The sequence below is a fragment of the Lactuca saligna genome, chromosome 3, assembly GCF_052625555.1.
Source record: "Lactuca saligna cultivar CGN05327 chromosome 3, ASM5262555v1, whole genome shotgun sequence".
Lineage (NCBI taxonomy): Eukaryota > Viridiplantae > Streptophyta > Magnoliopsida > Asterales > Asteraceae > Lactuca > Lactuca saligna.
In genome coordinates, this window is record NC_136419.1 from 187,281,420 (window position 1) to 187,353,508 (window position 72,089).

Here is a 72,089-nt window from a genome sequence, read left to right on the forward strand (position 1 = left end):
TACCTGAAAAGAAAACTAACAGTAACACTAAAATTCAAACCACTTCACCAAGTTCACAAGTTCACAATTGTTTTTAAAACAAACATCACAAACAAACAAAACAAATAAAAATAAAATCTTCATTCCTCCTCGTCCATCCCGGCTCCTCCAGCTCCACTTCCACCTTCTCCACCCCTTCGTTGCATCCGTTCGTCCCAATTCATTATGTACGGATAACCGGGTCCCGGCCGCGGGGCAATATGCATTTGTTGGAAAAGATAATCAAAGGATTGATTGGTGTAATTGACTCCTTGCCCTATATCATCCAAGTATCGCCGATACTCCACTTGATTCCACCCTTCGTTATCCTCCACCGGAATCACCGGTGGGTCTTCACGTACCCGCTCGTTCCTCGGCCTAACCCGCCTTCCCGGCTCCTCGGGGACCATCGGCTCGTCCTCATTCGGAATAGTGAAGGAGTCACCAAATTTTTCCACTATCCGAGCCCTCCTATAGAGTGCCGTATTGAACGGAGGAGGGTGGATAACCGTTAGCATTTGGGCTTGCGGTAATTCCAAAATCCCAAATGATCGCGCGAGCCGCGTGACGAACATACCCCCATTGATCTTTAAATTGATTTTTTCCTTCACCGCTCCCTCCGCAAGAAATTTAGTGATGCAATATGGAAGGTTGCAGAAAACATCGGGGGTGATGATACTCCACATATAAAAGAGATCAAGGGTGGGGACTTTATCCCCATCCTTTCGCATGTTGATTGTGCTCGCGACGAACCGGTGAATAAGTCGATGGATTGGCGAACGAATATGACCTTCTTGAGCAGTAGAAGGTATATAGACCCGGTTTGCAATTGTACTCCACCAAGTCGACGCCACCACCCCCTCGGGAAGTTCTTTGTAGGTGTTTTCCAAGAAGGCTTCAAAATAGTCTGTCATCGCTACGTCTTGGTCATAAATTCCCAACCGCCAAGACAACTCCACCATGCTGCATTGCCGCAGCTCTCCCCCTAAAGAAAATGAAATCGTATTTGGGTTGAAAAACTCGTTACCACCTCGGAATGAGATGGTAGCAAAGAATTCCCAACATAGCTCCGCATAGACGGGCTCTTGGATTTTAAATAATTGTAACCAACCATCACAAGTGATGGTGGCATAACCCAAATTGCAGTCTTTCACTAAGTATGGTGTGAGCTCCTCTTCTAGACCAACATTTCCCATCCAACCCCAATCTACTACCGTGGGCAAATGAATTTCCTTCTGTCGTAAAGCTTCCACTCTGTTTAAAGCTCTGGTTTTTGAAGACTTGGAGGTTATATGTTGAAAAGATAACCATGGCATATCACCATGGCCTCCTCCTCTTGATGATTGTCCTCTCCTTGCCATGCTCCCTTGGTGCTTGAATTAAGAGAAATTGGAAGAAAATTGACTAGATCTTGAGGAACTTCTTAGGAGGCGGCTGAGAGAGAATGCTCGGCGAGTATGGGGGTGAAGCGTTGAACAAAAGCAATTTTTTACAGATTTTATTTTACTGGGTTTAAACTGTCTACTCGCCGAGTATATTGGATATACTCGCCGAGTACGGACGCGAGTTATGAAGTTTTGGCTGTAAACGAACATCTACTCGCCGAGTATAGCCGACATACTCGCCGAGTATATGTCTCAGATTGAAAAATTTTAAATTTTTGCCAATTTTACTATGTGAATTCCTTTATTTTAGCCTTTCCACCCCACACTTTCAGTAGAGCTTGTCCTCAAGCACTTAGAGAAGTAGAATGAATGAAGAGAAATGAAAAAAAACGAAAAAATAAAGAAAGGGAAAGAAAATGCAAACGTGAAGCTCGGGTTGCCTCCCGAGAAGCGCTTCTTTTGATGGAGTCATTAGCTGGACTCCGCCCCTTCTATGTTTTTGCGATTCCGCACAGCAGGAGCTCCTCCATTCCTTCATTGCGGGGGACTCCTTCTTCATATTTCTTCACTCGATGGCCATTGACTTTAAATGGCGTGCCATCTCTCGAGATCAATTCAATAGCCCCATGAGGAAACACCGTCTTGACCACAAATGGACCATCCCACCTTGATTTAAGTTTTCCCGAGAAGAGTTTTAGGCGGGAATTGAAGAGTAGTACTTTTTGGCCTTCATGGATGTCTTTGCTTTTGATTCTTAGGTCATGCCATCTCTTGGTCTTTTCTTTATAAAGCCACGAGCTAGAATAGGCTTCATTTCGTAGTTCTTCAAGGGCATTCATTTGCATTAAGCGGTTTGTCTTCATTTCTTCCATGTCAAAGTTACATCTTTTTAGCGCCCAATATGCCTTGTGCTCGATTTCAACCGGTAAATGGCATTGCTTTCCATAAACTAACCTATATGGTGTAGTACCAATAGGTGTTTTGAAAGCGGTACGAAACGCCCATAGCGCGTCATCCAATTTATCCGACCATTCCTTGCGATTGCTTCCCACCGACTTCTCCAAGATATGCTTCAAAGCTCGATTGGTAACTTCCGTTTGCCCAATCGTTTGCGGGTGGTATGATGTGGAGAACTTATGGGTCACCCCATATTTCTTGAGCACCTTGTCCAATTGATCATTGGCAAAGTGTGTACCACGGTCACTAATTAGGGCCTTTGGAACACCAAACCGGGAGAATAGTCTTTTCAAGAACCGTACCACTACCCGTCCGTCATTTGTAGGTAAAGCCTGCGCCTCCGCCCATTTTGACACATAATCCACCGCCACGAGAATGTACTTGTTTCCTTTGGATGTGGGGAATGGCCCCATGAAGTCTATGCCCCACACGTCGAACACCTCGCACACTTGAATGCTATGTTGTGGCATTTCATTACGGGAGGAAATGCTTCCCACCCTTTGGCAAGCATCACATTCTTTGACATATTGGGCTGCATCTTTGAAGATTGTAGGCCAATAAAACCCAATGTCAAAGATCTTCTTCGCGGTATAGTGTGCTCCATGATGTCCTCCCGTGGGTCCGCTATGGCATTGCTCTAGTATTTTTCGACTCTCCTTTCCGAACACACATCTTCTTATAATCCCGTCCGCGCAGCTTCGGAAGAGGTATGGATCGTCCCAAAAGTAATATTTGATCTCCGAAAAGAATTTCTTCTTTTGCTGACTACTATAATCCTTCGGGACGTAATTGGTAGCTAAATAGTTAGCTATATCCGCAAACCATGGTTCCTCTCCCACGGACACCATAATGTATTCATCCGGGAAGTCGTCTCCATCCTTATCTTCTTGCAATGCCGGGTTCTCGAGCCTAGATAAATGATCGGCCGCTACGTTCTCCATTCCTTTCTTATCTCGTATCTCTATATCGAATTCTTGAAGAAGCAGCACCCATCGTATTAGTCTTGGCTTGGCATCCTGTTTGGAAAACAAATACTTGATAGCCGAATGGTCAGTAAAAACAGTGGTTTTAGATAAAACCAAATAAGGGCGAAATTTATCGAAAGCGTAAACTACGGCTAACAGTTCTTTTTCAGTAGTGGTATAATTCTCTTGGGCAGGATTCAAGGTCTTGCTTGCATAATAAATGGGTTGAAAATGCTTGTCAACCCTTTGTCCAAGGACCGCTCCTAGTGCATAGTCACTCGCATCACACATGATCTCGAAGGGTAAGTTCCAATTTGGTGCTATAATGATTGGGGCATTAGTTAATTTTTCTTTTAAAAAGTCAAATGCCTCTAAACACTCTTTAGTGAAATTAAAGGGTGCATCTTTTAACAATAATTGTGTTAGAGGTTTCGTAATTTTAGAAAAATCTTTAATAAAACGCCGGTAAAAACCTGCGTGTCCCAAAAAGCTTCTAATGCCCTTCACATTAGTTGGCGGGGGTAATTTAGCGATGGTGTCTATCTTTGCCCGATCCACCTCAATTCCCTTTTTAGAGACTTTATGTCCCAATACTATACCCTCCTTGACCATGAAATGACACTTTTCCCAATTTAGGACCAAGTCGGTTTTCTCACATCTAGCGAGCATCGAGTCAAGATTTGTGAGGCAGTCATTAAAAGAAGATCCAAATACAGAGAAGTCATCCATAAAGACCTCCATAAATTTCTCCACCATATCATGGAATATGGCGGTCATGCACCTTTGAAATGTCGCAGGTGCATTGCATAGGCCAAATGGCATGCGTCTATAGGCGAAGGTCCCACTGGGGCATGTAAAGGTGGTCTTTTCTTGGTCCATTGGGTCTATGGGTATTTGGAAATACCCGGAAAACCCGTCTAAGAAGCAATAATAGCTATGGCCCGAAAGTCTCTCTAACATTTGGTCTATGAAAGGAAGGGGAAAATGGTCTTTGCGAGTGGCATCGTTTAGCTTGCGATAATCGATACACACTCGCCAACCGGTTACCGTTCGCGTTGGAATTAACTCGTTCTTCTCGTTGGTAATGACCGTCATTCCTCCTTTCTTGGGCACCACTTGGACCGGACTCACCCATGGGCTATCGGAGATGGAGTAGATGATTCCTGCATCCAAAAGCTTTACCACCTCCTTCTTGACGACTTCTTGCATGTTCGGGTTTAATCTTCTTTGATGTTGCACCACCGGCCTGGCTCCTTCTTCTAAGTGTATTTTGTGAGAGCAGTAGGATGGACTTATTCCCTTTATGTCGGAGATGCTCCATGAGATGGCTTTTTTCCTTTTCTTCAGTACCCGTACAAGCTCTTCCTTTTCTGTCTTGGAGAGATCTGAGGCTATAATTACTGGCTTCTGATTTCCTTCTTCCAGAAAGGCGTATTCCAGATGGTTAGGCAGTGTTTTGAGCTCCAATTTAGTGTGCATAGTGGCGTACTCGCCGAGTGCAGGTATGGTACTCGGCGAGTTCATGGCGGCATTCGCGACTGCTGACTTTTCTTCAGGTGTACTTGGCGAGTAGATCGGGTCTACTCGGCGAGTAGGGCTTTCAGCTTGGTTTTTGAGTTCTTCATATTCTGCTTCCTCCAACAGTCTTTCAATCTCTAATAAGTCTTTTTCTGGATCAACCACTTCTTCCAAAGCTGCAAACTTGCTGGAATCTTCAGGTATGTCTTTTTCCAATAACTCGTCAAGCATGTCGATTGAGAATGCCGTGTCGTCACTACTCCTTGAGTACTTCATGGCTTGGTCTACCCCGAATGTTACTGAGTCATCCCAAACTCGCAACGTGAGCTTTGAGTCTTTCATGTCTACGATGGCGCTAGCGGTGTTGAGGAAGGGTCTTCCAAGGATGATTGGTACTTGCGGATCCGCCTCCATATCGAGAATGATGAAGTCAGCCGGGAAGACAAACTTGTCTACTTTCACTAATAGATCTTCACATATGCCTCTTGGGAAAGTAACCGTCTTGTTTGCCAAATGAATTGCCATCCGAATTGGCCTTGGCTCCGGGAGGTCCAGCTTTTTGAAGAACGAGTATGGCATAAGGTTTACACTCGCTCCCGAATCAGCTAAAGCATGAATTGCTGCCAAGTTGCCAAATTGGCAAGGTAGAGTTAAGCTCCCCGGATCACCCTTCTTCTTTGGTAGTTTGTTTAGCATGGCGGCGGAGCAATTCTCATTCAATACTACTTTCTGCACCTCTTCCATCTTTCTTCTATTAGTGAGGAGTTCCTTAAGGAACTTTGCGTACTTGGGCATTTGCATGACGGCTTCGATGAAAGGAATGTTTATTTGAAGAGTTTTAATATGATCGAGGAACTTCTGATACTCCTCTTCCTGCTTCTCCTTCTTGGCTCGGGCTGGGTACGGCATTGGAGGCTGGTGTGGTTTCAAGGGTGGCTGATTATACGTTTTTTCAGATATACTCGCCGAGTTCATCGGTCCTACTCGGCGAGTAGGACTCTCAGATTGTGCATGTTGGTTTTCAGCTCGTGCTTCCGTTCCTTCCTTCTGTGAGTCCTTATTCGCTTCAGTACGAATGGGGGCCAGGGGAGTAATAACTTTCCCACTTCTTGTGGTAATAATGTTCACTTGCGCGCCTCGTGGGTTGTTCTCGGTTTTGCTAGGAAGCTCACCCGATGACCTTTGGTTTAGTTGTTGAGCGAGTTGCCCAAGCTGAGTTTCTATATTATGGATGGATGCTTGCTGATTCCTGAGCATTGTTCTTGTTTCTTGGATAGCAGCATCGTGGTCACTGTGTCTTTTCTCGGAAGCAGCCACAAATTTAGTTAGCATCTCTTCCAAGCTTGACTTCTTCTCTTGCACCGGCTCCTCTTTTTGGTAGAATCCTCTCCCTTTTTGCCTATACTTCTCCTCCTTGGCCTTCTTGTACTCTTCATAAGGCAGCCACTCCTTCTTCTGTTTTCGCCAGTCTTCATCATATCGGTCACCGCTCGAATAGCATGCTTGTGCCTTTTTGTTGCCGTGCTCATCCAAATCACAATCTCTAGTGAGGTGAGGTCCATTGCAATTCTCGCAGCCCACCCGTATGGCATGGATCGTTTGATCCATTTTATCCATTCTTCTATCCATGGTTTTTAACATGGCCATGACCGCGGATAAATCTTCAGTAGCAGCATATGCGGCTCCCCTCGTGACATCATTCCTTGGGTTGTGGTATTCTCTAGAGTGTTTAGAGAATTCTTCAATTAATTCTTTGATCACCGGGGGTGGCTTCTTCGTAAGTGGGCCTTGTGAGTCTAGCAACTGCCGGGTCGTAACATTAACTCCATCATAAAAGATGGACACTTCTTGTTGGCTATTTAGATCATGGTGTGGGCAATTTCGTAGCAAACTTTTGTACCTCTCCCATGCTTCATATAACGACTCTCCAGCTTGTTGTTCAAAATTTGCAATGGCCTTCTTGAGCTTGGCTATCTTTGATGGTGGGCAAAAGTGATCTATAAATTCTTCCTTCATTCTGGCCCAAGTAGTGACTGACCCGGGAGGAAGTGATTTGAGCCAGTCTTTAGCAGCACCCTTGAAGGTTACCGGAAGCATCCGAAGCAGCTGAGTTTCGCGGGTGACATTTGGAATGTTGAAGTAATCAGCAACATCATTTACTTCATCCAAATGTTTGTAGGCATCTTCATGATCTTTCCCGTAGAAAGGTATCTCCTTGAGTGAAGCTAGGATATGACCCTTTAGCTCAAAGGTGGCAGTTGCGGGAATTGCGGGTTGCACAAGTCCCGGGCCATGGTCGTCGCGCATCCTCTTCTTCCATTCTCCCATGGGAATTTCATCAATGTTAGCCATAGTGAATGCTAACTCTTCCTCCGCTTCGGTGTCTTGCTCGTAAGTTGCCTCGTCTTCTTCCTCGGTTTCGTATCTAATCTCTTCTTGAATTGGCTCTTCAATTATTAAGGAAGCGCTTGAAGCTCCTGATTTGCTGCTCTTTTTTTTCCCGAAAACAGTCTTCAAGTTGGACAATGGTGATTTCTTTGGTGTGCTTGAACTCTCCACGTCCTTCCCTTTGTTTCTTTTCAATTCGGATTCGGGGTCTTCAAACGGGGGTACCAGTGGTGTGTTTGCTCCTCTGGTCATGAAAGTCCTGAAATTAATCAAATAAAAGCGTAAAAAGAACAAAAAGATTGCAAACAACTAAAAGAAAAAGTCCTAAATAAGCTGTTACTCGCCGAGTAAGCGCGAGTGCACTCGGCGAGTAGCAGTGATTTTTCAAAAAAAAATTCTAAGTTTTAAACCTAACTAAAACAGATACTAAAACCTAATTACTATTTACTAAACTGCAATAAATGAACTTTATGCAAGTAAACTCACACAAAGGATCGAAAAAATTAGGAATTAGCTTAATTATTTGGAACCGTTCCCCGGCAGCGGCGCCAAAAACTTGATGTGTGTAAATTCAACTAGTTTTATCCCTATTTTTTTTAATAAATTGAGCACACAAAGGCAGTGAACCTGTCTTTAAGTGGTATAGATTGATAAGTAAGGTATCGAACTCAGGGAACGGAAATTAAACTAATAGCTAATTTTAACTAAAACAAATAATAAAAGTAAATGGTTTTTCTCTAGTTTTGCAAGACTAGAAACTTAAACAAACTAAATTTAACTAATTAACTAAAGCAACAACTATTCACCAAATTTGATAAAGATGTTTCTATTTAGGTTCAACCAATTCACTCCTATGGTTATTTAAGTTAAGATAGATTAATTGCTATTGGTTACCAATGATAATAGTTAGGTTCATGTTCATTACTCCTAACCCTTAGACAATTAACTAATTTAAGCGTTGATCAAGTGTTTAAACTAATTAATTCCCTAGATTAATTATTTGGGTTAAATAAGATTTGTAATGGTCAATTAAGTTATTAATTCAATTAACCTCTTGTTGATGGTTTCTCAACAAGCTCACACATTAATCTTCCTATTTTCTTATTAATCTTAGTTTCATAATCATTACTTCCAAGCATACGTTTTAGCATTCACATAGACATATGAGGTTAACAATTAAGTGATGTTCATGCAACCTAATTGCCTTCCAATTAACAGAGAATAGTAGTGATTAACACATAAGGTTCTTTAACAAACTTAATTTAACAAATCACCAATAGACAATTAAACAAAATTCAATAATTAAACCATAGGAGTTCTTTGGTATTCCCCAAACAGAAACAACAACGAGTTTAGCTCATAGTTGCAGTAGAAACAAGCAAAGAAACAAAGTTTTTGAAAGCAAACATGTTTAATTCCTAAGTCTAAGTGGTAGAATTAACCTAATTGCTTGAATTCTTCCAACTCTTGAAGCTTAGGGTTCTTCAACGCCTTCTGAACCTTTTAGTCGCAGATAATTCTCCAAAATTCGCCAGAGGTTCCGTCCCCTGTGATAAGGATTCGTCTTATAAAGATATCTCAAAACAGAGGCTACTCGGCGAGTAGCAGAATCAACTCGCCGAGTAGGTCAATACTTATCCGTCTTCAAATTAACAGTCGTACATATCTTCTAGCATCTCATCTTGTACTCGCCGAGTAAGGCCGATGTACTCGCCGAGTATGTCATTCTTGGCACCCTTTAATCTTCTCTTGCTTTCCTTTTCTCCTTTTTGCCTCCAAGCATATCTTTTGGGCTGAAAACACAATTCAAAGCATTTTAAGTACCTTTTGTCCAAATTATTCTCATAACTAACCAAGAATAACTAAGAATATATGTTAAATAATTAACTAATTATGCACATATCAATATTTTTTTTGATTTCTTCTATATCTAAACGTGTAAATTAACGAAGATCCAAATTTTTATTACAAACTTTTAGGCAAGTTTGTTGAATTTTAATAGAATTGATTGTAATAAGAATTTTCTTTGTAGTGAGTTTAGGTTGTTTGGTATGGTCCAAGAAAGGATGTGTGGGGCTGACGTGGCCCCCCTGGAGACGTATAAACACTGCCCTAGGGGTGGGTAGTTTGCATGTGACGTGAGACGGAAGACGGATGAAGACGGAGGCTTTGATTGGTCATTTCAGTTTTGGACCATTACTTTGATTGTTTCGACCGTTTGTCAATTAAAAAAAATCTTTTTATTATTTTTTCAAATACTCTCAATATATACATTCATTTTACACATAATTTCCACTAAAACATCACAATATTATTTCAAAACAAACTCACACATTCAACCAAACAATGGATAATTTTCTACCTTTTATTTCTTCGTCATCCGATGACAACGATTCTCATGAGGATTTGATTTTCTATACGCTGTTTTCCGTGACACGAGACATGGTACGTGTGAGGGGTGCAAGTTCAAACGTCGAGAAGAAGCAAAGAAAATGGATCGACCAGAATCGAGAGGCGACACATGAACTTTTGGTACATGATTATTTTGTTGTTGATAGTTTATATGATATATCGAAATTCGAAGAACGTTTTCGTATTAGTAGAAATTTATTTTTACGTATAGTTAGAGATTTGACATGTAATTATGAATTTTTCAAATTACGATGGGATGCTAGAGATAAACGAAGTTTTACTACAATACAAAAATGTACGACCTCTCTTAGACAATTGGCATACGACATCGCTGTAAACACATCAGATGAGTATCTAAAAATGTCTGAAAGGACGGGTCGAGATGTATATATCTATTTTGTGAGTATGTTATAGAGTTTTACCATGATATATATTTGCAACATCCGGCTAAAAACAATGTCGAACAATTGTATGACACATATCAAGCTAAACATTGTTTTCTAGGGATGCTTGGTAACATTGATTGTACACATTAGGAGTGGGCAAATTGTCCCAACGCGTGGCGTGGTCAATTCACGCAAGGTGATCATGGGGTGCCGATTGTTATATTGGTGGCAGTTATTTCAAATGACCTATCGTGTTTGCATGCATTCTTTGGTATGGTGGGGTCAAACAATGACCTGATATGTAATGATATTTTACAGGGTAAAGCACCAGATATGTCATACGTTGTCAATGGAAATGCATATAAGTACTGGTATTACCTAGGTGATGGGATATATCCAGAATGCGCTACATTTGTCAAGTCATACATATTTTCGGTAGACGATAAACAAAAAATGTTCAAGTTAGCACAAGAATCTGCAACGAATAATGTAGAACGAGCGTTTGGAGTCCTCAAACAAAAGTGACACATAATCAAACATCCGAGACGAACATGGGACACGGAAAATTTGACGATGGTGTTGACTTCTTAAGTTATTTTACATAACATGGTAATAGAAGAAGAGGGTAGGGCTATTTGTTCATATACCTCAAACGATATACTTAATCCATATGCAGTAATACAAGTTGGCAGCCCGACATACTCCTCAAGGATTTTGGAAATAGAAAACCATGAAACACATCACAATCTAAGACATGATTTGACCGGATACATATGGAAAAGACAATTCCAATGGCAAAATGACGATGAAGAATAAGAGGATGAGGAGGGTGACGACGAGGTGGATGATGTCACTAACGATAATGACGACGATTAGAATTTTTCTATGTTTTTTTTATGTTTTTTAATTTTTATTTTATTTAGACAATGTAATGTTTAATTTTAGTAATCTAAGTTTTAAATATCTATGTTTTTAATTAATGAAATATGATTTTATTTTTTTTTATGTTTTCAAAAAATTAATTTATGTTATAAATTATGTTTTTTATTTAATATAATGTTAAAAAAATTGTGAAGTAGTAAACATTTCCAATATTTAATCGGTTGGTGGTGAAACTGACATGATGCAGAGGTCACATAGCTTTTTCGATAGCTTGGATGTGACCATTCCCCATGCCTTAAGAATTCGGAATTTGAAGCGAGTGATATGCGTTGAGTAAGCAAGTGGTCCACTTGATGTCTTATAGGAGTACTGTTTGGATTTATATCCGGATTTTTAAGGTTATTATTTAAAGTTGCATTATAAGATGAAAACTTGCAAAAAAAAAAGAAAAAACTAATAATAACTTGCATAATATCTTAAAATTTTTGTTTTTGTTATGGTATATTGTTGATGTATTATTAGAGGTTCTTTGTTGGGGTATGTCCAAATACGACCTTGTCTATTTTTTTTTCTTTGTAACGTTTTGTGGATATAACAAAATTTTCGGACTTCCTTTACAAAATGGGTCGTGATTTTTCCACTGAGATTTTTTATTCATACACAGAAAAAAAGTGTGTATGGACATTTATACCCCTCCATTTAATTATCATTTACTGAAGAGATAGAAACACCAAAAGAACTTGAATCTATCCCTAGCGAGGGCTCCCTCCAATCCTAAAAATGCTCCATCTCTATCCCAAATTCTATTAGCAATTGTAGCTTTCTGTTAGAATTGCAGGTTTCTTCTTATATGTTTGTTTTGATTAGGTGTGCTAAATTTAACAATAAGTGCTTGCATTCAACGCCAAGATCTCACATTTAATTACCCAACCGCCAATGCCTGCCACCTTCTTTCACTTTTACTTTCTTCCATGCCTTATAATCACTCTGCTCTCTCTTATGTATATTCTTTTCTAATGTATTTGAGTAATTTACATTTTAATATAAAGACAAAACTTCAAAAATGGTTCCTGTGGTTTTCGAAAATATCAAGTTTAATCCCTAAGTTCAAAAAACCTCACAGATGGTCCCTGTGGTTTCAAAACTTTTAACAAATGGTCATTTTCGCTAACACCGTTAATATTTGACCGTTAAGTGAAGGGCATTTCAGTCATTTCACCACCACAGGGACCAGTTATGAAGTTTTAACTTATTTTTTTTTAAAAGAAAAAAATATAATTATTTAATCTCTCTCTCTCTCTCTCTCTCAAAACAAGAAACTAAAAATTGGGGGACGAAAGGACCAAACAACCAATCCAAAATCATGTTCATCACAAATCTTTTAGAAATCCATAATCAGGTTCGTGTCTCATTTCAGAATATGGAGCTTTTACATCACATAGGTTGGGTTAATTTATCAGAAGAACTCGATAACCCAAGCTCTCATTCCTTATTCTGAAACCTACAACTCAAAACCCCTTACATCGATACCAGGCTCCAGTGCTACTCAATCACCCACTTATAAACTTTTCACATCGTGCCCGATTTCTTTAATGATTCCAGCACATTCATGTCCGATTACTATTGGTTTTTTCACTATGAAATTTGCAACTCCCATGTTCTAAATAATCAAATCGTAATCAATGAACTTAATTAATTACACATCTGTCTGGGATATGAATTAGAAGGGAGGTTTACCGTTTACATACCTTGAAGTGATGAACATCACTCCCACAAATTCTAAGAGCCTTGATCTAATCTAAATCCAGTGAAAACATGCTGATTAGAGGCGAATTTTAGTTACACAATCTAATATCGAATATACACAAGCAGTTGATTAGGGCAGATTGTAGGATTAACCATTATCATTTGAATTTGATAATCGAAAGTCTTTATCAAACAAAATCATGATGGATAACTGGCAGGAGAGAAGATATGTTGACGTTCGCGTGTTAGGGCTTGGTTATTCCTAAGCACTACTAGAACAACTGACAGCCCCAAAGTCGATATTTATTTTACCAGGAGCAATCGTAGTCGGATATCTGCAACATATGCTTTGTACCGGAGACGAGATTCGTCGAGAGCTTCATTGATTTTGTTGCAAAGTCTTGTGTCAATTTCTACTCGTGATGTTCACTCTTCCATTGATTTAGAATATTAGTTTTAAGGCGGAAAGGAGATGTCAAGGAAGAACCACGATCTAGAAGAAAGGAAACGACAATGAAGGAGGATGAGCAATCAGCATCCGGAGATGAGGCAACGATGGGAGAAGGAAATGGCAGTGATCGTATGGAAAGCAGAGTGATGAAGAGAGAGAGAGAGAGAGAGAGAGAGAGAGAGAGAGGTGGGGCCCTTTAATATTAAATAACTATATTTTAAAAAAAAATAAGTCAAAACTTCATAAATGGTCCCTATGGTGGTGAAATGACTGAAATGTCCTTCACTTAACGGTCAAATGTTAACGGTGTTAGCGAAAAGGACCATTTGTTAAAAGTTTTGAAACCACAGGGACCATCTTTGAGTTTTTTTGAACTTAGAAACTAAACTTGATATTTTCGAAAACCACATGAACCATTTTTAAAGTTTTATCTAATATAAATTTTTCTCTTTGGTTTTTTAAATTTATGTTCATCATGATTAGGATATATGGACAAACCTTGATATCTAATCTGATGACTAAACTTTTCCAATAGCCCCGATTCATATTTTTCAAAGGGAAATTAACCATCAACATTTACCTAATTTTATTCCAAACAACTTATAACTTTTAGTCTTTTACTGTATAAGTTATTGTTGTTACACCAATTTTAATCTCTATTAGATAATCATCTTGAACATAAATGCTCAAAGAATACGAGGCAAAACACCAGGAATACACGGTAAAACCCTATAAAATACAAAGAAAACTAATAATAGGATTGAGAAAACAGTGAAAGATGTTCCTTTAGCAAGCTGAGAAACAAGCCACGGGTAGATCTGCAATGAGAGGGATGCAAGAACAACTGTAAATTAAGTATACGAAACTTGGAAGTTCAAAAGGGATGGATTAAGTTTTTGGCATCTAGTTCTTTAATAATTACTAGTAATTAAATTAAGGGTATATATGTCTATTCACAAATTTTTATGTGGATGAGTAAAAACTTTAAGTGGAAAATCAATACCCTTAAAAAATACATATAAATTAATGGATGCATATAGATTAGTTTAGTAACCTACGGCTTTTCACGTGGTGATTTCTTGGTGATCAAGTTCATGTCTTACGACACATAATATTATCTTGGAATAAAATTATACTACTCCCGTATCTTCCAATAAAATATTAATACCACTTTTTATATGTTATAAATGAATTATTTATAAATATTATAGGACTCGGTTTTCAAATAAGAGCATTCACAATGCATTTAATTCTATAAAGTTCAACGGATTATAACATCATTTTCTATATTCTATAGAACATTATTAATTTTTTTTCTAAAATACATTAAACTCTAGAGAGTTCAATAAAAAGTTACGAAAGCTAATTTATAGTATATATTTAAGATGAAGTTTTTTTTCTAAGATTAAATCCGAATGAAATTAGACTTATCACCACATTTAACAATCTTATTGAATTTACTATTCTCTGAATAAATTAGACTTGTCACCATATTTAACAATCTTATTGAATTCACTATTTATTATCAGGATGCTCTTGTAATAATGATTCAACATAGATGATTCAACTGGGAATGAATAACGGGTAAATTAGTATAACTTTTAGACACGCCAAAACGTTTTGCGCAAGGTTTACTTGACCATCAACATATATTTTATTCTATTTATCTTGTACTAAAACTAATTATATTTAACTAGGAAATGTCTTTACACAATACGATGAAAAAGATTATAAATACATTATTGTTGAATTTTAAATCTAACTGCTTTTGCCATTTGGCAAGTTTACACATGTCACTCTTTTATTAAATATTAGAAGGCTAGTTAGAGCAATAATTTTACAAATACAAGTCAAATTTGCCAACATACTTGGTCCCCAAGCCATAAGATTCCAAGTAGGGCCAGAAACGAGCGCAACGCAATGACATTAAATCAACTGAGATTATCTATCGACTATAAATCTTATCCCTACGAATACTAAAACAGAGCAAAAGCTTCAAACCCATCATTCATGGCGAATACAGTAGCACAACTCGTCTTCATCCCTGTTCCAGGGGTTGGTCACATAATGTCCACCATTGAGATGGCAAAAGTATTCATCAATCATGATGAAAGGCTCTCCATAACCGTTCTTCTAATAAACCCTCCTTATTCTGCTTTTGCTCTCACAACCTACATCAAATCGTTACATAATAAGGCTATAGAACGAATAGTCTTCATTGAACTCCCACAAGATGAAACCTTACCAAAGCTTGACCCCAAAGCACCCATGACTTCTTTCTATGAGTTCATCAATAGTCATTCCAAACATGTCAGAAATGTCGTTGCTGACATGATAAGTCGACCCGATTCCAATCCGGTGGTCGGGTTTGTGCTCGATATATTCTGCACTGGCATGATAGATGTGGCGAATGAGTTTAATGTCCCAAGCTACGTATTCTTCACATCAAACGCAGCTTTTCTTGGCTTTAAGTTGTACATCGAGACCCTAGTGGTTCAAAACCAAGATGTTTTCGAGTTGAGCAACTCAGATGGCGAGATGCTCATTCCAACCTTCGTGAAACCAGTTCCGACGAATGTTTTCCCGGTGGTGTACCAAACTCAAGAAGGTCTAGACTTTCTGATGCATTCTGTTCGGAAATTGAGAGAGGCTAAAGCTATCATTGTTAACACTTTCTTGGAGTTGGAAACACATGCAATCAAGTCTTTGTCTTCGGAGAGTAGCTTCCCACCTGTGTATCCGGTTGGGCCTATACTGAATCTACATGGTGTTGCCGGAAAAGAACACGACAGTGATGTCTTCGGTTGGTTGAATGATCAGCCACCTTCCTCGGTGGTGTTGTTGTGTTTCGGGAGTATGGGATGTTTTAAGGAGGTTCAAGTGAAGGAGATAGCATACGCTTTGGAGCAAAGTGGCCATCGTTTTGTTTGGTCTTTGCGTCGACCTCCTCAAATGGGTAAATCATTTGAAGTACTCCCCGGTGATTATGAAGATCCAGGAGTGGTGTTGCCGGATGGTTTCTTGGAGCGTACTAAGGGAAAAGGGAAAGTGATTGGTTGGGCTCCACAGGTGTCATTGTTGGCTCATGAAGCAGTTGGAGGATTCGTCACTCACTGTGGGTGGAACTCGATGCTGGAAAGTTTGTGGTTTGGTGTACCAACGGCGACATGGCCAATGTATGCCGAACAACAGATGAATGCGTTTGAAATGACGATAGAGCTTGGATTAGCTGTAGAGATTAAGTTAGACTATAAGAACAATGTGTTTAATCCTGAAGATGATATGGCCATTCTTATGGCGAATGATGTTGAGAGAGGGATAAGGCGGGTTATGGAGGATAAGGAGTTGAGAGAAAAAGTGAAAGAGATGAGCAAAATAAGCAGGGCTGCGGTTACTGAGGGTGGTTCGTCGTTTTCTTCGGTTGGTTGTCTGGTTCATGATTTTATAGATAATATGATATGAATTTCACGTTAGTAAATTGAGTACGATATGAACTTGACGTTGCTGTTTTACGAATTTCATGCAGATATGCAATATTGTAATTGAGTAAAACGTGTTCTACCTCTTGTGGTAATCTAATAAATAGAACTTTCTTCAAATAACATTACTACAAAGGCATAGGCTATGTGTATCTCTTTTTGCTTTCTACTAATACCACCTTAATCATTATATTAATTAATAATTTATCTTTTTGGTAATTATTTCATATATAAATATATATTATTTGTATATATAAATATATATTATTTGTATGCAAACTATTTAATCTATTTAATAAAATGTTTTTATATTTTAAATTTATAAAACAAAAAAATGTTTGTTATATATTATTTATATGCATCTAATAAAATTATTTTATATAAAAGAATTGTATTTAACACTTGATAATTTTTATATGCATTACATATATTATTTGTATGAAAAATATTTAATCTATTTAATAAAATGTTTTTATATTTTAAATTTATAAAATATAAACATTTGTTATATATTATTTATATGCATCTAATAAAATTATTTTATATAAAAGAATTATATTTAACACACGACAATAATAAAATAATATTTCAACAGATGACAAAAAAGTTCAAATACATTCGCACTTAATCGATATGTATCCAAGGTGCTACAGAGCTACGAGGCCTAAGTTGATTGTGTAGTTGATTGTATGATTCAAAACGAGACCAATACATAATTTCCCATGTAGATGTTGACGGACTTCTATGGGCATTCCAATACATTGTGGTAGGAGGCATTGGGTAATTTTCTTTCAAAAACACCGACATATAATGGATGCCATTAATAAATGCCATGTAATGGCTCGGTGGGGTTGAAACTCATCGGGACCTTTCCAAAGAGGGAAGCATGTCGTAAATTGTTCGTGGCTTAAATAATGAACGATCACACCAAATTTGTTGGAAATCAGGTAACCAGTCAAAGGCATATGAAACCAATATTGAGAAAGTGCAGGTTTTTCAAACCAACGCAATGATTCGTATACTTCGTTGAACCCGTCAGTAAAAACTCTATGATATGCGTAATATTGACTTTCTAACTCTTCAAGCAATTGTTTTCGAATATACAGCAACCGGTCTTCATTGTTTTCCGGCTTTTGATTGCTTCTTGATGCTTTCTTTAAACTTTTCAACTATATCATCATACAAAATATTGTCATCTACTATAGGTGTCGTATCTGAAATATCAAGCTTCCTCCAAAAGATATCTATTAAATCCAATGGTATATCTCCACCTACATTGAAATATAAAATAATTATTTATATAACATTTTAAAAAGTTATCTGTATGTGGTAGCTGAATGTGCAAACCTGAATTCGAGTAAACAAAAAGTATCCAACCACATGGTAACCCACAATTGTTATGAAGTTTGCAACCACAATTCAAGGAATCTGAATTTAGATCATTCAACCTTTGAAACTCTCATAATATTATAACTAAAGCTTCGTTTGAAACAAAACCATGCAGTAACCGGAAGCACTTCAAATTGTGGTTATTATAGCGATAACATCTGTTGTTTTCAAAACTTCCGTTGATCGAAGTTACCTGTGCTGCACAATTTCAGTAATATGTTGCACAAATATATCTAGATTACAATTTGGGGAGTCCAGAAATTTCTTTAACTTGGAATGTGCACTCTCAACTCTATTGGATGTGCGGTTTCCAAAATTTAGATGTTGATCAACCCAAACCGACCCAAACATTTCTTTGTACTTATTTAACCATGTGTCCTCTACGTACCTCAAAGCACCTGTGGAATAAAATAAGTTAACAAATAAGTACATAAATAGTAATATGAAGGTTTTGATTTAAAACATAGTCAACAAACAAACTTACATGGATAATTTGTGAACATTTATTGAAGTCGTTCATAGTTTTCCGTGTTTGTCATCCATGTTGGAGACTCAACTAGTAACATCCATTGCATTCTAAAGGACTCCCGATCATTTTTCAACTTGATAATTTTGTTGCAATGTTTCAAAATGTTTTGCTCAATATGCCATCTACACAGTAATCGAGTAGCATCCAGAAAGACTGTTTCACATGCATTGATGAGTGCTAACTCTCTATATGTGATTATTACATGTGGGAGCATGCAATTCTCAAGTGTTGACCTTAGACAATTTAATACCCAAGTATAGTTGCCCTGATTTTCTCTATGTATAAAGGAAAAACCTATAGAAAATGTCTTTTGAGTGAACTATTTGAACAAGCGGCATATTATATTTGTTCGTTTTGTATGTGGCATCTATTATCAACACATGTGGAAATGCACGTCATATCTTCCAAGATGTTGGATGAACAAAAAATAAATTCTCCAACTCATTTGAAGCACCTGTAGTAAGCTCATAAATATAATTATTGTTGTGCAAATGGACATAAGAACCTGCATTAGAGTTTTTCCTGCTTTCTCATACATGCGAATCTTTTGTTGTGCATTATATATTGTTTTAATTACCGACACATTGTTTTCGTTTAGCTCCTTCAATGTTGACAAGATATGGCGTGGCGCTACATGCTTTCTTGTTAAATTTGCCACCAAACAATTCTCATCAACAGATAACCATCATACAAATGGATGACCCTCCATATGTTGTGCAGGTGCATAATTATGATCATCACATTTTACCCTTAGTGTCCATCGACCAAAATACTTTTGAATACTTTCCTTGCAATTCAAATTTACAATTAGTTTTTCTACTTCCAAATGCTCTACTTGTTCAGTAGCTTTATACTCTCCATTATGATCACATGCAAGTATGACTTTATACACGAATCCGTTCACATATGCTTTTGATCTTTTTATGATAATGACATATCCTAAAGATCGTGCTGTGTTTTGTGTCCATTCAAACAATTACTCAGGAGATCTGAACATTTGAAATTGAATTGTATATGTTTTAGAATATATATATATATATATATATATATATATATATATATATATATATATATATATATATATATTTCAAAACATCACAATCTAGTATAATTATATAACCTGATAGGTGGAAAATAACGATTTTTTAGTAGAAACATCTTCATCGTGAGCGGACAAGTTGATTCCGAAAAACTTAAATATATTTATATACAAAAATCACAATAGATATATTAATATAATGTTGCACAAATACAAAAACCATAAGCTTTTATATAAAATAATTCTATATTTTTTAAATTGAAAAAATAATGTATTAACATAAATAAATATTTGCAATTATTTACATAAAGAAATAAAAAATGCAGTACTAATTAGATAATACGTCCAATTATAGTTTGTCAATAGAAGCTTCCACATGAAGCAATTATTTAATTGAAACAAAATATATGCATTTATTTAAACTTAGAACTAGAGGTTAAAATGAAATATTTTTAATTTAACGGACTATAAATATAAAATTGTAAAATATAAAAATCTTACTTTCTCAAAACCCTAACATATTAAATCAGCCGCCAAGAAGGGAGTAACATACCAGATGCGATTTCTGGCAACAAGAGGCGGATTCCGACGACTTCTCTGATTAAATGGTAGGCTATTTCAGGCAGCTTCTCTTACTTTTTCAGGTCACTTGATGGTGTTCATAGCCACCAGTCTGATGCTTCGTGAACGTCCACTGGTATGGCGCTTCGTCGGCGGTCTTTCTCGCAATGTTGCAGTCGTGTTTCTCACAATCTCTCTTTCTCTCGTTTTGTCTTTTAGGTGATATATCGTTATGTCTCTGTCGTAAATTATGAGTGGTTCACTTTTCTCAATCCGGTCACAATGGTTCAAGGTGGTTTATGGTTTAAGATATTCAGAAGGTATTGAATGGTGGTTAACGATGGTTGAAATGGTAAATGGTGGTTCCGGTGGTCTTTGTTTCAATTTTTCCTTCTCCCTTTCTATCTCCAACATGTTTTGGTTACTGCCGGTTAGTTGTTGCCGGTGGTAGTTTGTTGATTGAAGTTGGTTCCGATGGTGAACAAATGTTTTGATGATTATTGTTAATATACTGATTAAATGTTTTATTTTCAGTTTATATAAAATGTTGTGGTTTATTGGTTCTTTAAATGGATTAATAGTGTTCAATCTTCAATGTAATTATAGTTTGTTCATAATCTAAAAATTTACTCTTTTTACAAACAAAACACAGTCTTCAAAACATTATTATTATCGATACACAGGAAAAAGTTGAATACACATAAAAATATGAATTTAATGTTTTCCATGTAATATTTTTATTTATTAGATAAAAAACCTGGAAATAAAAAAAAGCTGCAAAAAAAAGTTAACTGAAAGTCAACTACCAAACAACTCATGATTGGAGGGGTAGAGTTAGGAAAAAGAGGGTAATGAAATATCAAGCTTCCTCCAAAACATATATTTAATAGTCAACGGATTTTTGGTTGACATCAATAAATAAAAGGATTGGTTAAAAAGATACTCCATTTTACCATATAGACAACCAAATTTAAATTTGAAATTTTTTTATTGGATGAAATTGCATTGTTTTCCAAAAAACTGGTTATAAATAGTTAATTATAGGTTGTCTTTTTAAAAAGTGGTCAATTAGGTATCCAAAATTACTTCATAATTGCAAGAAATTTAATGAACAATTGGTTTATGGTGAGATAACTCTGAATAAATAGTCCATTGTAATGATGATTGGTTACAAATTTGCATCTGCCATGAGATGTTCTTATGTTTATTGTTTAATTTTGTGGAATTTTCTCATGTGTTTAGTGTTGAATTGAACTTTTGGTGCCTTGTTTTTAGTTTTTCGTGAATGAATATTTTTCCCGTTTTACAGGGAAGAAATAAGCTTTGTGAAGGCAAGAAAATGCCTCCATTTTGTTGAATGAACGTGTCATGGCTGCAATGATTTATGGGTTTATTAGGGATGTTTTCAATAAGCTTCCACATATCAGTGATTTGGAACACACATAATCATTAGACAAGGTTATTGTACTTGTGGTGATGTGTAAATGAGAAAATAGCAATGTACTTTTATTGATTTATTTATTATAACATCATATTTTCACATCTTCCAATTAGAGCATTGTATTTAAAAAATCTATTTAGTTATAACAATGTCATCCAAAATGTTTTTATTTAGATTTTTGTATAATTTTGTATATTTGATTTTGAATTTGTATAATGTTTATATATTTTTTTAACTATTGAAGGAATTGGTTTAATTATTTTATAAAATAAACATTGGATTCAGTATAAAATAATATGGAGGGTAAACAGTTGTTTTTTTTAATTCAGTACAGAAATTTAGAGGTTCCAACCAAACACCATATTAAATATTCAAATCTTAAAAGTTCAGACCATTTTAGAAATTTAGACCTCTTAAAAATTCAGATCTTAAAAATTCAGATCCTGCTAGTTGAATCGCCAACCTCAACTTGCCTCTCCCATTTTAATTTGATTATTTCAGGCCTTTGATTGTTTATTTGGGGCTATTTCTCCCATTCTTCTCAATACTGGTTCATTTTGCTTTCAGTTGCAGCTTCACAATAGTTCGGGTTTCAGTATTCAGCAACACAGCTATATGCGAGTATGCAGAGGTTTTTTTTATTTCTATAAAAGTTCAAGTATAAATTCAGTTGGTTTTAAAATTTTATTGTTTGTTTTAATGTTGTTGATTCTAGCTAACGAAGTAAGCACGACAATAAGAAAGATGTGGACACCTATTTCAAGCTTCCATCTAGTAGAGAGAGAAAGAGATAAAGTAGTAGTTCATCGCCTTTTAGTGATCAAGTAAACTCGCATTATAGGTAGGTAAACGTTCTTTTCTTTCTTTTTTTTTTTTTTTTCTTTTTGATTCTTTAAGAATCAAAATTATTTACTTCTTAATATTATCAAGTATGTACGAATTGTTAGCAAGGAGATGGTGGACATATACATCTCGGTTTGAGTTCATAACATGCTATATAACAAGGCACATAAATAACTTAAAAGACTCGCCATTTGGTGTGGGGCTTATGGGTAATAAGGTAATTTCTCTCCAAGATTTTTCCGATGGTATATTAATAATTTTAGAGCTAGTTATTGGTTTATAATTCAGGGATCGGTTTCTATTAGCATGTCTTTGTACTAAACAAGTTTATGCTTTGTTTGTTCTTATTTGACCTTGGGACTCAAGGATGTGGATAAAGAGAGACACAACTTGAATGTATATCAGATCTTGAAAAGAATTCATTGTTCGTATGTTCTAGAGCATGTTCAACCACAAAAACTTCCATGCCATAAGTAAATTTTGGAAATAAATACAATACAACTAGTTAAATTATTTGTAAAATTTTCCGATTTCATAATTACTTTATAAGTCAAAGGACATAGTATCTTAGTTTATGGTGACATGAGATATGCATCAACTGAAAAGGGGACATGTTTTCCATGGATGGAATAAAGGAGTTATTGAACTAGCTCCAACATACAAGTATGAAGTGAATTCATATATATATATATATATATATATATATATATATATATATATATATATATATATATATATATATATATATATATATATATATATATATATATATATATATATATATATATATATATATATTTATTGTGACAACCCAAAATTTTCATTTGGTCAAACCCTAAAACTCAATCAATTCATATTATAAGTCAATTTCATTTCTATTTGTTTTTAACAAATTTAAACTTCGTTTGACTATTATAATAATTATTCGTTAAACGAACGGGTGAAAGGATGTGCCGTCTCGAGTCTTGAAATTTCAAAACCGTGAATACCACGTAGCTTAGAAGTTCACGGCCAAACTTTTACGTTTGGAACTTAAATTACCCCAAAAACCATAAACTCATGCTTAAGCATGAGTTTACTCCCCAAAACACTTCACTTCTCATTTGCAACCCCAAGAGTAAACTCCAAACACTTTCAAGTATCATCCCGGTTTTCGCCCGATTTCCCGAAAACGTAAGTATTTCTCGACTTGATTAGTTGATATAACATAACAACTAGTTATTACACATCTTTTCATCCATCCATTTTTATGTTTTGATTAGATTTCCAAAACACCAAGAGCACACACTAGTGCTCTTGGGCCCTTAGCACCTTTTCCAGCTTCTAACTAGTAAGTACTCCAACCCTAGTGTATTGAACAACTTATTACCTTATCATACATCAAGAAAATATCCCAAGAGCACCAAGAACAAGGTGTTCACGGTTTTGGAAGCTCCCAAAACCGTAAACACCAAGTAAGGTGCCAAAGAGTGCCCTAAGCTGCCTTAGTCCTTTACAATGCCTTGGGGACATGTCTAGATCCTTCCTTGATGTGTATAAGTCCATGAAAAGCACCAAAGTCACTCATTTTTATGTGTTTACGGTTTGGGGATCTCCCAAAACCGTAAACACCCCAAACAATGTATAAATGTCCCATATTTATTCCTTATGCCTAGAATCTAACCTAAATTATTACCTTGATGAGCTAAGGACTTGAAAACCCCCAAATACAATAAACCTTATAGGTTTACAGTATTAAACCCAAAGGAAAATGGTTTAGGGACTGTAAACTCCAATTAGGAGTGAAATGGTGCCCTAGTTCCTTCCTTAGTCACATACATCAAGTAGAAAAGCTTCTAGGGACTCTTAAGGCTTCAAACATCAAATGGTCATCAAGTGGGTGAGCATACGACCGTAAACCCAAGGGTTTACGACCGTAAAATCTTTTGGCAATAACCACAAAACCTTAAACTCCCTAATAGAGTTTTCCTTGAACCCCAAACACACTAGCCTTTCCCTACAACACTTAGATGCAACCCTTGGGACTTATAACACTTGTAAAAGGTGTTTAGCATGTACTAAGGAGTCTTAACTTTGTTTATTAGTTGTTTAAACACTAATTAGATACATATATGTGATATTATATGTTAAATAGGATCATAGAGTGTGTTCACGACTTCACTTGACACCTAGCAATCCTACATCTACACTTCAATCCAATCCACTCACTACAGGTGAGTTCATACCCCTAAATTAACCTTTTAAATGTTTTCAAATGTTTATAAATACTTTTATGGGGGGGGGGGGGGGGGGGAATACAAGTAAATTTACGATAGTTATTATCTCAATCACATTTGATTAATAACTATCAACAAGTGAATCTCTTACTTTCAAACTATTTTTCTGATCTGTTTTACTTCAAACTCTTTTACATATCAAATGCTTTTACGAAACTTCTTTTATACTTTTATATTATAAATTGCATTCCTAGATATGTATAGTAATATAAGTAATGTTTGAAGGACTTAAGAAGGCTAACCCGCCTTATTTCCTTTTCCCCTTTGGGATGTGGTCTGGTAGGATATCGGGTATCCGTCTGAAAGTCATTTAACTATTAGTTATATATTATGTGTACATATATAGTCATAAAGGTTCTTCCAGTCAATTCAATACCTTGAGTAGCAGGGGTATACTCCCATGTTCATACGTACAAGTTATATTACTAGTAAACTACAATTGGTGTAGTTTAGGGTTTTACTAAAACTAATACTAGAACAATGAATCATTCAAAGAGTCAGTTCATACATGAGTCATAATACATAGTGATGAGAAACCAACATAATACATAGTGATGAGAAACCAACATAATACATAGTGATGAGAAACAAACATAATACATAGTTATGAGAAACAAGCATAATACAGAGTAATGAGAAACAAACATAACACATAGTGATGAGAAACAAACATACATGCTAGACAGAGAAAGAACACACAATATAGCTAGCACATACATTACATATACATTACATTCAGTTATGTGAGCCATTAAACGGGTCATGGCACTACCTGCCATGATCATTTTTTGTATCCAGAATCTCCTTAGTTGGGGAGCATATGAGTTTGCATATAGATATATACTGGATTGACTATCCTACACGTTGCTGGTCGCTACTGTGGGACTTGCAAGTCTACGGGTGCCAAATGTCATTTCTTACGGCGTCTTACATCGTCGTTTTACTATTGAGTCGGTAGCAGGGTACAGGTCGATCACATGGTACTTTAAATAACAATTGGTTTAAGGTAGTTAGTACATTAGTAGTTAGTAAATACAATACTACAGTACTATAATATTTTTCCCATTACATTCACTTCGTGAACGTTCACATGATGCTCGGTAATGTAAAAAACTATATTTTTGGTTAATGATAGTCGGATTTGGGAAAATACACACTCTTACAAGAGACACACACAGTTATTAGATGCCTTGGTAGAAGGCTACTCTTAGTAGGTAACATAGGGTTTTCTAGGATAGTTCAAAAAAATACAAACTTTACAAAACTTATACATTACATCTTACAAACATCTTACAAATGCTTTCATAAAAACTCAGACACTAATATACTTATGATCTCACCAGCTTTAAAGCTGATACTCGCTTTCAAAATAACTTGTCTTCTCAGGTCACCAGTAGACAGGTACCGATACCAGGTTTTTGAGAAGATGGAGCTTGTTCAAGACTCCTATTTTATTTTGATGTACTTTTTGGTGTCTATATAACTTGACAGAACACACTTAATTATATTATTAATGCAATGGATGATGTTGTTGCTTGTTTACTACTTTGCATTGTTGTGATATTATACATGACGTCCTCCACCCCCGAATGATTCCGCCGTTCAGGTTTTGGGGTGTGACAGATTGGTATCAGAGCATTGTTTATAGTGAATTGAGTGTATCAACCCATAAAAGATATACAAACTATAAACACAAGCAGGATTAAATTACTCTGATAAAGAGTTTATACTTTTAAATAATAAAATATTTAACCAAGTATACATACCTGCATTCATACTAAAATCAGTGTCACTAGGACAGAACAAAAGTATTACGATTGTTGGACAACACAAGTAGACTTGGATACATATGGTCAACCTTAGGAAGATGTAGCCTGATCAACTACATTATCCTAGGAGTGACTAGCATGTGCCTAAGGATGATTGTGATGTTGCAACAAGTCTAAAAACTTACTAGCACTACCACAATATGAAGAGTAGAACATAACATTAAACTTAAAATACTATAGGAGTATTTTGTGTTACTATAATTACTTTTCTGAGAATTAAAGGTCTTTATTAGTATGCTCTAGACAAGTATTGGAGTAACTAATAAAGATCACCTTATAATTATCTAGTTAGCTCATCTATTAATTTATTTCCTTACCCCTTTTCTCGCATAGATATCATGGCTGGATTCCATCATCATGACGACCCGTACTTTCCACCCAACGACAATGCTGGATGGCTTGAAGCAGAGTTCAATGATGAGCATTAAATCCCTTTGGATGATCATCAAGCAGAAGGCTTCTCAGATGGATTTGACTCCGAGCCCGAAGTCAACAACCTACCTCAAGTAGCTCAAGCCCCGAATAACAACCCCCAACCTGCATTTCAAGGACCCACACCTCTGTGGGCAACAAACTTGAATACATGGAGCTAGGAACAGGGTCAACCCATTCCCTACAATGGAGATAGAAGTTTCTACAACCTCACTGAGGGAGGTTCTACTGACAGGGTCATACCTGTCATGGTTCGTAGGATTTCTCAAAACACGATATTGGGTCAATAAACTATCAATCGAGTCTTGGAGATTGACGCCAACTCTGGCGTAAACACTGTCCGCGTTTGCCAACTTGATTCTGCTCACGAAAGGGCTCTGGTTCACAATGTAGCTTTTCGGAAGGAACTAGCTGAAACCTGAGCTGAAGTCAGAGAACTTCGAGCTCAGCAAGCAAGAGCTGAAAGGCGCATGAGGGACATAGAATGTCTCCTGTCGGGATCAAGAACTCACTGTGGTAGTTCTTGTCGCCGATAGATTCTCATCAACTTCTCTCTTTTGGATATAACCTAGTTATGTAAAACTCTGGTCTAAATCCCTATCTTTGTAAATCATAGGCCTGTTAGGTCTTGGTTAGGTTGTAATTTTGTCAAATTTTTTCCCATTTTGGTTGATGTAAGGCCTAGTACTGTTGGCCGTTTTTCCCAAACTTATTACATCTGTAATTCTAGTAATATTGACAGGTAGCTAATCTTATGGGAATTATTATCCAAATGTGATCATCTATTAGTTCTAAATCTACATTCAATCGTATTGATGGGATATGAAGAGTTAGTCCATGAGTCATTTTCATCAATTCTTCCATTAAAATTCTTATCAATGTTTTCATCTTCATAATCTTATAGATCAAAGATGCCGCCTAGCAGAAATCCAAGGAGAAACCTTGATAACGAAACACCACCTCCTCAACCACCTACTCCTCAGTTCGACACGAAAGCTCTAAATGCTGCCGTAGCTGCGGCTACATCCATGTCTCAATATCATTCATCTGGTTCCACTGGAGGAGGAACCCCTGTCCTGTCAACTCATGGTGAAATCGTGGTGCGCTTGAAAGAGTGCTCCTATAAGGACTTCACCAGCTATAAGCCATTGTCCTTCAAAGGGACTGGCAGAGTCATTGCCCTCTCGCAATGGTTCGAGAAAACTGAATCGGTTTTCAAAATCTGCTCCTGTCCAGAGGAGAGCAAGGTCAAGTTCACTGCTTGCACCTTTGAAACCAAAGCCCTAACATGGTGGAATAGCCATGTTAAGTCGCTATCTCTCATAGCGGCTAATGCTATAGACTGGGATACCTTGACAGACCTCATGATTGAGGAGTACTGCCCGAGGGGCGAGAGTCAGAAGTGGGAGGAAGAACTGTGGAGCCTAATCATGAAGGGCTCCAACGTAACCGCCTATACTGCCAGATTCTGCGAACTGGTGGCCCTCTGTCCCAACATGTTTCATACCGAGGGAAAGAAGATCGAGAGATACATATGGGGGCTGGTGTCGCCATACTAGGGAAATGTCTTGGCATCACACCCCACTACATTTGATAGTGCCAAGCGATTAGCACAACGGTTCATAGACCATGGGGATCGTACCTCGGCCACAACAACAACTACCCTGGCCATCTCAGAACCCACAAGAACCGCTGATTCCAAGCGGAAGTTCTGGGATGACAAAAAGAAGACAAAGGCTGCCAAAAAGCAACAGGTCATGGCAGTACATGCTGCGATAGCACCTGCCGCTGCTGCTCCGGTGAAGCAGTATGCTGGAAGTTTGCCCAAGTGCTACAAATGCAACTTCCATCACGTCGGCGCCTGCTGGGAAATGCAGTGTATGAACTGCAACAGGAAGGGGCACACTGCCCATTTCTCTAAAGCTCCGACGAAGCCAATCAACCAAGTCCCTGGTGCAGGAGTGGGCCAAGCTTGCTATGGATGTGGCGAGGTAGGCCACTACAAAAATTGCTGCCCGAAGGTAGGGTTTGCCGGTGGAGTGGCAAGAGTTCTCGCCATAGGCCATGAGGAAGCGGTAGCTAACCCCACAGTGGTCACTGGTATGTTTCTCCTCGATAACGCTTATGCATGCATTCTATTTGATAGTGGAGTGGAGAAAAGTTTCGTGAACCAAAAATTTGCTCATTTACTTAAGCAAAAATCACGAAAACTTTAAGAACCGTTCAGTGTAGAAATGGAAAATGGCAAAATAGAGAGCACTAGCATCATATTCATAGGGTGTACCCTAACTTTAGACAAACATTCTTTTTCAATCGATCTCATGCCGGTCTCAATTAAACGTTTCAACGTCATTATCGGTATGGATTGGTTGAGTTCTCATCGTGCCGATATCATGTGTTACGAAAAGGTTATTTGCCTAAATCTACCGTCCGGCGAAACCCTAATAGTATACTGCGACAAACCCGTCACGAAACTTCGTATCATCTCGAGCATTCAAGCTCAGAAATTCTTGCGAAAGGAATGTCGAGCATTCCTTTCTCATGTGGTCGATGTGAGCCAAGAAACGAAATACATTCAGAACATTCCAGTAGTACGCGACTTTCCTGACATCTTTCCAGAAGAACTCCCGGGATTACCTCCGCAACGTCAAGTCGAATTCCGAATCGAATTAGTTCCAGGGGCTACCCCCGTAGCCAAATCACCCTATCGTCTAGCACCTGCAGAGATGCAAGAATTATCCTGTCAACTTAGCGAACTGCTCAGCAAGGGCTTTATAAGACCAAGCTTCTCACCCTAGGGAGCTCCAGTCTTGTTCGTCAAGAAGAAAGACGGATCGTTTCGTATGTGCATCGACTACTGGGAGCTCAACAAACTTACCGTCAAAAATCGTTATCTGTTGCCTCGAATTGACGATTTATTTGATCAACTTCAAGGGGCGAACTTCTTTTCAAAAATCGACTTAAGATCCGGATATCACCAACTACGAGTGCTAGGGGAGGATGTTCCGAAGATAGCCTTCCGAACACGTTATGGGGCACTACGAATTTGTACTGATGCCGTTCGGCTTAACAAACGAGCCCGAAGTATTCATGGACTTAATGAATCGGGTGTGTCATCCTTACTTGCATCAGTTCGTCATCATCTTCATCGATGACATACTTATCTACTCTCGTAGTAAGGAGGAGCATAGTCAAGATCTGTGACAACTCCTTGAAACATTATGTTCGGAGAAGCTCTACACGAAGTTCTCGAAATGCGAATTTTGGATTCGATGAGTCGAATGCTTAGGGAACGTGGTTAGCGAAGAGAGAATACACGTGGACCCTTCCAAAATCAAAGTCATTGAGAACTGGTCAGCACCGAAGACGCCTACAGAAATTCATCAATTTCTAGGCCTCGCTGGCTACTACCGCAGGTTCGTTCAGAACTTCTCCCGCATAGTGAAACCTCTTACAACACTGACCTAGAAGGGCGTGGCCTTTGACTGGGAAGAGAAGTAGGAGAGAGCTTTCCAAACGCTCAAACAAGCCTTATGCACCGCACCAGTACTATCCCTCCCTGAAGGGATAGAAGACTTCGTAGTCTATTGCGATGCATCGAATCAAAGGCTCGGATGTGTTCTAATGTAGCGAGGTAAGGTCATCGCCTATGACTCGAGACAGCTGAAGACACATGAGGTCAACTACACGACCCACGATCTTGAACTAGGAGCAGTTGTGTTTGATCTGTAGATCTGGAGACATTACCTATACAGTACGAAGAGAACTATCTTTACAGACCACAAAAGCCTGCAACACATTTTTGACCAGAAGGAGCTCAACATGAGACAACGACGGTGGGTCGAGCTACTCAGTGACTACGAATGTGAAATTCGTTATCATTCGAGTAAAGCCAATGTAGTAGTTGATGCCCTAAGTCGGAAAGAATATTTTGGTCATAGAGTTAAATCATTGTCTATCACTATCCATTCACACTTGTCCGCACAAATTAAGGCGGCTCAGCTCGACGCTTTGAAGCCTGAAAACGTGGCGGGTGAATCCCTGAGAGGGATGGATAAGAACTTGGAGGTTAAGGGTGGCGGAGCTCATTATTTCATGGACCGGATCTGGACCCCGAAGCTAGGAGGTTTCAGAGACTTGGTCATGAACGAGGCGCACAACACTCGTTATTTTGTGCACCCAGGTTCAGATAAGATGTATATGGATCTTAAAAAGTTATACTGGTGGCCTAACATGAATGCAGAAATTGCTACCTTCGATAGTAAATGCCTTACTTGCACCATGGTCAAGGTTGAATACCAGAAACCCTCCGGTCTTCTACAACAGCCAAAGATAACAAAATGGAAGTGGGAGTGGATTACTATCGATTTCATAACCAAGTTGCCAAAGATAACGGGTGGATTTGATACCATATGGGTCATCGTCGATAGATTGACCAAGTCTGCACACTTCCTACCGATCAAAGAAACAAACAAGATGGAGAAGCTTACAAGAACTTACATTAGGGAGATTGTACGGCTGCACGGTGTTCCCTTGTCCATTATCTTGGACAGAGATAGTAGATTCACTTCGAGGTTCTGGCAGTCGCTACAAAGTTCCTGAGGAACTAGGCTGGACATGAGTACAACCTACCATCCACAGACATATGGGTAAAGTGAGAGAACACTCCAAAACTTGGAAGATATGTTGCGAGCCTGTGTGATCGACTTTGGGAAAGCATTGGATACACATTTACCCCTTGTGGAATTTTCCTACAACAAAAGTTATCACACGAGCATAAAGGCTGCTCCATTCGAGGCCCTCTATGGCCAAAAGTGTAGATCCCCTCTGTGTTGGGCTGAGGTGGGTGATACCCAGTTAGCTAAAGGATGAGTTCCTGGCAGCACTCTCACAGGTCCGAAGATAATACGGGAAATGACGGAGAAGATTGTTCAGATCCGTGAACGATTGCAAGCCTCCAGAGACTGACAGAAAAGCTATGCTGATAAATGTAGGAAATCGTTGGAATTCCATGTGGGTGACTGTGTTCTATTGAAGGTCTCACCATGGAAGGGCTTGATATGCTTCGGAAAGCGTGGAAAGCTAAATCCAAGGTACATTGGGCCTTTCGAGATTCTCGCAAGAATCGGCCATGTAGCTTACAAACTTAACTTACCGCGCGAACTCAGTAACGTACATTCTACCTTCCACGAATCGAACTTGAAAAAGTGTCTTTCCGACGAGACTCTTGTAATCCCACTCAACGAGATTGAGATCAACTAGAGCCTCAACTTCGTGGAAGAACCAATAGAGATCATGGACCGTGAGGTCAAGAAAACGAAACAAAGCCGTATCCCAATAGTGAAGGTTCGCAGGAACGCCAAGCGGGGACCTGAATTCACTTGGGAGCGAGAGGATCAGATGAAACTGAAATATCCTCATCTTTTTACTTAGTTATTTGTAAATACTTTATTTGCTTAGACTTTAATTTCGGGACGAAATTCCCTTTAACGGGGGATGATGTGACAACCCGAAATATTCATTCGGTCAAACCCTTAAAGTCAACCACTTCATATTATAAGTCAATTTCATTTCTATTTGTTTTTAACAAATTTAAAGTTTGTTTGACTATTATAATAATTATTCTTTAAACGAACGGGTGAAAGGATGTGCCGTCTCGAGTCTTGAAATTTCAAAACTGCGAATACCATGTAGCTTAGAAGTTCACGGCCAAACTTTTATGTTTGGACATTAAATTACCCCAAAAATCATAAACTCATGCTTAAGCATGAGTATCCAAAACACTTTAGTTCTCATTTTCAACCCCTAGAGTACACTCCAAACGCTCTCAAGTAGCATCTCGGTTTTCGCCCGATTTCCCGAAAACGTAAGTATTTCTCGACTTGATTAGTTGATATAACATAACAACTAGTCATTACAAATCTTTTCATCCATCCATTTTTGTGTTTTGATTAGATTTCCAAAACACCAAGAACACCAAGACCACACACTAGTGTTCTTGGGCCCTTAGCACCTTTTCAAGCTTCTAACTAGTAAGTACTCCAACCCTAGTGTATTGAACAACTTATTACCTTATCATACATCAAGAAAATGTCCCAAGAACACCAAGAACAAGGTGTTCACGGTTTTGGAAGCTCCCAAAATCGTAAACACCAAGTAAGGTGCCAAAGAGTGCCCTAAGCTGCCTTAGTCCTTTACAATGCCTTGGGGACATGTATAGATCCTTCATTGATGTGTATAAGTCCATGAAAAGCACCAAAGTCACTCATTTTTATGTGTTTACGGTTTGGGATCTCCCAAAACTGTAAACACCCCAAAGAGTGCATAAATGTCCAATATTTATTCTTTATGCCTAGAATCTAACCTAGACTATTACCTTGATGAACTAAGGACTTGAAAACCCCCGAAATACGATAAACCTTATGGGTTTACTGTAGTAAACCCAAAGGAAAATGGTTTAGGGACCGTAAACTCCAATTAGGAGTGAAATGGTGCCCTAGTTCCTTCCTTAGTCACATACATCAAGTAGAAAAGCTTCTAGGGACTCTTAAGGCTTCGAACATCAAATGTTCATCAAATGGGTGAGCTTACGACCGTAAACTCTTTTGGCAATAACCACAAAACTGTAAACTCCCTAATGGAGTTTTCCTTGAACCCCAAACACACTAGCCTTTCCCTACAACACTTAGATGCAACCCTTGGGACTTATAACACTTGTAAAAGGTGTTTAGCATGTCCTAAGGAGTATTAGCTTTATTTATTAGTTTTTTAAACACTAATTGGATACATATATGTGATATTATATGTTAACTAGGATCATAGAGTGTGTTCAAGACTTCACTTGACACCCAACAATCCTACATCTACACTTCAATCCAATCTACTCACTACAGGTGAGTTCATACCCCTAAATTAACCTTTTAAATGTTTTCAAATGTTTATAAATACTTTGATGGGGGGGGGGGGGGAATACAAGTAAAGTTACGATAGTTATTATCTCAATCACATGTGATTAATAACTATCAACAAGTGAATCTCTTACTTTCAAAATGTTTTACTGAACTGTTTTACTTCAAATTGTCTTAAAAACTCTTTTACATATCAAATGCTTTTACAAAACTTCTTTTATACTTCTATATTGTAAATTGAATGCCTAGATATGTATAGTTATATAAGTAATTTTTGAAGGACTTAGGAAGGCTAACCCGCTTTATTTCCTTTTCCCCGTTGGGGTGTGGTCTGGTAGGATATCGGGTATCCGTCCAAAGGTCATTTAACTATTAGTTATATATCATGTGTACATATATAGTCATAAAGGTTCTTCCAGTCAATTCAATACCCTGAGTAGCAGGGGTAAACTCCCATGTTCATACGTACAATTTATATTACTAGTAAACTACAATAGGCGTAGTTTAGGGTTTTACTAATACTAAAACTAGAACAATGAATCATTCAAAGAATCAGTACATACATGAGTCATAATACATAGTGATGAGAAACCAACATAATACATAGTGATGAGAAACCAACATAATACATAGTGATGAAAAACAAACATAATACATAGTTATGAGAAACAAACATAATACATAGTAATGGGAAACAAACATAATACATAGTGATGAGAAACAAACATACAGGCTAGACAGAGAAAGAAAACACAATACAACTAGCACATACATTACATATACATTACATTCAGTTATGTGAACCATTAAATGGGTCATGGAACTACCTGTCATTACCATTTTTTGTATCCAGAATCTCCTTAATTGGGGAGTGTATGATTTTGCATACAGATCTATACTGGATTGACTATCGTACACCTTGCTGATCGCTACAGTGGGACTTGCAAGTCTACGGGTGCCAAATGTCATTTCTTACGGCGTCTTACATCGTCGTTTTACTATTGAGTCGGTAGTAGGGTACAGGCCGATCACATGGTACTTTAAATAACAGTTGGTTTAAGGTAGTTAGTACATCAGTTGTTTCTAAATACAATACTATAGTACTATAATAATTTTCCCATTACATTCACTTTGTGAACATTCACATAATGCAGGTAATGTAAAAAACTATATTTTTGGTTAATGATAGTCGGATTTGGGAAAATACACACTCTTACAAGAGACACACAGTTACTAGATGCCTTGGTTGAAGGCTACTCTTAGTAGGAAACATAGGGTTTTCTAGGATAGTTCAAACAAATACAAACTTTACAAAACTTATACATTACATCTTACAAATGCTTTCATACAAACTCAAACACTAATATACTTATGATCTCACCAGCTTTAAAGCTGATACTCGCTTTCAAAATAACTTGTATTCTCAGCTCACCAGTAGATAGATACCGGTGCTAGGTTTTTGAGAAGATGGAGCTTGTTCAAGACTCCTATTTTATTTTGGTGTACTTTTTGGGGTCTATATAACTTGACAGAACACACGTGTATGAAATTATATTATTAATGCAATGGATGATATTGTTGCTTGTTTACTAATTTGTATTGTTGTGATATTATACATGACGTACTCCAACCCCGAACGATTCCGCCGTTTAGGTTTTGGGGTGTGATATATATATATATATATATATATATATATATATATATATATATATATATATATATATATATATATATATAATTTGAAACTCAAAAAGAACGAGATAAGAGGAAAATACCAGTATGGTAAGTAGTATTTCTTTTTTTTTTTTTTTTTAATAAAAAGACGGGTTTGACTTTTGAGGTCAAATGGTTAATATTTCAAATTTATGTTTTATCTTCACGTTGAAATGGTACGAGTTTCTGTTATAATTCATTGGACTTCATACAAAATTTTATACAATGATTTTTTGGGATTAAGACATATCGGAAGATTTATACATATTTCATTCGGAAAATAGTAGTTTTAGTTCAAAATTCTGAAGCATACAAAGAAAGTATTTACCATCTCACTTTTAAGGTCATACATGTTATTCGTTTGCATAATGATTTGATCTAAAGTATTTAAAAGTTGTAATTTTTTAACAAATCATACAAATTTGATGAATGATACAACTTTTTATAACATTCATATATATTTTAATTTAAATCATTTATTTTATGTTAAAAGTGAAACTATGACCTTTTTATTATCATTCACTTTTTATATATGCATCTTTTTTCAATATTTTTTCATTTTTACCTAAATAAAGGTATATATAACAAGAGAAAAAAATAACCTTGTAATAAGTTTCAACTTTTGTAGGCTATTAATTCACTCATTTACTCTAATGTCAGAAAATCAGTATTGTAAATGACTTATAAGAAAATTTGATCAAACATTGACATACTTGATTGAATTTTTTTTTTGGTTTCAATAGGGAGAAACTACCTTGAATGGATCTATGTAACGGGAGCGTTCAATCGTGAACATTTCTTATCACGAGAACATTTGAGAACAAATTTGGACCATACAATTTTTTGAATTAAAATTATAAAATAATATTTAAATAAATCAAAAAATAGTTACAAACAATTAAAAAAACTCACTAATTAACACCACTCACCACCCAACCAACACCATCCACTACCACCACTTATCACTAACCACCGTCACCCACTACCTACCACCCACCACTTATCACCACCCACCACTTATCACCACCCACCACCTCCACCACCAACCACCACCCGCCACGACCATCACCACCCAACCACCACCATCTACCACCACCACCACCAACCTCCACCACCCATCACCACTGCCCACAACCACTACCTACCACCCATCACCACCACCCGCTACCACCACCACCCATCACTACCCACCACCACCAACCACTACCCACCACTACCAACCGTTACCACTAACCATCACTAACCACTACCACCACCCACCACCCATTACTACCTACCACCCACCACCACCACCACCAACAACCACCACCCACCACCACCACCACTACCAGCCATCATCACCACCCAAGCACCACCACCTACCTCCACTACCCATCTCCACCACCAATAACCACTGCCGCCACCACCACCAATAACCACTACATACCACCCATCACCACCACCCATAACTACCCACCACCATCAACCACTACTCACCACCCATCACTACCCACCACCACCCGCCACCATACACTACCCACACACCATAACCACCACCCATCACTACCCACCACCCACCACCACCCACCATAACCACCACCATAACCACCCACCATCATTACCACCCACCTAACACCACTTGCTACCATTACTTACACCCACTCACCACCCCCAAAACACCACCCATCACTATCACCACCACTTGCAACCGCTCACCCACCCATCACCACACACCACCACCACCCATCACCACCACCCTGCCTCCACCACCCGCCGCTACCACCCCACCCCCACTTATGGAGATTTGTTATTGTGTTTTTGATTCATTAGTTTTTCTTGTGTATATAATCAGATGTGATTATATGTATCAATTCACATGTGATTATATGTATCGAATCATATATGATTTATATATTATTAAATACATATAATCACATGTGATTAAATACATGTGAAAAACTAGTGAATCGGGAATGCAAAAATGAATATTGTGTACGTAAATCATATGTGATTAGATACATATAATTACACCTGATTATATGTATATAATAAAATATTATTTACGTGGGCCGTATTTCTTTTCATGTTTTCGATTTAATAATTGGCATCGTGTATTTAATCACATGTGATTATATATATTTAATCACATATGATTGATTTGGATAAAGATTTGTTTTCACGTTCTTGGTTCAATATTTGTTATCGTGTATATAATTATATGTGATTGTATGTATCTAATCACATATGATTTAAATAGACAATATTTGTTTTTTCTAAATAAAATCATATGTGATTAGAAACATATAATCACATCTGATTAAATGTATTTAATAATATATGATTGAAGTTGAAAAAATGATTATTGAATCGAGAACACGAAAATAATATTAGCCACATAAATCATATGTGATTAGATACACATAATCACATGTTATTAGGGTATATGTGAACAACAACATAAAACAAGTAATGTCTACATGATAGGAGAGTTAGTACTCACCTCCTTATTTTTGAAAATTAGCTAGCATGAGTAAGATGGATCCTTTCCTTTCCGAGAACCTACACAAAAATTATAACATTATTTAGATTGTGTTTGTTGTATTAATATTATAAAACTTATGTACATATTTCCTTATTTTCTCTTTGATTGTCGTCCTCTGTTTGGGATATCTTTTCTTACCTTTCAACCAATTTTTAAAAAATTATATTGGTAAAGTTCTCCCTTTTATCTTTTCAGAAATATAAAGATCTCATTCTAATGATTTTTGGCTTATTTTATATTAAATTTACAAGTTTGTAACTTTAAGCTGTCATTTTTTTGACCACTCAACACTCTTGGAATAAATTGTATCAATCTACTAAGAATTACATCAGTCCCTTTATATGTTGGAAACTATACATCCATGCCTATATTATTTATATAGACAATATTCGTTTTCTATTTTTCGATTCAATAGTTTTCTCATATATTTCATCACGTGTGATTATATGTATTTAATTACATGTGATTATATGTATTTAATCACATATGATTAATATGGACAAATAACAACTTTTGAATTAAGAACGCAAAAACAAAATCTTGCACATATAAATCATATTTGATTTTATACATATAATCACATGTGATTAAATACACGAGAACAAATATCGAATCAAAAACAAAAAATGAATATTGTTCATCTAAATCATATGTAATTAGATACATCTAATCTAATCATATGTGATTAAATACACGAGAGCAAATATTGATTCGTCTTCGCGTTTTCGATTCAATATGTGTTCTCATGTATTTAATCACATGTGATTATATGTATTAATCATATATGATTATATGTATTTTAATATATATATATATATATATATATATATATATATATATATATATATATATATATATATTTATATTTATATTTATATACTATCTCTTTTATAGATACAAAATGTTGTAGAAACATTGTTTTCCATTTATCAAAAAAAATCTTATGAACTAATATCCTCTTTAATATATATATATATATATATATATATATATATATATATATATATATATATATAGATATAATTTATTTGTTTTATTTATTTTCCAAAATTTAAACAAGTTTAACAAGTGAATTAATTAATAATTCTCTATAAAAATATGTATATCATTAAATAGTTTCTCTCATGATTGATATTTAAATAGTAAGCTTATGCATATCTACTTTATATAAATTCACCTCATAACAAAAAAAAAAAAAAAACAACAATTATACTAATATAAATATGAAAACAAGATTAAGTTAAGATAAAATAAAATATTACATATCAATGATATAGGGTTTTAGTGTAACTCTAATTAAAATAAACAAAAGCAGATAATAGTTAACACTAAAACATGTTGTTAGAAATCACATTAGAAAGAGAAAACGGTAGTACACTAGAAGTCTAGGAGAAATAGTTAAAAGCATTTGTTGTGACCAAGTAGCAAGGTTTTGCCGAAACAATCCTTAAATACATTTTGATAACAAATTAATCACATTTTTAATTAATACATGATGCTTATGATTCAATAATTTTATGTATTTGGAATTTATGGGATACGTCTTTTGTATGTTTATTTATTAGTTTTGCTTCTTTTATACTATTTATTTATTTCCTTAATCAGTCAAAATGGTGCATTACCAAATTTTAAATTAATGATCCATATATTTAAATTATAAATTCTAAGATCTAGTAGAATATTAAAATTTAAGTAATATTATATTTTATTTAATCGGGTTGTCTTTATTTTTGAATGGTATAGGAATAATGATATACAAAGATGGATTTTGTCCCCATAATATATTTGATACACCATTTAAATATTTATTTCTTCAAAAGCACCCCACTAGAACTAAACTCATATTCTCGCTTATCAGTTATAAGTGTAACCTAATTGCTTCAACATAAATTATGATTTAACCGCAAAAAAGTTTAGGAAGAGACGTGATTATAGAAATTTAAACAAACGCCATTGATGAATTACTTTTATCTGAAGGTCACTAGCTAAATCTTTGCCTTGTTCCTCTCCGATGTCTCTCTCCTCCGGCGAATCTTTCATCTCCCACGAAGCTGTAGACTCAAATCACAGGCTTCGATTTCAATCTTGATGTTATAGTTAGGGATAAGGTTCTCGAGCAATGGTCTGAATAACAATACATGACGAAAAAATAGATCTGAAGGGAGTTAAGCACAGCCGGTCTAATTTCCGATGGTGGGAGGCGAGGGAGATGACTGTAAGTGAAGAGGTAGAGAAGGTGGATTCTGAAGGAAAGAGATGACAATAAATAGAGTTGGAGATCAGGAAATGACATCGGGAAACCAAACAGATCCAGAGAGAGTGAAGAAGCAGCTTGAATGACGAAATTAGGGAGTTTCCGACGTCTTTACCGTGATTCCAACGTCATTATGGTCGTTCCGGTTGAGGTCTGTTAATGGTGATGATGGTTTAGATTACTCGAGAGATATGTAGAAAGAGATAGAGGAGAGAGGTATATAGAGGGAAATATAAGAAAGATATGTACCGAAAGATAGTCTAAAAATTGTTCTCAATATAAGAAATGTTCTCATTTGAACACACACACACACACACACACACACACACACACACACATATATATATATATATATATACACACCGCACCACCACCTCTCTCTCTCTCTCTCTGTCTCCCTCTCCCCCTCTCTCTCTCTCTCTCTCTCTCTCTCTCTCTCTCTTCTCTCTCTCTCTCTCTCTCTCTCTCTCTCCCTCTCCCCCTCTCTCTATTTCTATATCTCTCTCTTCTCTCTCTCTCTCTCTCTCTCTCTCTCTCTCTCTCTCTCTCTCTCTCTGTTTAAGTGACTTTTAGAGCCAAAAGGGAGGATTGTCACTCTCACCATCTCCACTCGCCATCACTAACCATGGCCAATCGTCATGCTTTTCGGATAGTTCACCAAGGGTTTCGAAAGTTGATTAAGATCGATTCAACATTAAGGCAATTTTGGAGTCACTAGAAGCTAATGTATGTTTTGACGACATTGTTATAGATCCTATGGTGATCGGTTCTCTAGAGCTTATCCAGATCGATCCAACTTCATATGAGCTCGTTTTAGCGGTAACGACTCTTCAATTCTCGTGAATTGTGGTCGTTTGGCTTTTGATTCGAAGTATCTGTTTCTATTATTCACTCAATTTGATGGTCAAGCAAGGGAAACGATAACATGTTCAAGCAAAAAAGGGGGAACAACGAGATTTGCACATAAGGTGCTCGATGAAATGCTTGTAAGAAGGACCAACTTAATGTGGTTGTTTTTTACATCAGGGGGGTGTTCAGCTTATCTTTTCAGAGGGCAAAAGGACATTTGGAAAAAGTTGCAAAAAGTCAGGATTTCCTGACTTTTCCAAAAAGTGATTTCCTGACTTTTCCAAAAAGTCAGTTTCCCTTCTATCAAAATCCCAAAAGTTTCTTTTTAAATACTTTTACCAAACATCTTTTCCCTTCTATCTTTTTCTAAAAAGTCCTTTTGATCTCTAAAAAGGATAAGCCAAACACCCTATAGGATTCAGGCTCAACCTCTCGTTTTCTTTTCTCGATTTCTGGTTGACAATTGATCCCATTGAAAGTCTTACTCATTAGAAACTCAACAAACACCCTGTGGGCCAGATTCAACATTTGAATACCATATTTTTTTCTCTTATTTCATACAATGTGCAAGAAAGAACAATAGACCTCCTACAATTCAGACGTGATCATGATGGGAACAAGAAATTTGGAATACGAATTGTCGGTGGATGCAAAGCTTAATTATCTAGTTTGGCTTCACATTGCTGAAATTGATGTGAACGTGAATCAAAAAGGGAAAAGGGTGTTTGACGTGATTATAATTGATGAAAGTATACTGATCTGGGTGATGGCCTCCCCTTCGGTCCTTTCGATCGGATACTGCCTAGCATATCTGGGTGTTGGCCTCCCCTTTGGTCCTTTCAACCGGATACTGCCTAGCATATCTAGGTGCTGGCCTCCCCTTCAGTCCTTTCGACCAGATACTGCCACATAATATGATATCACACATATCATAATCTGGCTAGCATGGCTGAGTACTAAACTACCCCTTTGGTCCTTTCGACCGGTAACCAGGGACTATTTCACCCCTACTAACACTATCACATAACATCATAACATGCTAGCACATTAACATATCAAGTAGTAGCAGACCTAGATGAATATCACAAAGACAATCATCTAACATACAACTCCTACTAGTGGGCCGACATTGTGGCCTTAGACCTACTGCTACTGGAAGGTAACTCACCTCGAAAAGTAGCTGTTGAAAGTCTACTTGCTAGACGACTGACTGCTGCACCGGCAATCCTCCGACTATAAATCCATTGTAACATCCGAAAAATACAACCAAATTTAAATTTTTCAAAACAACCCGATTTTCATTAAAAAAGGTTTTCAATACAAATTATTAGAGTATTCCCAGAATCACATTGCTACAAAATCATGAGGAGCGGTACGATCGCACCTTCGCCTTGCCACGGTCTCCTGAAGAACCTGAAAAACATTAAACCACAACTGTAAGCCCGAAAGCTTAGTGAGATACCCCCAAAATACCAATCACGCATACGCCCTTCCAGGCTGCGACCTTCAGGTCCAAAACATACAAAACATACATAACATAACAGAACATAGAACAGCCATGCATATCGGGTCTACTGTGTGACTGGTCCGCCGTATCGGGCCTTCAGTCCATCGGATCCGTCCTCCAGGTCTAGTCATGTCCTTCGAGTCTACAGTGGGGTTGGTCCGCCCGCATCGGGCCTTCAACCCACCTGGTCCACTCTCTGAGTCTACAGTGTGACTGGTCCGCCCGCATCGGGCCTTCAGTCGGCCTGGTCCACTCTCCGAGCCTCGGCACGTCTGGTCCGCCCTCGTGGGGCCTACAGCCTATCCGGACCGCTCGCTGGGCCTTCGGAACAACCGGTCCGCCCTGGGTATCTTGGCCTACAACACAAAGCAGGACCCGCCTCAACCCATCTCCAGTCCAAACAACCATGTGCACAAAACATACATTCATATAACAGTCATAGTCAACAAACCGAGCAAGCAGATCACATAGCATATCATTACCCTAACCGGGTTACCGACCTAACCGGTCACTAGCATAGCATCACTCTGTATATCGGGAAAACTGACCTTAGCAAGGCCTCCTAGCATGTACCATCGTAGCTACCAGGATGCAGACACATCAAACAATAACATAATAACCATAACCGAATCTTAATACAATAAAGGGCCGGCCTTGGTGCCTTAGACCCTGTTGATATAGTGAGGATAACTCACCTCGAAACTGTCGGCTGAAAAGATAAGATCCTGCTGCTCCGAACGCTGACACGAACTCCTCCACTGAACATCAAAACATACAACTCAATAAATACCCTTAATTACCAAAATACCCTTGGAAGACAACTGGTCAACCATGGACAAGTCAAAGTCAACCCCTGACTGACCCTATTCGTCGAGTCAAGCCGATGACTCGCCGAGTCCATATGCTCAGAACTTCCTTCAATCAGCGACCCAACTCGCCGAGTCACCCCAAGACTCGTCAAGTCCAACAACTCTGAGTCCACTCGCACCCAACTCACCGAGTCATCCCGTGACTCACCGATTCATCGACTCAACCATAAATATTGGGACTTCCTCGACAAGACTCGCTGAGTCCAAATGGACTCGTCGAGTCCAAGGCTTTCTTCAACCTACTCGCTGAGTTGTTCTTCCAACTCGTCGAGTTCCAGGCCATCTTCAAGCAACTCGTCGAGTCCACCCATGTGACTCGTCTAGTACCACCGGTCTGAATCCATACAGAAGCATCTCATGCCATGCAATTGATCCAAAACATAGATCCAACCTCCTACAATCCATCCATCACGTAAAGTGGCAAACTTTACATGAATCAAAGGAGATCTAAGCCCTATACACCTTAGAACCAAGGTTTGGGACATGGTGGCTTCACTAAGCACTCAGCACAGGAACTTTAATGCACTCTAGGCCTTCAATATTCTAGATCTGAGGTAGCAACCTCAGATCTAACCTCCAAACTCCAAAACATTCCAAGATATACTCCCCACAAACCCCAAAATGATGAAACTAGGAAGATACAGCCCAAGAACAAAAGTGTTACCTCCAAAAGGTGCCTCAATAGCAACCAAACTCAAATCCAAGCAAAGCCCTTTGATCCAAGCCACTTCTCCTTCAAGATCTCTTCAAACAACACCTCTCCAAGCTCTAATTTGCTCCACAAATGAACTCTCCACGAATTTAGGATTTCTGGAACTCAAGGGGGGAATAAGGGAGGCTGTGGAGGGGTATAATGCTCTTTATATGAGGCTCAACCCCGAAAATTAGGGTTTTCTCCATACAGCACCTACTCGCCGAGTCCATCTTTGGACTCGCCGAGTAGGCCACTTGACACGCGACCATAGCCGCGACCTGAATCGCCGAGTCTATCCATGGACTCGCCGAGTCACCCTCTAAAACTTACACTTTTTGCCCTTCAACTCTACTCTTGCGATTCCGGGATGTTACATCCATGAACACAGATTTGTCAATCCTAAATACCCTTAGGTCAAAAGACTGACCTACCCCTGGTCCAAGGTCAACTCCTTGATCAAGGTCAACTTCCAGTTGACTGGACTCACCGAGTCCCTCTCCTACTATCCCAACATTAACTCATCAAATCCCTCTTCCCACTCACTGAGTCACCCTTAACTCACTACTTGGGACGATCAGACATTCTCGCGATCCGACTCGCCGAGTTTCAGGCAATCTTCAAAGGACTCGTCGAGTTGTTCATCCAACTCGCCGAGTCTAAGACCATCTTCATAGAACTCGCCGAGTCCACTTTGGAACTCGCCGAGTCCCTTCAATCATCCTCCCATACAGACCAAATCTGAGACATGCAATGATTCCAAACCATAGATCTAAGCTCCTGGAGTATGCTTATCACGTAAAGTTGCAAACTTTACGTGCATGCATGACCCTATGAGCTCAAAAAGGCAATTCCAAGCTCTTTAGGAGGTTATACACTCAATAGGGGCCTCAATCACTTCAACCATAGGGACTTTACACTTCTAAGGTGTCCATAAGGTCCAGATCTAAAGTCCTTTTAGAACATAGAGCATAATTACATGGAGTTTGAGGTTTTAGGGCTTGAAAACCATCAATTAGGGACAAAAAGGGGATCTAATGAACTAATGATCAAGGTAGGAACTTTTCTACCTGAATGGATGCTCTTCACAATGTAGGTTTCAGATCTACTTCCCCTTCTTGAACTCTTCAACCTCCTCCTTTTTCTTCTAACTTCCAAACTTGTTTTATCAAGCCAAGAATCACTCACAAGAACAATTTGGGGGCAAGGGTTTCGCTCTACAGCTCTCTGGAAGTGTTAGGGACAAGGGAGGCCGCGTTAGAGTGTTTAAATAGGGTGCAAACACCCCGGTTAGGGTTTTACTCGTCCAGCATGGACTCGCCGAGTCTGGGACCCGAATCGCCGAGTCCCTCACTTAAATCCCATGCCAAAATCGCTCCTACTTGGCAAGTCGGGCCTCCAACTCACTGAGTCCAAGGCTAAATGAGAAAAATACATAAACAGGAATCGTACGAGGAATCCGGTGTTACAAGAACTTTGAAAATAACAATGTTTGTGATGCGTGTAATTAGCCGAGCTCAAGTAAGTTTCCCCAGAATACCCACATATGTTGTCTGTTATGAGTTGGTTTATAAATCTGTAAGTTGCATGCTAGTTAGGGTTAGGGGAGATGCCTATATAGGATTTATGAGCTGGTAGACTTGCATGCTAGTGCTGAGTAGTCAGTAATAGGTTGGCCTGATATGTGACGCTTGTACCCTTGGAATATTGGATGCCATGCTGGAATGAGAATGATAATTGGTATTTATAACTGCTATGTGTATGATTTTAAAATTGTATACGGTTAGGATCTTATAACCTTAGAATAATAGATTTGGCCTTATTTCTTGTTCCTTGTCTGGTTGTGGTCCTAGGGTAGAGTCTGTTATTTGACAATCTATTGGATCCTATTCTATGTATAATTTTCATGCATAAGGCAGCCGACAGAGTGTAACTTCACAAATGCTGTTTGCTTTGTGCTTTGTGTAACTCTTAAGTGATGGGAGTCGGCTACTACGTGGATATGACGATATACAGGAGGTAGATGGTTGGCATCATGGGGAGTTCTTCAGCAGCTGATGGCAAGGCAAAGTTGGGAACGTAGGAAAGCCTAGGATGTGCTCCAATGAGCTTAGTAGAGGCAGTTTGGTGAGGTTTGGAGCCTAGGAGGTGTTTTGGTGGATATTGTGTTGTTTTTTAGACGATATTCGGTGCATCAATAGGGGAGGTGACTTAGAGGATTTGGGAGGATTGCTGAGGAGAGTATGAATATGTGTGGAAGGTAGTATGGGTCCGTACTACTAGCAGCACATCATCCACACTCGAATCAGTGAGAGTCTTGGAGAATCTAAGAAGCCTGGGAAGGAGAATCCTTGATTATGATTGGACCATGAGAATAGCTGCTATGTAGAATACGGATGAGCACTCAGGGAGAGGAGCAGGGTTTGGTCCCAGATCCGGTAGTGAGCCAGATCATGGAAAGACTGCCAAGATTTTGAGTTCGCCTTGGATCTGTTGTATCAGGCGACACGGATTGATTTTGCATTCTATTGCACTTTTGGGATGGGAGACTATGTCATGGGGATAGTTAGTATCCCGGTGTAGAGCAGGGGTTGTTCCAACTGTTATGGTTCATCATTTTACGATTGAGTTGGTGAGTGGGTCAGGGTGTAGGACCTTGAATGATATGATCTCTAGAGCTCGAGAGCAGGGATTGATTTGGAGCACACTGAACAGAGGGGACCAGATCAGGTACATGCATCGGAGGGTCCCAGGAAGGGACCCAAGAGTTTGGGCCAGCTTTTGAGAGGCTAGAAGGGCAGGATTTAGTGCAGTCCTTGAGGGAAACTACATGAGGGAGTTTTCGTTTCGAGGGTTTTAGTAAGTGTATTTTTGGGTTTGTTTCCCTACTTGTGTTTGGATCATACATTCAAGCATTCTTCATATCCCATTTGCATACTATGAAATACGAATTGGTTTGTGAAAGGCTGTTTCTCTCCTTGCTGGTTTTGGAGTGTTCGATGTTATCTGGGTCTAGGATCGAGATCGGTTCAAGGAATGATGCGGAAGGCCTACAAAAAGGAGTGGTGACTAAGCCATTGTGCTCAAGTCGGATTTTGGGAAGTACCAGGGGAAGTGGTTTACTGTTCAAACTTTGGTTTGGACATAGGGTATTTAGACTTCAAGATATAAGTGGGACATCATTTCAAGGCGTCAGGATTATTAGTTTTGCTAGGATTCACGAGGTGTTTTCCTGATCTTCAGGGTTTGTGTGGTCATTGGGGGTTTGGGTCGTAATAGAACGCTCGCATGGACAACAAGCAGGTTATCATCAGTTGGATATAACAAAAAACTAAGAAGGATTGGGAATCCTTCAAATCTCATGTATTGAGAAGACTTAGTCGAATCTAAGTGGGGGAGAATCATGCATGTATTCAGGACAGGGATAGGTATGAGACCAAGATGGACTTGTCGAGGAAAAAGGCGCCCCAAGTGGCCATTTGGGTTGAGGGTTATGCGAGTTTAGATTATGGTAAGACTCCCAATCATGTGAACCGCATCTTATTGGGGGTTTGATAACAAAATTTGGGAAAGCAGGTTGGGACTCAAGTCATGAAACGAGTTCAGTTCGGATGATCGGTCGGGTGTGTGATTAACTCTGCATGAATTTGAATCGATAGATTAGGGGTAAGGTATTGGACAACGGTTGTTTTAGGATGAAAGTATTGTAAGACTACGGGGGAGCCATAGCATTCACTGATGGTCGGTTGGTATAGAAGTGTTGTAAGACTACCAGGGAGTCGTAGCATTCACTTAGGGTAAGTGGGGTGAAAGTGTTGTAAGACTACGGGGGTAGCCGTAGCGGTCACTAGGAGTAGATAGTGTTGGATGTGTTGTAAGTCTACGACTGTAGCCGTAGCATTCACAAGGTTACTTGTTAGTGCTAGAGTGATGTAAGTCTGTGGGTGTAGCAACAACATTCACTAGGCTGATAGATAACATGAGTACGTTGTTAGGACACGGAAGGAGCAGTAGTACCCACCAGTCGGGTGTAGCAGGGAGGATATGGAAATCCATGGATTGGGTTTCAGAATTACCCAGATGGATTAGATCTGTTTGAGACATTGAAAAGCCTGTAGGATCGCCCCTACAGTTATGAGAACAGGGAAGTAATGGACTGCGTAAGTTCATTTGGTATATTAGGGTATCGTTGGTCGAGTAGCAATCATTTCTAGCCTTGGGATTGTTGACGTCAGGATTCGACGCATGTACCCGATTGGTTGGATCGGGAGGTTGTTGGAGCCACAGTGGTATGATAATTAGGGACTACTAGTTCAGATTTCATTTAGAAGTCACATGGAGTGACTGCATGTGAGTCTTTTGGCTCCGTAATCGGGTTGGAACCTGATATTTCAGATGATAGACAAACGCAATAGTTGGGTGACTGGAAGTGACAAGTCACTCACAGCGGGATTATCTGGATTCTATCAGATATAAGTGTACGATAGGGAAATTTTGGTCTATAACTCTACCTTCTAGTGGGAACCTCAGGTTATCAGAAGTTATGTGGCCTGTTAGGAGATAAGTGTAATGAATTCGACAATGCTTCAGTGCGGCCAGTCTGTCAGGAGGACAGACCCTCTCGAGACTGAAGAATTCAGACGGAATAGATGCGATCTTGTTGTAGGGAATTCGTTCATCTTCAGGTTTTCGAACCCTGCTAGAGTGGGTTATGGTTGCCTTGAAAAGGCTAGTTACAGTTACCCTTGGAGGGCTACGGTGTACCCAGGATTGTGACCATGTTGCCTAAGTTATTGGGCGTACAAGGGATGGTAAGGGATGATTTCGAGGACAAAATCTAATTTAAGTGGGGGAGAGTTGTAACATCTTGTTTAATTAATAATTAAATAGATAAAATTTTATAAATGAATAGTCGTAATAAATTCATATTATTTAGAGGATTATCGGTTGTGGAAAGCCAAAGGTTATAAATAAGATCATTCGGGGGTTAAAAAGTAATTTTGGGATTTATTTTGAAAAAATTTTGGAGGCTAAGGGGCTATTTGGTAAGTATTAGACTTAATTTGTTAAAGATTTCAGGAGGCTGGATTAAAAAGGAAAATTTTCGAGTTTATTTGTAAGGGATTTCAGAAGATGGGGTTTAATGGGTAAATATGGGGCTTATTTAGAAAATAAATCTGAAGGGAGGGGTCATAAGTGTCATTATGGCAATCAATTTCATGGAGGCGGGTATATAACCCCCGAAACCCTAACCCTAGCATTAACATGTTCAGCTGCCAAACCCCCCCTGCCCCACCCTCACCTTATCCCTCTCGTTTATGGCCACACACATCACAACCCCATTGCCGGTTGTTGCTTCCTCAGCCGCCAAAGCCAACTCTTCTAAGTCGGAAAGAAAGCAGGACAGCCGATTGTTGTTGCTATGAACTGCCGCTGCAGTTCTCCGATCGGTTATGTCGCCACCACCTTCCACCTTTGCCCGCTGTTGTCATCTACGAGCATGCGACACCGTCACCGGTGCTACTCCAACCACGCTTCTTTCTTCTTCTTCTTTCTGTTTCCGTTCTCAGCCACCCATGGATGTTGCCGGTGCTGTTTCAGTCTCCCTTTGCTCCTATCTTTTCTCCATCCTAGCGGTCCTATGCTTAATTGTGACCGACACCACCTTAAGCCTCGAGTGATCACCTTTTGTGATGTTTCTAGTCTTTGCCTGCCACCGATGTGGCTGAGTTCGTGGTACGCAATGGGTGGATATGCTGTTGTATTGTGCTATTCTTTGTAGGGTGTATCGTTGTACGAGTATGTGCTGTGTGTTGAGTTTATTTCGCTGGAAAGCCACCACCACCGTGTGGTGGTGGCTGCCACCATATGGTGTTGTGTATGTGTATTTTAGTGTGTGTGTGAGTGTGTGAATTTGGTATTTTGCATTGTAACTTTGTAATCGATGATTAGAATAACGAGAAAAACCTAAAACCACCACCGTAGGGTGGTGGCTGCCGCCTCATGCCGCTACTGGCCGCCATGTCGGGTGGCGGTGTGCTTTGCCTTGTTAAGTTGATTCGGTTGGGATGCTTGAAACCCTAATGGGCGTAATGGACCCTAGTTGATCAAAGGACCTAGCTATTGGTCCTATTGGGCTACGATGGGTTAGAAACCCTAATTAGGGTTTAGAAAATGCTAATGTCATGAAACCCTAATTTTGGGGTTAGTCAGGATACACTAGGGAATTATTTAATAAACCTAAATTATTAATTAACAAACATTGGCAATTTTGTTGGATTAGTGTCTAAGTCCGTAAATATATTTGGTATGTACTTGACCCGGTTATGCATTGTCCTTTTGGGTTGCCTTAACCAAAGCAAAGGTTATTTAAGAAAGTGAGAGGATATTATGGTTTGTTAATATATTATAAGAATAATATATTAAAGGAGAAATCATATTTATTTAATTAGTATTAGTCATAAATTGATTTAGAATTAATTTGATGACTAAAAGAGATTAATTAAATAAAGGGGCATAAACTGTCAAATGTATGATAGCTGAGTTTTGGGTTGGGAAACCTAATGGAATAAGGGGGGGGGGGGGGGGGGGAACAAAATTATGAGGTGGATCCATCATATTTTCGTTCAAAGTCCCTAATCTAGAATTTTCTATGGGCTGCTTGGTGACTAAACTGTCCATTAGGGTTTAGATTGAAACCCTAGCAGCCTACACTATAAATAAAGACCCTTGGATGCAATTTTCAGATGCTTGACTCCAAAAGAAACCCTAGGCCTGATTTTTAGTGTTCTTCCTCCTCTCTCTTAATATCCTTCTTGCTTGTGAGGTTTGTGAACCATTAGAGGAGTTGTAATTGTGAATCTAAGCTCAAGATCAAGAAGATTCAAAGGATTCCAAGCAATTTGAAAGAGTTAAACACTTAGATATGTTCTTATAATGTTAATTTCGAATTATACATGTTAGATCTAGGGTTGCAAGTCTTGGATTCATAGCATGTACAATAGAGAAACCTAGATCCAAGCATTAGGGTTTGTATGCACACATAGGATTGTTCTTAAGCATAAAACCCATCAGTAGTATCAGAGCCTTGATTTGTTTCTATTGTATATGATGCTTTACCTGTTTAATTGCTGAAAATCGTTTTTTCTTGGCTCTGGCCGACTCAACTCGGCGAGTCAGTATCTGGACTTGGTGAGTTGGCTCGACTCGGTGAGTCGAGGACTGAGTCGGCGAGTCTATGCATCAGGCAGAGGATATTTCGGGATTTTGTTACTGTTTTGTTATGGGATTAATGCCTAAATCGTTTTTTGAAGATAAAATCCAAATTTTATTATATTTGAATGATTATCCCTACCAAAACAATAGATAATTTCAAATATTTTTAATAATAATTTGTTTATATGATAAATGTGGATTATTTATATTATTTAGTAATTATCTTGTAACTAAAATTGGATTAAGTCAAATATACATAATTATGAAATTAATTGTTTAATTTAAATTATTTGTTATGTGATCCCTTTTGTTTTGAAAAGTTCAAAACTTGTCGTCAAGTTTTAAAATTTAAATTTTATGATTAAAAGTTTAATTTTGAATAATTTAAATTTCAAACCCTTAGAGTTTTACAAGTTTAAAATTCAAACCTATACTATTATATTATTACAACATTAATATATATATATATATATATATATATATATATATATATATATATATATATATATATATATATATATATATATATATATATATAGGGTAAAGTGAATATACCTAACAACCTTATATAAGCTTAGGTACCTAACCACATCATACTATGTAATTTTGTATCATATTTGCATTGTAATCAACCAAAGTTTTTAAAATTCAACCTCATAACTTGATTGCTTCCAAAATCTTTGGACTTTCACCATTATCAACCTTCAAATGACGTCTTTCTATCGAAGACCCCTGGTGGGCTTCATATACTACCGTTACAAATCAAATGGTGTAGGAAAAATATAATGGTGAATATCTAAAAATCTTGAAAGTAAATCAAGTTAAGGGTTGAACTTTAAGAACCTTAGACGATTGCAATGGAAATATAATGCAAAACAATGTAGTATAATGTGGTTAGGTACCTAAGCTTATATAAGGTTGTTAGGTATATTCACTTTACCCATATATATATATATATATATATATATATATATATATATATATATATATATATATATATATGTGTGTGTGTGTGTGTGTGTGTGTGTGTGTAAGATTAAGCTAGTCTTATCACTAGTAGGCCTCATTCACGAAGCCGATCTATAAGGTGGGTATAAGGTTGCTGCCTATAAAATGGCGCTTAATGGGTGTACACTCACAGCCACCGCTTGTTTGATTAGTGGAGGGTCGTTAGCCAAACGGATAGGATAGGGCAATTAATACCTCATTATAAGTATAATGAATATTGCAAAGTAACTAACACATTTTTACAAATTCCCAATCTTAGTTACTTTTGGGCAAAATGTGAAAAATGATGCTATCGCATGGAATTACACTTTGTACCCTTGTCAAACGTTAATGGAGCGTGCGTGGTTAACCGGCACACTAATTTGGGATTGACATTGGTGGAAAAGGGAAGCTCGATGTTTGTCATAGATTAATGGAGCGTGCGTGGCTAACCGGCACATTAATTAGGTGATAGAGACATTGAGTGCACCATGTTGATTCGCATGGTTATTCACAACATGTTTGCGATCCTTGGCATCCCAGTCGCAAATTTGAAGTGTGTCTCGAGATTTAAACATGCCATTGAAATATTCAATGAATCTCAAACATCTAGGAGTTTTCAAATACATTTAAAACTTAATCTCTTTTTTATTTTTCATGGTGAAAATTAGTGAGTCGTCATTCACTTACCTGCAAATTATTTAGTTTTAGAGTACGACATCCTTTTCTAAGTTGTAAATAATGTTGTTGGTTCCTAGCCCTAATTTCTCATTTGGGTGTTTAATTAGGGACTCATTTCTAATCAAACTTTGTTCCTTTTATTTTTCAGATGTCCGCTAACAACAACAACGCTTCTGGGTCATTCTCGCTGATCAACCTATGTCAAAAGGTGACATTTGATGGGTCAAATTTCAACGACTCGATGAGGTACATTTGCATGATCACTCGCTACGAGGACAAAGAATATGTCCTCGATGAAAATCTTGAAAAGATCATCCAAGATGTTGATACTCTTGAAGAATTAGCCGCCTTTGAGGCCCACGAGCGTGATGCTACGAAAGTTCATTGCATCATGATGGCCACCATGAACCTCGAACTCCAAAATTCCTATGAGGATATGTATCCATATGAAATGCATCAGGATTTTCTGGACAGGTACCACCAAAGCGCGAGGCAAGAGCACTATGAGATCATTACTAACATGATCATCGCTAATATGGGGAGTGGAGAATCTCTAACCTCTCATTTACAGAAAATGCAGCGGTATGTTGATCGTCTTCTCAAACTTAATGTAAAGTTTGATGAGGATTTGTCCATCGACATAATCCTCCACTCCTTGCCTTCATGCAACAACCAGTTCAGAATGACCTACCACATGAATAAGGAAGAGCTCTCCTTGAGTAAGCTCCAAGGACTGCTGAGGACTACTAAGAGCAACCTCAAAGACAAATCTGTTGCACCATCCCCTGCTGTGGCTGCTCCCGTGTTGGCGATTGGTGAAGGAAAGGGAAAGAAGAGGAAGGCTCCATGGAAGAGCCACCAAAAGGGTAAGCCCCAAGATGGTTCCTTTTCTAGTGGAACTAAAGTTGGTTCGATCAAACCCTATTCCGACCCAAAAGAAGCAGAATGCTATTACTGCCATCAAAAGGGCCACTGGAAATGAAGTTTCCCTAAGCATCTGCAAGATATAAAGGATGGGAAGATTAAGCCCACCATCTCAGGTATGTATTCTATTAAATCTAACAACTGATCATTTGCTACTTCATGGGTTCTTGATACAGGGTGTGGTTACCACATTTGTTCTGATTTGCAGGGCCTAATAAGAAGTAGGGAGATGTAACATGGGAAGGTAAACTTGATTATGGGAAACAGAAGATCGTCGCCTGTGATCAAAGTCGGAGTTTTTTCTTTAGTGTTGAGTAATGGTTTAGGATCAGATTTGGATAATTGTTTTTATTCACCATATATGGCAAGAAACAATATTTCATTTCATGGATTGCTTAGACAAGGTTTCAAATATTCTTTTGATAATAGTAATGGTTCTATTAATGTTTATTTGAATAGTGTCTTTTATTTCAATGCATTATCTTGTAATGGGACTTATGAATCTGTGATGGTGATTGATAATTTAGGAAATGATGTATTGAATACTGATTCGTCTACTAGCCTAGACAAAACATGCTTGTGGCATTGTCTCCTTGGCCATGTTAACAAGAAATGCATAGCCCAACTCCAAAAGGATGCAGTGTTGGAATCATTCGACCTTAGGGATGATGACATGTGTGAATCTTGTTTACTTGGGAAGATGACTAAGTGACCCTTTACTGGCACTTATGAAAGGGATGAGGGTCTATAGGATCTCATACATACCGATGTGTGTCAGCCCTTTAGATCCACCACAAGGGATGCTTGCCGCTTTTACGTGAATTTTACGGATGATTATAGCAGATATGGATATATCTACTTAATCAAGCAAATGTCAGAATTCTTTGAAAAGTTCAAAGAGTTCAAGAATGAAGTGGAGAATCAGTTGGGCAGGAAAATCAAGATGCTTCGGTCAGACCGAGGAGGAGAGTACCTAAGTGTTGAGTTTTACGACTATCTAAAAGAATGCGGAATTGTTTCGCAATTGACGCCTTCAAGAACGCCACAATTGAATGGTGTGTCTGAGAGACGTAATCGGACCTTGTTGGACATGGTTCGTTCTATGATGAGTCGGGATTTGTTACCAATAGCTTTCTAGGGGTATGCCTTAGAGACTGCCGCCCACATCCTTAACTTAGTTCCTACCAAGAAGTTTAAAAAGAGTCCTCACGAGATGTGGACATGGAAAGCTCCCTCATTGGCACATATTAAGATTTGGGGTTGCGAGGCTTTCATAAGAAAAGAGACTCACGACAAGCTCGAACCTTGTAGTGAAAAGTGTTATTTCATCGGCTATCCATAGAAGTCTTTTGGCTATCTCTTCTATAGACCGAGTGACAATGTTGTCTTCGTTGCTAGAAGAGGAGTTTTCGGAGAGAGGGAATTGATAAGTCAAGTTGACAGTGGGAGGCAAATTGATCTTGAAGAGATTCAAGAGCAAAGCAATCAAGGAACCTCCAACACTTGCACTCAAGCTGAGAAGGAAACATCGGTTGAACCCGTTGACGAATCCTTACCTCTTAGACGTTCTAGTAGGGTTAGTGTTCAACCCCAGTTATATGGTTTTCATATTACTGCTGAAGGGGATATGTTTATTAGTGATGAAACACTGATAAATTTGGACGAGCCTAGAAGCTACAGAGAAGACATGGTAGTCCCGGAGTCTGCTAAATGGAAAGAGGGGATGGACAACGAGATTTAGTCCATGTACGGCAACCAAGTTTGGAATTTGGTTGATAATGTACTGGGTCGTAAGACAGTCGAGTGCAAGTGGATCTTCAAGAAGAAGACGGACATGGATGGGAAAGTGCACATGGAAAGTTGGCTGAGGATGTTTACATGAATCAACCAGAGGGTTTTGTCGATGCGAAGCATCCAAATAGATTGGGAAAACTTGAGAAATCCATATATGGATTAAAACAAGCATCTCGTAGGTGGAATCTTTGTTTTGATGAGAAGGTCAAAGAGTTTGGTTTTATACGAAGCGAAGACGAGTCATGTGTATATGTCAAAGCTAGTGGGAGTATAGTAAGCTTCCTCGTATTGTATGTCGATGAAATACAACTCATAGGAAACGACGTCCCAACCTTGCAGGAGGTTAAGTCCTGGCTTGGGAAGTGTTTTGTTATGAAGGACCTTGGAGAGGCTGCTTATATTCTGGGGATAAGGATAGTGAGAAACAGGGAAAAGAGACCGATAGGACTCAATCAGGATACATACTTGGATAAGGTACTAAAGTGTTTTAGTATGGAAAATTCCAAGAAAGGGGAGTTGTCAATCCAAATCAATACCAAGTTGGGTAAGACTGATAGACCGAGTACAGAGGCAGAGATAGCTGATACGAGACGAGTATCTTACGCTTCTGCAGTAGGCTTTATCATGTACGCTATGACTTATACTCACCCTGAGGTGGCTTTCTCTTTGAGCATGGTCAGCAGATATCAAGGGAACCCTGGTAGAGCTCATTGGATTGTAGTTAAGAATATTCTTAAGTACCTACGAAGGACCAAGGAATCGTTTTTAGTCCTCGGTGGGAGTGATGACTTAAGGGTACGAGGGTATAGTGATGCTAGTTTTCAGACGGATCAGGACAGTTACCGATCGTAGTTGGGATGGGTCTTTACCCTTAACGGAGGAGCAGTAACTTGGAAAAGTTCCAAGCAGGGGATTGTAGCTAATTCAACGTGTGAATCAGAGTACATTGCAGCAGTGAAGCATCAAAGGAGGTTATATGGTTAAAGAAATTCATTGGAGACCTTGAAGTTGTGCAATCCATAAAGGAGTCGATGGAAATTTTTTGTGATAGTGAAGGAGCGGTTGCCTTAACCAAGGAACTGATGGATCATGGCAGATCTCGCTATATCAACATAAAATACCACTTTATCAGACATCGGGTAGAAGAGGGACTCCTCATTGTAAAGAGGGTATCGTCAGAAGAAAACCCAGCAGATCCCCTTACGAAAGGATTGAGTAGGGTCAAGCACTTGCAGCACGCTAAGAGCATTGGGCTGAAGGACGATATGAGTTTAGATTAGATAGATAAGAAACGTGTAATAGATCATTTGTACTTGACATCTAATGAATAAATAAAGTTGTGTTATTTATGAGTAAAGCTAATATCTTGTGTTGGTTATTTGTCTATTGTTTCTTTTGGATTAGATGTCTAAGCTCATAACTATTATTGGTATGTACTTGACCGGAGAGTAGCATGGTCCATTTGGGTTGCATATCATCAGGACAATTTGTTAGGATGGACTTTTGAGAGAAGGTTATTTATGGTTTATTAATATATTATAAGTTATAATATATTAATATGAAATCATATGTTTTAATCAGTATCAATCAAGAATTAATTTGGAATTAATTTAGTCATCAAAATAGACTAATTAAATCTATGGGGACTAATTATGATAATTAGTTATATTTATATATGTTGGGCTTATGACCCATGTTGGACCAAGTTTATGTATGGATACATAAAGAGTTGGGCCACATGAACCATGGATCATAAAACCCATGGGTATGGATTATGGGTTATACCCATGACCCTTGGAATCCTACATATAAATAGGTTACTCCATTGCCAAAATCACCACTTCTTTTCTTAGAGAAATATGGAGGTGTTTTGGTGCATGGAACTCTCTCTCAAGAGCACCTTTGTCCTAGGTGTGTTGTGATTCCATTTTAGGCATTTCATACTATTGGTGCTAAGCTCTTAAGGCCAAATACATCAAGACTTCAAGCCACATAAAAGGTATGTTTCCCTAACTAGTATATTATGTGGTTTATGTCAAATGCATGCTAGTTATAGGTTTAATGCCTTGGAAACCATTTGCATGTATAATTAGTGAAAACAAAGATCCAAGGTATTTAGGGTTGTATGTGCACCATAGGATGTTGTATATTACCAAAACCTAACAGTGGTATCAGAGCTATGGGTTGTTTTCTACTATATTTGATGCAAATGTATTTTTTTTCAAGTTGATGAAAAAAAGAAAAAAAAAAACATGAAGTTTGTCAAACTTTATGATAATTACTTCATTTTATGAAAAATTAATTATTTGTAAAATGTGAGTCACTTTAATACAATAGTTGAATTAGGTCAATTTAATAAAAGATAGAATGATATGATTATTTTATTTGTTTTAAAAGTTTGATCTAAGTGGTTTTAAGGAGTTACAAATTTTGTCATAAAATTTTGGAACTCAAAAGTTTTTTTTTAAGTTATGATCTTAAGAGTTTTGAAACTTCCATAAGTTATGGATGTGAAATGTCTCATTTATTAACTCTTTAGGTTATGAAGTCCAAGAGTCTTTAAAGGATAATTGTCAAAGTTTCAAGATTTGTATTAGTTTATATGATTATCTAATTTCTTGAAAATTGTTGATGTCAATTATCTTTACTTATGAGTTTAATCTAGATCATAGAAAAATTATTTGTTTATTGTGTTAATTGGAATATTTGAGCTTAATGTTTTTTATGAACTCCATAACTTGTCCGCAAGTTATGGAAAGTGAAGAGTTTTTCTTTTTAAAGTGTCATCAACTCTTATAGGTTATGAAAATAGAAGAGTCTCTATTTTAATGTCATCATTAAATGATTTAATGTCTTCCATAACTTGTCCTCAATTTATGGAACTTGAATTTTTTTTTCATTAAACCTTAATTAAACTCATAAGTTATGAAAAATCCAAGAGTTTTGAAAGGTTTCAAAACTTTTCCTCAAGTTTTGGAATTTGTAAAATTACCCTTAGAATTTAAAAAGTTAAAATTCAACCCTTATACTTTATAATATTATAAATTAATAATATTTATATATATGTATAAGAGTATAGTCAGTCTTACCGTTAGTAGGCCTCATTCACGAAGCCGGTCTATAAGGGGGGTATAAGGTTACTGCCTATAAAATGGCAGTTTAATGGGTGTCCACTCTCACCCACCGCTTCCTTGACCGGTGGAGGGTCGTTAGCCGAACGGATAGGACAAGGACTATAATTCTCCCTTCATTAAAAGTATTATTGATAAATATTAAGTAACTAAACCTTTTATAAATACCCAATCTTAGTTACTTATGAAAATGTGAATAAGGTGCTAATCAATGAAATTACACTTTGCACTTTGTTTAAGCCAGTTAATGGAGCGTGTGTGGTTAACCGACACACGAACTCGTATTTAACAAGGTAGGAAAAGGGTAACTTAATGTTTATCACAGTATCGATGAAGCGTGTGTGGTTAACTGACACATCGATTGAGGGGTAAACACTTAAGGGTGCCAAGTAATTTGCATGGTTACTTCACACCTTGTTTTGTGATCCTCGACATCCTAGTCACAAAACCTCAAGGGCACACTCGAGATTGAAACATGCCATTGAAAAGTTCAATGAATCTCAAAAGATCTAGGAGTTTCAAATCCAATTAAAACCTAATAAATTATTTCGTTTTTCATGGTGGAAATTGGTGAATCGTCAATCACCTACCTTCAAATATTCTATAGCTTGTATTACGGCATCCCTCTTCCAAGTTATAAAATAGTGTTTTGGGTCCTAGCCTTAATATTTCATATTGGGTGTTATATTAAGGACTTTAAATCAACTATCTTGAATATCTCCCAAAAGATGTCTAGTTCAGACATCTATGATCTTCCCAAATATCTTGGAACTTCACTTCCTCCACCTCCTCCAATTATTCTCCCTAACCCACAAGTTCAAGGTCACTTAAGCTCTATTGGCAAATCAAGGTCTAGGTGTGATCATATCTTGGAGATGAAGTCACATACTGACAAGCCGGGAGAGTTGGGTGTCAAAGTCTTAAGAAAGTTAATGGTTCAATCACTTTCTAAGTCACATAGTGAGTTCCTTGGGACTCCTATGAATCAGACTATGACAAGACCCTTAATGATCTTATCTATTTGCTTGGTACTGCTAAATCAGAAATGATTTAGTGTACTAGTAAAGAAAAATTGATTAGGAGATCCACTTCCCAAAACTTTATGGACAGGGACAATAGTGACACAGGAAATCCAGAAAAGCATTCTCTTCCCAATGGAAAGGGATCGAACATAGTCAACTCGGTTGACCAAATGGTAAAGAGAAAGGCTAAGTCTAAGATAGTCCCATGTACTATTACCTAAGGGTTCATATGGTCCTATTGCCAAAAGGAAAGGGCATTGGTTGCGAAGCTGTCAATTTTATCTGAAAGATCATAAGGCTAGTAAAGTCAATAAGTTTGACTCTATTTCAGGTAAGGTCCACTATCTAACTCGGTTAAGTTTCTATTATGAGATTCTTATTACAAGATGTGACTGGGTCACATGTTGATGTTTAAGAGTCAAAGGTAAAGTGAAGGAAACTTAAAGAAAGAGTATGTTGAATCTAATCGCGAAGATGGATTTCTATCGCTTGATTGAAGATTGGATTCTTGAGCTACTCTTAGGAGTTATGATAGATTGCTAGGAAACAAGTAATAACATAGTTTTCATGTCAAGTTACATTGTAAGGCAAAAAGTTTTTTCCGCATTTTAAAGTAAATAAAAGTTTGTTTTACTTTATTTTTATCTCCTTACAATGGCATTCATGAAAACTTGATGTTTGTATGTTTATATCAATATTGGAAATATGAATTTGATTCGTTCATTTGTGGTAGTGTCTAAATTTACCAAATAAGGAAAGATTCTCATCACCCAAGTTTCAATTTGATCGAAACTTGGAATCATGCAAGTTGTATAGTATAATGAATGAGAACTTTCGAGCATTGGAAAAATTAAGACTAACTACTTGTTCACATGGATGTGTGAGTCAAGAGAAGGACTAAGGGATCAAGTACACTTTCTTGTGCACTTGTCAAAGTCCACCACAAAAGATGGATAATACTATTCGTCATCATTTACTAAGGTTTAGTAAATATGATTATACTTACAAGCTTAAGTATAATTCTGAAACATTGGAAAATTTTCAATGTATGACAGAACGAATAAGAAGAATCAAATTAGGCAGAAGGATAAAAGTTTCTCAAATTTGAAAAGATTGGAGAGTACTTTAGTATCATATGTTAAGGTCATCTTAATGATTTTGATACCTTATCACAATTCATCCTCTAAGTACATTCTGATAGTTAAGAAGAGGAGTTATAAATTGTTGAAGTGGTTAAATCAAGAAGATGATTCATACTTCATTCCAAAACAATTCATAGAGTTATACTCTAAGATTGTAACTTGAGTGACATGTCTTAAAGAAGGTTTAAAACACTTGTCAAATGTAAGAGTAAAAGTTTTCTACTCTTGTACATTTGAAATTGGTAAGTTGTGATGTTTTGGATAAAACAAAGACCAACTAAGGCTAATTGTGTTAAGTGTCTGTCTTGATTAGAATCCACACTATCTCTTGAATATTTGGCAAGAAAGTCGTATAGGTCAAGGAGACAGTGGAAGTCTAAAAGATCCTGAAAAAGGTTTCAAGAAGTAATCAAAAATAAAACCTGTATTTCATCGCTAGAACACAAGTAGGGTTTATAACCTATTGTGCTGACATTTCTGTGCTCATTCCAGTTAAGTTGGCTATACATTTGACTTCAACATGTTCTCAATTGTTTGCATAACTACTTGGAAGCAATGGCAGACCCTTGAGCTGCCAGGTGGCAAGAAGTTAAGATTGCACAAGTTCAATCCATATGAGTTTGGATTTGTCATTATCCTTGTCTTGTGACTATGGTTTTGACAATTCACATGGATAAGAACACATACACCATTAAATCTAAGTGTCATAAGGTTTCTCTTCGATTCATGAAAATGATGGTAAGGAGACTCTTTCACTAATTAGATTTTGAGTAGATAGCAATTGTGGGAAAGACAAAAGGTCTAAACATTATGATTATGACATCCCTCTTCATAATTGTTTAGACACACATGTGAGCTATCTAAAAGAGGTGTATGATGTTGATAAGTATTGCAAGTTAGCAATATTAATTATAGAAAACAAAAGTTTCAATTCGTGAGGTTGCAGGGGTTGAAAAAGTTGTTTTGCTATAATTAAGATAGAGGAAATTATACTTCATCTCAAACCTAAAAGCTTAGATTGAGGTCTTAATCGTATTTAGTTAAGAATATATATGAATTTCATGTTGGGATGGCTCAACATAAGGAAATTCTGGATTATGAGAACTTGGCAAATAGAAATGGAAATATTATAGCAAAAGACTGGTTTGGTCTTTATGTGAGACATCATGAATCGTGTCTTATATGCTTCGGATATAGGATCGATTACATATGCTATATTGACTCTTTCTAAGTTTTTCCAAATACCTGGGGCATGAAGAAGGGAAAAAGGTCTAGAAATTGATATGACTAAAATGATTAAGCAATTGTTGAGGACAATCTAAGGTTTACCAAAGATTGGTTGCTCAAGGATAGTTGGAAGTATAGTATTAATTCTGGAAGGACCATATTGACATAATTTGTAAGGAGGCAACTCTTGTTCAGAAGTGATAGTCAAAATGGAATATGGAAATGCTTCAAAGTTAGAAAGTATTCAATCTGTATGATTAGAAAACTTAATGCAAGAAGGATGTTTCCAAGGAGTTGATCTCCTTTGGAATACTTTGTAATGATTGTTGCCAAGTCTTTAAGAATTTGTGCATAATCATTACAAGAGGATCAATGCATATAAGTTTAGAATCTAACAGATTTCAGTAAATGGCATGAATTTGGATTTCTTGCATTTGCAGTAAGATTTGGGATTGTGAAATGAGAATCATTGGAACTATGTTCAATTGATATATTTCACAAAGTAAAGATCATAGACAAACATAGTATGCATACTTGGTGCGTGGCATGACTAGTGTTTAGGAAAACATAGTGTACATGCTTGGAGCATGGGACAACTATTGTTTTAATTCAAGAATAAAGTTCATAGCTGAAACAGTATACAATGAATAATGTGTAATCATATGGTGATAAATAAAAGGTGCTTTATTTATATTCATAAGTTCTGAGATCATATTAGATTCGATTATTATTGTGTTTCACTTTGTACGTTTTGACTTCTAGAATAACTAGGCCATTGTTCTGATTGACTAAGTTATTCAAACCATCCACAGTTGTTCATATGTTGGAAGTAGATATGAATCAAGACTGTCATGGGTTGGGTTTGTAGAGGTCTAAGATGTTGGACAAGGTGGTGATACAACGCTCATGAGTGCTCATAAGTTCTGAGTATTGGATTCAACCCGAACTCATTGGAATCACTTCATGGATTTTATCACGAGTGATCATGAGACGATAATATCTTATATTCTTCAAACCTAGAGATATGAGTTGTTACTATGATTTGGTTATACATTGATTGCATGAAAACACATTGGTAACTCGATGTTATAAAACCTGCCTTTGTGTATGATTCAACAAGTAGTAGAACAAGCCATATGAGTCGAAGTTTATCCATTCCTTTTACGTTCGGGATAAAAGCGATATCTGTGGGCCCCTCGATGATTTGATGATGACAAATAGAAGTGCTCGGCCGGGCCAGGACTGATTTGATTTGTTCAATTAGTCAGTCGTCATAAATCGGAAATCAGGAAACAACAAATGGATAGAGATAATGATTATAATCCATGTCTCAGTCCATATGATATCTAGAATGGAGGAATATATGATCCCTTATCTAATGGACGCGTCATTGATTTGTTCAGAGTTCAACAATGGCTTTAAGAGTTACGATTGCTAGTCGGGTTATGAAGTCGTACTTGCAATAATAGTTTTAGACTTATCCAAGTGGGAGACTGTCGGATTAGATGTCTAATCCCATAACTATTATTGGTATGTACTTGACCCGAGAGTAGCATGGCACATTTAGGTTGCATATCATCAGGACAATTTGTTAGGATGGACTTTTGAGAGAAGGTTATTTATGGTTTATTAATATATTATAAGTTATAATATATTAATATGAAATCATATGTTTTAATTAGTATCAATCAAGAATTAATTTGGAATTAATTTAGTAATCAAAAGAGACTAATGAAATCTATGGGGACTAATTATGATAATTATATTTATATGTGTTGGGCGATGACCCACATTGGACCAAGTTTATGTATGGATACATAAAGAGTTGGGCCACATGAACCATGGATCATAAAACCCATGGGTATGGATTATGGGTTATACCTGTGACCCTTGGAATCCTACATATAAATAGGTTACTCCATAGCCAAAATCACCACTTCTTTTCTTAGAGAAATATGGAAGTGTTTTGGTGCATGGAACTCTCTCTCAAGAGCTACCTTTGTCCTAGGTGTGTTGTGATTCCATTTGAGGCATTTCATACTATTGGTGCTAAGCTCTTAAGGCCAAATACATCAAGACTTCAAGCCACATAAAAGGTATGTTTCCCTAACTAGTATATTATATGGTTTATCTCAAATGCATGCTAGTTATAGGTTTAATGCCTTGGAAACCATTTGCATGTATAATTAGTGAAAACATAGATCCAAGGTATTTAGGGTTGTATGTGCACCATAGGATGTTGTATTATACCAAAACCCAACAGTTTCAATTTTGCATGTTTTGACTTCCTGAATAATAAGATTATTCGAATAGTCCATAGTCGTTCATATTTTGGAAGTAGATGTGAATGAAGACTGTCATGAATTGTTTGTAGATTGTCTAAAAAGGTTTTGGACATAGCAAAGGTTGCTACAAAGTTCATGAGTGATTATGAATATGATTTGAGCATTGGAATAATCCCCCGTTTGCTGGTATCACTTGGTGGTGTTTTACCTAAAGTGATCGCAAAGCGATAATATCATATAGTCTTAAAACTTAGAGATATGGTTATTGTTTACTAATTGGTTATGCGTTGATGTTGTGTAAACGCATTAGTAACTTGATGTTATAAAACACATTGTTGTGCATGATTTAATTGGTAAACAATAGATGAATATGAGTCGAAGTTAATCTGTTCCTTTTATTCTATGAGAATAAATGTGATATCTTGGCCACTTGATGATTTGCTTTGACTTATGTGACAAGCCTAATCAGAGATCGAGGAACAAGTGCTGGACAATAAGTATTGTCAGCATGATATCTAGAACACAGGATTATGCGATCCCTTATCTGAAGGGTAAGTTACTGATCAGAGTTGACAACGACGTGTAGAAGCTACGATTGCTAATCGGATCTTGAAGTCATATGTGAAATATAGTTACTAGACTTATCTAAGTGGGAGACTATTGGATTAGTGTCTAAGTCTGTAACTATATCTGGTATGTACTTGACCCAGTTATGCATGGTCCTTTTGGGTTGCCTTCACCAAAGCAACTTGACATGGTTATTTAAGAAAGTGAGAGGATATTATGGTTTGTTAATATATTATAAGAATAATATATTAAAGGAGAAATCATATTTATTTAATTAGTATCAGTCATAAATTGATTAGGAATTAATTTGGTGACTAAAAGAGATTAATTAAATAAAGGGGCATAAACTGTCAAATGTATGATAGTTGAGTTTTGGGTTGGGAAACCTAATGGACTAAGGGGGAACGAAATTATGATGGGGATCCATCATATTTTCGTCCAAAGGCCCTAATCTAGAAGGTTCTATGGGGTGTTTGGTGAGTAAGCTGTCCATTAGGGTTTAGACTGAAACCCTAGCTAGCAGCCTACACTATAAATAGAGACCCTTGGATGCAATTTTTGGATGCTTGACTCGAAAAGAAACCCTAGGACCGATTTTTAGTGTTCTTCCTCCTCTCTCTTAATAGCCTTCTTGCTTGTGGGGTTTGTGAAGCATTATAGGAGTTGCAATTGTGACTCTAAGCTCAAGATCAAGAAGATTCAAAGGATTCCAAGCAATTTGAAAGAGGTTAACACTTAGATCTGTTCTTATAATGTTAATTTCGAATTATACATGTTAGATCTAGGGTTGCAAGTCTTGGATTCATTGCATGTACAATAGAGAAACCTAGATCCAAGCATTAGGGTTTGTATGAGCACATAAGATTGTTCTTATGCATAAAACCCATCAAAAGTAACCTAAAGGCAATATTAGACTTAATGGATTAAATCCTTAATGGGTTAAGTAGGAACACTTAACCCTAACTAACATTTTATGTAAAAGATCCTAATTGGAATTGGGTTCTTATTGGGCCACTTATTAAACTAAGTTGTCGTGGGCCTTAATGGGTCAATTAGGAACATGTTATGGACTAGGGAAATCCTTGGGCCATAGAATAAGGCATGTTAGAGAGGCTTAGGCCCAATTAGGAAAATTAGGCCATAAGTGGGCCACAACTGGGCCCTGAGGACTATGGGAGGTTGGGCTATAGGAATGCCTAATTTCTGGACTAGAATGATTGGTTGGGCCTTGAATAAGTCTATATAGAGGTTTGGGCCCAATTTTGAAAATTGGGCCATATGTTGGGCTTTGGCCCATTACTTGGATTTTGGGCCTTTGGAGTGTGATTTGGACCTTGGGCTTGGAACCTATTTATTAGTTTAGGTATTGTTTGATGTTGGCAGTTCGAGAATTTGTTAACCAGCAGTTAGAAGTTCATCCGCGGGACTTTAGTAGTGTGAGCTGAGTCTTCTCACCATACCAATGGGTTTAAGGCACCAAGGCCAGGCCATTTTATGTTATGTGGTATGATAGTTAGCTTTATGTTAGGTGGTATGCTAGTAATTATATGATGTGTGGTATGTTAGTTGTCTTTGTGATACTTGAATGGAAGACCCCGGGGGAGCCCATGGCATTGGATGTAAGACCATGTGGGGTATCCCCTGACATTCCTAGCTAATGACCATGTGGGATAGCCCATGGTATTAGATGTAAGACAATGTGGGATAGCCTATGGCAATCCTAGGTAAAGACATATGGGGTTGCCTGTGGCATTGTATGTAAGACCATGTGGGGTAGCCCATGGCAGTCCTAGGTAAAGACTGTGTAGGGTAGTGCATGGCAGTCCTAGGTAAAGACCATGTGGGGTAGCCAATGGAATTCTTACCAGTTTTTGTATGCATGGCTTATAGGTTATATGTAGTTTCTATAGCTAGAAGGATATGTGATATTGGTAGCTTTTATAGCTAACTGGATATGTGATATGTGGATTGTGTGTATGGTATGCTCTGGAAACTCACTAAGCTTCGTACTTACAAATTTTGTTTATGGTTTCAGGTACCTCATTTTCAATGGAAAGGAGCCAACTCGATCGTAGCGCATCACACTATGTTTTCTGTACAAGAGGTCTTTGGGATTATACTCTGACATTATTTTATGATCACATGCTTGATTAATCACATATTGGTTTTGACATGAGATATTATTATGAATGTTTTATACTGATGGTTTTAAGTAATAACTTAATTAAAACGAAAATTTTGATGTGGAAGTTTGGGACGTTACACTTTTTGTCAAAGTTTTGGTTTTCAAGTGAAGGTAGTCTAAAGATTTTGCAAGATGGCTCTAATACCGATTGTTGAAATTTTCTTAAAAATTAGCTTCAAAAACTAAAGATTTTAGCAAATGGAAGACTTAGAATTTCGAACAACATACCAAGTTTATTCCCACTAAGGATCATCATGCAAGAGTTGTGAAGAAAACAATAACCATAGAGGGTTGAGGTGAATAACAACATTTGATGTCTTTTAAATCATCAATGGGAGGCTTGGTACTTGATGAAGAATGGCACAAATCCAAACAAAGAGCTCTCTGTATGTATCCACCCAAACAAGTCTCCAACCCACTAGTGGATGCTAGTCCTTTATTGATAGGGAGATTTTTTAAGCCCTTAAGTCTTATACTACAAAACATTTTAACGGAGAAGTAAATCCGAACACAAAAGGCAAGTACGAAGAAACAGGGCGGGGGGGGGGGGGGGGGGGGGGGACTTTGAGTTGCTCTCCACTTTGGTTCTACAAGAAAGGGAAAAGAATTAAGGAGAAACAAGCATTTATTTCCCATGACTCTTTGATTATATTACATAATATAAAACAAAAGCCATGCTTTTATTTATTGTCCCATGTACTTAAAAACAGCCAAGGATGGGCAAGTAGAAGTCAAAGAAAGCAAACTATCTCCTACACCATGTGGTTGACGATTTGACGTTGTGAAGAGAGGGTGGAGTGACTAGCACTCCATATTAATAATATTATGTACACAACTAGTTATTAATCTACTATACGTCTAATATTTTGTATCTAACATATTAATCATATTATATGACCAAAATGTAGTGTTATTGTTTTTCCTAAAAAACAATAATTTCCCAAATAATTCAAGTTTTGATTGAATTTATTTATAATCATATTACTTAATAAATAATCAATGAATGTTTATTTTTTATATGATGTGACATTATAAGATCATATATTATTTTAAAATATCTTTTCATAATAATTCTTGAATATAAAGAACTTTTAGTACATTCTTAAAGATTCAACTGGTTCTTATACTTTAATAAAAAAAAGTTGTTGAATTAAGTTGTTTATCTTTTGTTTATCTTTGAGTTTTTAAGAAATAGACTTTATAATGTGTTTTTGAACAATATGTCACTGAAAGATTAAAGATTGTACGATTCGAAATTAAAGCTCACTATATTTTGAAATGTTAAATTTATTATACATATTTGTATTGATTAAATTATACGTCTTCATGACTCCCTAACATTTTAGAAACTGTAGTTGTTATTAGTTGTTTCTGACTTCTGCTGGCCTATAACATAAAACAATAAGACTTTTTTAGAAGAAAGATTCTATATATGTCCAATCCTCAGTGGTGGTGGAACCAACCAAGATGTATGTCGTCCAACCGAACCTCACACTCTTTCTTCCTGAACTATTATTCAAAAATATCTTCATTATACTCGTATTCTTTATAGGAGGGAGAAATTGCCGTTCACATAAACAAATATACCAAAGTCCAACAGGTAAATTCACCTTTACAATACTTGGAGTTGTTGAAGGCGCTAAAACATTCAACATTTATCATTAGATTTGGTTGCATAGTGAATTAGATACAAGATAACCACTAACTTTTTTTCTCAACTTCTTATTAAAACATAATACTTTTATTATAATGCAGAGAAACAATTTTAAAGATAGATTAGGTGACCACGAGTAGAATGAGAAAAGGAGACCTTCATCTTGGACCCAATTTAAGTCATATAATTGACCTAGATGTTGAAATGCATAAGAGCATAAATTTTAGTAAGTCCTTTCTGATGGCAGTGACTCGAAAATTCTTTTTATGTTGTTTCACTATACTTGGCTGGATTATCTTCGGAAAGCAACTCCTTGATTGGTCCCAATACCTTTCTTGTATCAATTAGGTATCTCATATAGAACAATGCCATCTATATCCTTGGAGCAGCCTTTTTTGTCATCACTTTGTGTCGTGAACTTACAAGGTTGTCATTTGTAACTGGATATAAAATTTCAAGAAATGCTATATATTAGTACACTATACACTTAATGATTTAAGGACAATAAACTATATTGGAGAGAGAGAGAGAAGGGGAGAGAGAAAAGGAGGGAGGGAGGGAGAGAGAGAGAGAGAGAGAGAGAGATGCCTGTAAAAGATCTCCAACATTCATTACAAATGATCCCGGTATAGTTGGAACATCGATCCATTTGTTCTAATAAAAGACCTTAAGGCCACCGAAATGATCTTGTTGAAGAATTGTAATGAACCCAACATTGGTGTATTCAAGGGTGCCAATCGTTAGCTCGGGTTGTGGGAAAGGAGGATAGTAATGGTTGACAATAGAAATCCCTTATGCACATCCTAGATCTAAAAGATAAAGTCCAGCCCTAGAGCTTCCGACATCAATTCGAGAATAGCGCGTACGACTTTCATTACAAGGTTTGAGTACTCCAACAAAAGATCTTTTCAAGTGTATACATATATCAATCAAACAAAAAATACATACCATGCCAAAATCTATGTGTAGATATGAATTTGGATCGATATTGAAAAAATGCTCAAAATAGGTACTTTAAAAATTTCAAGCTCGTCGATCGGGTCAGATTAAGACTTCAAGACTGAGGGACTATTTGAGTCCATATGGTTTGGTCGGTTAATTAATGCCTATAAACTATTTGTTTACTTTTAGTCATTGCCACTTATACATGTATAAGTATTAAAAGTCATCATTTATATTATCTATTATATAATTATATATTTACAAGTTGAATATATGTTAATTATTATATAAAAATGAAATCATAGAGACTAGATCTGAGGCGGTCATGTTCTCAATAACTTGGACCGATATTTTGGACTTCATTTAATGTTGTTGTTATCAATAATAAAGATGAATAGTTTAGTTGACAAAAACACCAGTAGATGCTATAAAACTCAAACGTGATACAAAAACATGTCCCAAATGATAATGACAAAGATAAAACTTAGACGACAAAGGACGCAAACGAAAAAAGACAAATCAATGTTGGAGGCAGCAACAAAAGATACGTTGAAAACCTCCAAGACATACGGTTCCCCCAGCATACGACCGATCCTGATCACCTTCTAGGTGTGTTGATCCAGTATAACACAGACATAATAAAAAAATAACACCTAGTTACCACACTTACACAACTAACTAACTGAGGTAGGATTCAAAGTAAGTTTAGGAGCATAATAAACATTAGGGAGAGTGATAAGAGAAATACAGGCAGGCCTAACACCCATAACTAGGATAGATGTATCACTAGCAGACATCACAGAAATAGATGACGCATGTGACAAAGAAGTAAATGATAACAAATGAGGAGTCATGTGATAGGTTGCACCATAATCTAAAATCCACAAAGATGAGGGAATACCTGATGTACTGGATGAAGTAGAACCAAAATAAGAAACAGATGCAGACATGGTAGTCGGATTAAAGGCTAAATATTGTTTGAAACTCTCAAAAACCTTGGGATCCAATGCAGATGGTGGCATGTATCCAACAGATTTTTTTGTCAAGTGGTGATGTAGCAACATCAACAAACTGTGGAGGATGAGGTATCCATGGAGGAGTACCAGATGAACGTGGTTGAAAATTCTATTGAAAAAACCTATTTTGTTGTCCCAACTGAGGTTGAACAGATTTACCCTTGTTGACTAACAAAGGACACTGAGCTTTCCAATGAGTTTTCTGTTTGTAGAATGTACACTTATCGTAAACAACTCTTAAAGTTTGTCGAGACTGATTAGAGGAAATAGCAAGCACAACATGAGTGGAAGTAGGAATGGAGATTACTTTAAACCCTTTATCCGCATGAGACTTCATACAAGTTGTTGGATTAGGTGTCTAAGCCTATAACTATAACTGGTATGCATTTGAACTGATAATAGCCTGGTCCATTTGGGTTGCATTCACCGGAGCAATTTGATAGGGAGGATATTTGAGAAAGAGGTTATTTATGATTTATTAATATATTATAAGAATAATATATTGATTGATAAATCATATTATTTAATTGGTATTGGTCAAGAATTAATTTATTAATCAAAAGAGACAGATTAAATTAATGGGGACTGATTAAGTAAATCAATATTACATATAGTTTGGGCTAGTGATCTATGTTGATTAGGATGCACTAATTTTATGTGGGAGTCCATGAAGAGTTAGTCCAAAGGGCTTATCATATGGATTATTACACTAAATGCATGAGGAAGTGAATTAGGGTTTACAAGTGAAACCCTAAGAATTCCACAATATAAATGCAACCCCTAGAATCACCAAAAAACCCACCTAAGAGTTCCAAGAAGAACCCTAGCCATTTTTTGGTGCCTCCTAGCCTCTCTATCATTATCCTCCATTTGCTTATGGTGTTTTGTAAATCATTTGGCGCATCACATTTGAGGTGCTAAGCTCTTTCAAGGCCATGTTCTAGAAGCTACAACAAAGAGGTAATAATCTAACTTGTTTTTATGTTTCAAATATCAATGTTGTGTGCTTGTTAGGCTTAATGCTTTGGAAAATGTAAATTGCGTGTGTAACTAGAGAAAACTTAGATCCAAAGCATTAG

At 37.3% G+C, this 72,089-nt stretch overlaps 1 long non-coding RNA gene, 1 other non-coding gene and 1 pseudogene across 2 annotated transcripts; all 3 read left to right on the plus strand.

Annotated features, from left to right (window-relative positions):
- The first annotated feature begins 6,704 nt into the window (after positions 1-6,704).
- LOC145038133 (small nucleolar RNA R71) lies at positions 6,705-6,811 on the plus strand. Its single transcript, XR_013679199.1, has one exon. It is a non-coding gene; the product is annotated as a small nucleolar RNA R71 (small nucleolar RNA).
- An 8,254-nt stretch (positions 6,812-15,065) lies between these two features.
- LOC145037629 (anthocyanidin 3-O-glucosyltransferase 2 pseudogene) lies at positions 15,066-16,710 on the plus strand (annotated as a pseudogene).
- A 3,351-nt stretch (positions 16,711-20,061) lies between these two features.
- Positions 20,062-20,675, plus strand: LOC145034080 (uncharacterized). The gene is made up of 2 exons (XR_013677873.1): positions 20,062-20,241; positions 20,325-20,675. It is a non-coding gene; the product is annotated as an uncharacterized LOC145034080 (long non-coding RNA).
- The last annotated feature ends 51,414 nt before the right edge of the window (positions 20,676-72,089 follow it).